The sequence below is a fragment of the Astatotilapia calliptera genome, chromosome 3 (assembly GCF_900246225.1).
Source record: "Astatotilapia calliptera chromosome 3, fAstCal1.2, whole genome shotgun sequence".
Taxonomy (NCBI): Eukaryota; Metazoa; Chordata; class Actinopteri; order Cichliformes; family Cichlidae; genus Astatotilapia; species Astatotilapia calliptera.
Genome location: NC_039304.1, coordinates 2,610,501 through 2,682,589, shown reverse-complemented (window position 1 = coordinate 2,682,589; position 72,089 = coordinate 2,610,501). Strand labels below are relative to the sequence as shown.

The window sequence follows — 72,089 nt, the reverse complement described above, 5'->3', positions numbered from 1 at the left end:
AAAAAATGGCTTTCTTCAGAGAGCCCAACTATGAACACGTGGATGAACATCACACTGGACATTTACAGAATGGAGAAAATGACAGCAGATGTGAACTACAAGAGGGACCTGTTTGTATCATGATGGAAGAAATGGATGGACTACATTAGAAAACGCAGGCCAGTTTTTGATTTTGCATTAGATTTTGACTTTGTTAACTACTAGAAGACTAGAGGAAAAATTAGTTACATTAATGGAAACAAAAACACACTCCCTATATTTATTTATTTATTTTTCTTTCCTTTTTCTTTTTCCTTATGTATTTTTTATTTATGTTGTTTGTTGTTTCCTGTTTTGCTTCTTTTTCTTTTCTTCTTCTTCTTTCATTCTTATTGTATGGATATTTTAGTTGTTTAAATATAGAAAAAAAGAAAAAAAATATATGTACTGAAAGAAAGCTGAAGTTGATGGTATTGTATAGTGATTCTAAAATGTCAATAAAAAAATAAATTAAAAAAAGCTGGAATCAAATGAGTCCAAGTCTTCTGGTGATTCAGCATCACATTCATCTTTGCTCCTTGTTCTGCATCCCCACCATGGACTTCATTCCTTTCCAAGCCAGCCTTGAGTGTCCTTTATTCAGCTCATGCTCTGCTTTACTTTTACATCTGATTTTAGCTGCTTTTCTGTTTTCTCTTTGCCAGAGGTTTCCTTAGCGTCATGGATTCTTTTCATTTTACTCAGCATGTGTCTGGTCCCACACACACCAAAGGACACACACTGGACCTTGTTTTTACTTTAGGTTTAAACATTGATTTTATTTGTACTGAGGACATTTTTATTTCGGATCATCATTGTATTCTTTTTAATCTGTCTTTCCATTTGTCCCTCTCTCCTATTCGACATGTGGTTAGCTCTCGCATCTTAACTTCCTCTAGTGCTGTTAAATTTTCCGATGCTTTTAATTTAGTTTTATCTCCTTATAATGATGTTCATTTTTTAACAAATCTTTTTAATAATCATTGTCTTTGTATTTTAGACAATGTTTGTCCTGTCAAAGTTAGACTAGCTCCGGTTTCAAAGTCGTCTCCCTGGTTAAATGACAGCATTCACTTCTTAAAGCGTTGCTGCCGTAAGGTTGAGCGTTTATGGAGGAAAACGCGTTTGCATGTCCATCTCCTTCATTTAAAGGACCTTTTAGTCTCTTTTAACACTTCAGTTCGAGATGCGAGGGCGGCCTATTTCTCAGACTTAGTGTCTAAGAGCAGAGGTAACCCTAAGGTACTATTCGACACCATTAGTGATATTGTTGCTCCTGCTCCACCTGCTGTCCCAGTTTCATCAAATGAATATTGTGAAAAATTTCTTTCTTTCTTCGTTGAAAAAGTCAGTAACGTGAGGAACAGTATCTCTCCTTCTGTGTCTCTCTTGTCTGCTCCAACTCAAGCTAGGCCTGTAATTTTAGAAAGATTTTTACCTGCGTCCTTACCTGAGCTGGTCAAGTTGGTTAATTCAATGAAAGCATCCTCCTGCTCTCTTGATATTTTACCTGGATCTTTGTTTAAAAATGTCTTTCAGTCTATTGGTCCCTGTGTGCTCACAATTATCAATACCTCACTGGTTTCTGGTCAGGTCCCTGTTTATTGTAAGAATGCTGTTATTCACCCACTGTTAAAAAAACCTAAGCTTGATGCTTCTCTTCTCAGTAGCTACAGACCGATTTCAAAATTACCGTTCATTGCTAAGATTTTAGAAAAGGTTGTGGCTAAGCAGCTTATAGCTGTTCTAGATGAATACAGCATTCTGGATAAATTCCAATCTGGCTTTCGTAGAGCTCATTCTACTGAAACTACACTTCTTAGAGTCTCCAACGACATTTTGATGAGATGTGACGCAGGAGAATGCTCCGTTCTGTTGATGTTGGACCTGACCTCCGCCTTTGATACTGTGGACCATCATATTCTGCTAGATAGGCTGAGACACTGGGTGGGTATATCAGGGGCTGCTTTGGACTGGTTTGAATCCTATTTGCATGAACGATCCTTTTCTGTGGCTACCTCTAAGTACAGTTCCTCTTCTACTTTTCTTACCTATGGTGTGCCACAAGGTTCAGTTTTGGGGCCTTTATTGTTCTTACTGTATTTACTTCCTCTTCAACACTTATTAAGCACTTTTAAGGACATTTTGTATCACTGCTATGCAGATGATATTCAGGTATACATCTCCTTTAAGCCCCATGATGTTTCCAAGCTACAGATTTTGCACAAGCGCATAGACTCCATTAGATGTTGGATGGCTGGAAACTTTCTTCAACTAAATGAGGAGAAGACTGAAGTTCTTGTTTGTGCTCCTAAAACTTTTGTACCTAGTGTTATGGAAAACTTAGGTCCACTTGCTACATTTGCAAAACCGTCTATCAGGAGCCTTGGTGTTAGTATTGACTCAGCTCTGACTTTGGATCCTCATGTAAAATCTTTGGTTCGCTCCTGTTTTTATCATTTGAGAAACATTGCTAAGCTGAGTCCCATTGTATCGCGCTCCGAATTAGAAATTGTCATTCATGCATTTGTTTCATCTCGTCTGGACTACTGTAATTCTTTGTTTACTTGTTTATGTAAAGCCTCTTTGGAGCGTCTGCAAGTTGTTCAGAACGCTGCTGCAAAGCTTCTGACCAAGTCCTCCAAGTTTTCCCATGTCACACCCCTGCTGATTCAGCTGCACTGGCTCCCCATTAAATTCAGGATCCAGTTTAAGGTTTTGACCTTGACTTTCAGGGCCCTGCATGGACAAGCACCAACATATATAAGTGAACTTTTACATCCATACATTCCCAGCAGGTCCCTGAGGTCATGTGACCAGGGCTTGCTTGCTGTCCAACACACGAGGCTGAAAACAAAAGGCGACAAAGCTTTTGGAACTGTGGCCTCCAGATTGTGGAACTCTCTCCCTTTGAGCCTGAGATCTGTGGACTCAGTGGTCGCTTTTAAAAAACAGCTAAAAACCCATCTTTTTAAACTTGCTTTTAGTTGATTTTTATTTTTAGGTTTTAGCTTCTGTGAAGCACTTTGTGATTTTTATCTTGAAACGTGCTATATAAATAAAGTTTTACTTACTTACTTTTCTTCTCTCCCTCATAACAAGACAGCTTCTTCTGCCTGAGAACATGTTGGAGTGATTTACTAATCCAGAGCTGATTTTTGGGGAAAATAGTTCCCTTTTTCAAAGTAATCCCCATTTTTCCCAGAATGAAATGTAAGTAGAAATAAATGATCTAAGTGAGAACATGAGCCTTTAAAAATGCTCTTCTGAGGCTGCTGCCAGTGGTCAAAGCCTCCAACAAAGCTCTGTAAGTACATATGTGATCATAGCTTTAGCTTTTAAATGTTTATTTTAGTTAACACAGATCAGATGGAACAACTCAAATAAAATATCAAAAATATTAAGTGGTCATCGGTACTCGGTTTGTTCAATACTGAATACAATGGAGCACAAATTGTCCACGTTTCTGAAATATTTCTGGGTGTAACTGTCACCAAAGTGCAATTTAGACCTGGCCTGTGGTTGTTATCTAAGTGATAATCATCAATTCTACTAAAACAAATACAAAATAAAGAAATTTGACACATTCTGTTGATATCAAAAGCACACTGAACAATTCAGTGTTGTTTTACTGCTGTTCTCTCTTCACTTCTTCTCCTCTGATTCTCTCCACATGTTGCTCTGCATCAGTGCTCAGTTTCTTGACAAAAACAAGATTAAATATTGCTAAATATAATAGTATCTCATTACGCTTCAACATAAGTGTTTTATTTTTGTAATTGTTTATCTGTTATTTTTCAGACTGAGTCACTGTGACCTGTCAGAGAGAAGCTGTGAAGCTCTGGCCTCAGGTCTCAGCTCTCAGACCTCTAATCTGAGACAGCTGGACCTGAGTAACATTAACCTGAAGGATTCAGGCGTGAAGCTTCTGTCTGAAGGACTGAAGAGTCCACGCTGTACACTGGAAACTCTCAGGTGAGATCAAGCATTTTTCTTTCATCAACTGACAGAATTAGCAGATTAATAATAAGGCAGTCCTCTAATAAGAGGAGAAGTGGAGGTGTTTTGAAGGGCAACGTACTCTTATGTTAACAAGACAGGAAGTAGTTCCTGGGAACTGCTTCCTTTGTTATTGTCTAAGTAGAAACATGATGGTGAAACAGTGATGAGTTTGCAGAGGTGGATCCACACAACACAACAATGCTGTTGCGAGCTGAAAGCAGACTTCTCACAGATTCTGAGGCTGCAGGTTTCATCACTGTCCAACCAAAATTCACTGAACCAGCAGTAAATGAACGTCCAAAACGACGCTTCATGTTTAAAAAACAGATGATCAGGGGGATTTGTGTTTACATCTTTTTTGTGTGATCTGTTCACCTGCTGTTTCAGCTGTTTGGTGGTTGTTGAGATGGTTTTGTGAACTTTTAGCTGAGATTCTGACGTTTCTGTAGATACCACACATGTCTAATTACTTTGTATAGCATGAATGGCCATAACGAGGTTTTTAACAGTCAGAAAAGTTGTAAAACTTGAGAAAATATAGTTAAAAGTCCAAAACCTTCTACGTCTGGTGGCTTGTGGTAAGGAGCAGATCAAACGAGTAAAGAATTACGTTATAATTATAAATGGCTTCAACAGCACATTCAGGTCTGTGAGACTCATTCAGACACTGAGCCGTGGCTCTGTGCTATATGCACATATTTCTGCATCTCTGCCATTCAGACACACTTTATATATAGTTTATTTTATGTAGTATTCAATACTGAACTGTACATTTAGTCTTTTTAAAGGCAGCAAGTTTTATTCAGTGTTTTCATAAAAGCCTTATTTTTATCCATTTACTGCTATTAGGAAGAACACGTGAGGTTTAAGACCTGGACCAGTTTGAAACCTTTTGTCCTCCACAATGGAAAATGGGTGGAAATAAAAATGGGTCTCACTTTAGCCAGCTCCTAATTTTATCAGTTCTACTCTCAGCGTCTCCTGTATATCTCCTATATAAATGTTGCACTCAGCTTTGTGCTCTCCAATATCACTGAAATGCAGCCAGATGCTGCTCATTTTGCCTTTTCACTCTTTCCTGACACGCTTGCATTTCAATACAGCTCCCATTTCTCTGTGTACTGGTCTCTACCACTACCCTTGCTGTCTATGGGACATTTCCGTCTTCTTTCACATAATGGTATGATCCCAGTCTGTCTCTTAAAGTGTTTGGCCACATGGTTTGCTCATCAGAATAACATCTCAGCCGTGCTCACATTGATTATCAGCAAGCCTGAAAATTCATCAATATTTGACATACGAAATTATCTCAAGGCCTGGATTTGGCCCACGGGCCATATGTTTGACACCCCTGGTTTACACGGTTTGGTATTCAATGTACAACTGAGCTAGCTCTCAGCTAACTAGCAGACAAGCTAACTGCTGGGACTGCGTCTTTCTAACAAGAGAAGAACAAAAGAATTTATTCGTAAATCAGGGTGGAAAATAAGTATTTGGTCACCTCAAACAAGGAAAATCTCTGGCTCTCACAGACCTGTAACGTCTTCTGTAAGAAGCTTTTCTGTCCCCCACTCGTTACCTGTATGAATGGCACCTGTTTGAACTCATCATCTGTATAAAAGACACCTGTCCACAGCCTCAAACAGTCAGACTCCAAACTCCGCCATGGCCAAGACCAAAGAGCTTTCGAAGGACACCAGGAAAAGTATTGTAGACCTGCACCAGACTGGGAAGAGTGAATCTACAATAGGCAAGCAGCTTGGTGTGAAAAAATCAACTGTGGGAGCAATCATCAGAAAATGGAAGACATACAAGACCACTGATAATCTCCCTCGATCTGGGGCTCCACGCAAGATCTCATCCCGTGGGGTCAAAATGATCATGAGAACGGTGAGCAAAGATCCCAGAACCACACGGGGGGACCTGGTGAATGACCTGCAGAGAGCTGGGACCAAAGTAACAAAGGTCACCATCAGTAACACACTACAACGGCAGGGAATCAAATCCCGCAGTGCCAGACGTGTTCCGCTGCTGAAGCCAGTGCATGTCCAGGCCCGTCTGAAGTTTGCCAGAGAGCACATGGATGATACAGCAGAGGATTGGGAGAATGTCATGTGGTCAGATGAAACCAAAGTAGAACTTTTTGGTATAAACTCAACTCGTCGTGTTTGGAGGAAGAAGAATACTGAGTTGCATCCCAAGAACACCATACCTACTGTGAAGCATGGGGGTGGAAACATCATGCTATGGGGCTGTTTTTCTGCCAAGGGGACAGGACGACTGATCCGTGTTAAGGACAGAATGAATGGGGCCATGTATCGTGAGATTTTGAGCCAAAACCTCCTTCCATCAGTGAGAACTTTGAAGATGAAACGAGGCTGGGTCTTCCAACATGACAATGATCCAAAACACACCGCCCGGGCAACAAAGGAGTGGCTCCGTAAGAAGCATTTGAAAGTCCTGGAGTGGCCTAGCCAGTCTCCAGACCTCAACCCCATAGAAAATCTGTGGCGGGAGTTGAAAGTCCGTGTTGCTCGGCGACAGCCCCAAAACATCACTGCTCTCGAGAAGATCTGCATGGAGGAATGGGCCAAAATACCAGCTACTGTGTGTGCAAACCTGGTAAAGACCTATAGTAAACGTTTGACCTCTGTTATTGCCAACAAAGGTTATGTTACAAAGTATTGAGTTGTATTTTTGTTATTGACCAAATACTTATTTTCCACCCTGATTTACCAATAAATTCTTTACAAATCCTACCATGTGGATTCATGGATTTTTTTTCACATTCTGTCTCTCACAGTTGAAGTGGCCACGTAGGCAGGGGTCATCATCTGAGCTCTCCATCACCTGAGAGAGATGACAAAACACAGAATCACAGAGCATGAAACCAACGTTTCTCCTCCCAGAAGTTCAGTCACAGACCTGCAACAGAAACAAGAGTCAAAGATTCAAATGACGCAGAGCTTTCATTTACTTATATCCACAAACATGTCCTCTACATATTCATGCTGTATTTACACACACATACAGAGGCTGTTTGTCTCTCACACACCGACAGGACACTGAGAAATACATCATGTTAAATATACCTGCAGGCTTCCAGCTGTGCACTTTGTCCCTGTCAGCTGTGATTGCCATGGCAACCTTGGTGTTGTGCGCGATGCAGGGACGTGTTCAAAGGCAGACGTCTGGCAGCAGCATCATATTTGATGCACTATCTGTACTGAGTGTGCTGACTTTATTTCAAATGTCCCACTGCTGTGCAACATGAATCACATGTTCTGCACGTTTCTGTAACTCCCAGGTAACCATGGTTACCCAGCCACGCCCAGTAGTCTCCAGAGAGACCAACAGCTGGTTCACGTTGTAACGCCGTGGCTTTCGTAGTCTCTCCTTTTTCTACAGCTCATGTGTTCTTCTTGTGATGCTGCGTCTTGAGGCTCATACATGCCGTCATTTGTTGATCCTAAGAACGTTCCTCAGACCGACTTCTTCAACAACAGATAACTTTAGTTGTATCAACACTGCCTCCTGGAACAGTTTAAAATGAACATGTCAAAGCTCTGTACCTGTCTCCATGTTTCTGTCCCCGCCCCTTTCTCTCTGTCCTGGGTCATGTGAGCGCTGCAGTAGTATTAGGCCCACCCTCAATGCTCCCATTGGCTGAGACGCATAATGACGCCCATTTCAAGCCAGCACTGATCAACATCCCTCCTGTGACCCATGGCTGTTATATTCAGAGCCAGTGAGCACTTTCACAATAATCATGATTTTAAAAACTGTGATTAAAATAATTGCTGACGTTAATCAGTTAATGAGTTAACGAGATTATAACAGGTTAAGTTGCCCTAATAATTAGACTTTGGTGACAAACTGATGTGATCTCCATGTTTCCTTTGTTGGACTGTGGGCGAGTGTCAGAACTGAATGTACTGAGTAACATGTAGAGTTTAAACATGTGTCAGTTCCAGTTTTAGAGCTCTAAAGTGCAGCTATCATGTTAGGAATATGTTAGGAATAGACAGGAACACTGAGCACACTGAGGTCAAATCTTTATTTTACCACTCGCTGCATTCTTGATGTTCATGAATTCAGCAGGTTCATGATTGTCTGCAGCATTAATCTCATATTTCCATTAAAAGTGTTGAATTTGACTGTTTGATGTTCTTTATGATCTCTGGCACCAGTTCATCTGTAGGCTGAGCTCAGTCCATCCATTTAGTGAAAGGTCTCCTTGTTCTGTGAGCGTGCACAGATCCTGAAGCAGAAAGCCTGGGTTACAGAGAAATGATCATCACTGTGATGATGCTCATCATCTCTGACTGGGATTTGAGGTTTTGTCAAAGAAGCAAAGAAAGCCTGGCTATGTTGGACTGGGTGTGGAAGCAGCTCCCAGTTTGAGTTCAGGAGACAGACACCCTCTCTACTTTGAAGATCAGCTTCAAACTTTCCTTTTTGATAAAGCTTATAGTTCGAGCTGGATCAGGTGACCCTGAACCATCCCTTAGTTATGCTGCTATAGGCTCGGGCTGTTGGTGGACTTCCCATGATGCTCTGCTTTCTTCTCCCCACTTTTCACTCCTGATGCTTTTATATGTCACTACTGCATGTCCTTAAACTTTTGTCTCTCTGTTTTGTTCTTGTCTCTCTGAGCTCATCTCTTCTCTTTCCCCTCACCCTGCAACCAGTCATGGTAGATGCTCCTCCTGGAGCCTGTTTTCACTGGGAGGATCTTTGTGTCAAAGGGAGTTCTTCTTCCCACCATCACCAAGTGCTGCTCACAGTGGAGGCGGTTACCTTACACTGTTAAACAGCTTCAGATGACTGTTGTTGTCTGTTGGGTATTGTCACTTATAAATAAATGGTAAATGGTAAATGGCCTGTATTTATATAGCGCCTTACTAGTCCCTAAGGACCCCAAAGCGCTTTACATATCCAGTCATCCACCCATTCACACACTGGTGATGGCAGCTACATTGTAGCCACAGCCACCCTGGGGCGCACTGACAGAGGCGAGGCTGCCGGACACTGGCGCCACCGGGCCCTCTGACCACCACCAGTAGGCAACGGGTGAAGTGTCTTGCCCAAGGACACAACGACCGAGACTGTCCAAGCTGGGGCTCGAACCGGCAACCTTCCGATTACAAGGCGAACTCCCAACTCTTGAGCCACGATCGCCCTAAAGTTACAATGGACGGATAGATGTTATTGTGACAAAGAGAAAACAACTGTTGACAGATAGATTGTTGTTTTGTGTGTCTGCAGTCTGTCAGGCTGTCTGATCACAGAGGAAGGCTGTACTTCTCTGGCCTCAGCTCTGAGCTCCAACCCCTCCCATCTGAGAGAGCTGGACCTGAGCTACAATCATCCAGGTGACTCAGGAATGAAGCAGCTGTCGGCTGGACTGAAGGATCCAGGCTGGAGACTGGACACTCTCAGGTATGAAGAATGTCTGATAGAGGAGGAAGAGCTGGAAACATTTCCTGTGTCTTTCACTCACTTCCTGCAGATGACACATGAACAATCACACATGCAGGAATATTTTCAGGGACAGACACACTAGTCTAGCTGGATAGTTCATGGATATTTATGTAGGGGTCTCCAAGGAGTCTGTTTGCAGGAACATTTAGGTCACAGGTGTACCTGATATAGATACCAGTGTACCTAATAAAGTGTCAGCTAACATTTGGAAATGGAAGCTTAAATAATGACAAACTGTACATTCACAGCTGAATTAACAATAAATTTGTTCTCAAGTGCACATTTTTCTGTTATTGTTGTCAAACAACAGAATGAGAATGAAATATTGATTCTAACAGGGCCCATAAACAGCATTAGCTTAGCAGCATTAGCTTATCAGAGTTTCCATCATGGTCACACAAATCCTTAGCAGAGAAAAGTGTCACATCATTATAACACAAGATAAAAGGGTATTAGCATAAGCTACTAATGCTTATTCACCTCAAATTAGCTTTCGCTGCTAATGGTAGCCTACTTAGCATTAACTCCTCACTAATATAATGCTAATTCACATCAAATTAGCATTAGCTTCTCATATTGTTATAAGGAAAGAGAAAACGGTATTAGCATTAGCTACTAATAATTATTCAGCCCTAATTAGAATAAGCCTCTAAAAGCAGCCTACTTAGCATTAACTCCTCACATCGTTGTTACCCAACGGAAAAGAGTATTAGTATTAGCTACTATCATTTTTAATAAGTAAGAGAAAACAGTGTTAGCATTATTGAATAATGCTAATTCACACTAAATTAGAATTAGCTATTTACAAGAGCGTACTTAGAATTAGCCGCTCACATTGTTAAAAATTAAGGGAAAACAGTATTAGTATTAGCACATAATGCTAATTCACGTCAAAGTAGCATTAGTTAATAATGGCAGCCTACTTAGCATTAACTGCTCACTAATATAATGCTAATTCACATCAAATTAGCATTAGCTGCTCACATTGTTAAAAGGGAAGGGAAAACAATATTAGCATTAGCTGCTAATAATTATTCACCTAATTAGAGTTAGCCCCTAATGGCAGCCTAGTTAGCATTAATTCCTGACATCGTTATAATGCAGGGGAAAAGGGTTACCATTATCGGATAATGCTAATTTACATCAAATTAACAATAGTTAATAATGGTAGACTTTTCGTATCATTAGCTGCTGTCATTCTTACAAAGCAAAGGAAAACAATATGAGCATTAGCTGCTAATGCTTTTTAGTCTAAAATTAGCATTAGCCACTAATGGCAGCCTACTTAGCATTAACTCCTCACTAATATAATGCTAATTCACGTCAAATTAGCATTAGCTACTAATAATTATTCACCCCTAATTAGAATTAGCCGCTAATGGCAGTATACTTAGCATTAACTCCTCACATTGTTATAATGTAAGGGAAAAGAATTAGCATTATCTAATAATGTTGACCTTGGCCCACTGGAAAAGTTCAGAACTAAAGATTTAGGAGTGTTTCTCGATAGCTCTTTCTCGTTTGAGAAACAAATAAATTCTGTTATTAAAACCAGCTGTAAGGTTTATATTGTTGATTGTCATTTATGCTTAGAAATATTTACTCATATATGCTTAGAGTTGTATAATCGATTGCATGATGATAGAGGTTTGATCCTTAGTAGTCTGTAAAGACTCTGTGTGCCTTCCAGAGTGCTCTGGCATGCACACACCACTTGGGGCCATGAGAGAGGTCGTACCCTCTCTTACTGATTTATGGTGTAGGACAGGGGTCTCAAACTCAATTTAGCTGGGGGCCGCTGCAGGCAGAGTCTGGGTGAGGCTGGGCCGCATTAGGTTTTCCACAAGAAAGGCATGGTTAAAAAATTCCAATCTTCTCAAATCTCTTTTTTTATTTTTTAACACAAAATATTAAAAATAAATAAACAAATTAAGAATTAATAAGAAAATAAATCAATCAGTAATACATAAATAAAATAATAATAAGATATTTTTAGTCAGTGAACTTGTGTGTATCTTTCAGTCTTCTATATCTGCTGTGTTTAGATTGAAATGTCTGTATTAACAGTTCTATAACCTTCTTCTGAACATGAATGGAACACTGGAGAAAATGAACTGTTCTTCTGAACATGGCTTCTCTTGCCTACTCCTTGCTGCTAGAGACCTGGCAGCGTTTCCTCTCGCATAGCCGAGCCAGATTTGGCCTGAAGGGAGGAAGCAGTTGCGGCCCTCAGTATGTCTTGAAGATGATCATCCGTAAGTCTGGACCTGTACTTGGACTTATTGAAGTTCAAAGTGGAGAAGAGCTTTTGGCACAAAGTATGTGCTACCAAAAAGGCACATGGTCCACTTGAACATTCGGGAAAGCCGAGGGAAACTAGGGCTCAAGTCTCTCAAAAATTGTCCAAGCTTGTCTGCTTTTCCACTCACCTCCCTGAACTTTGCTTTGAGTTCAGAGTTGCACTGCAGCTCAATGAGCTCCATTTGAAGCACAGAAGGGGCATCTTGCACATCAAAGGAGAAGGGGTCTGCAAAAATGTGAAAGGTGGCTCTGTGTGTCTTGAAGTCAGCAAATCTGTGATCAAATTCCTCCTGTAGCCTCAAAATGACATCAACATACTCGTCAGCACTGAATGGTGTGCCTGCATCCATGCACTGTGGCCACACAGCAAAAAATGCCAGTGTTGATTTTTCAGTGTTAGCAGAATTCAACAGAGTTCCGAGTTAGTTCAACACTTAATCGAGTTAAAATAACACATCGGGAGTTGATTCCTGAAAAGTGTTAGTGTGGATTTTAGTCGTTACTGCATTTTAACACTGTGGGTGTTAAATTAGACCACACCTTCATTTCCTGTGGAGCTCCGCATCCAGAATCTTCGGTCGCCACTTTTTCTTGCTGCTGCGGTAAGTTTTATTCGGTTAAATATTAAGTTTTAGATTGATGTTAGCAGGTAACATGATAACTAGTAAAAATATTATTTATATCAAAATACATCATTTAAGTGTCATATTTGAATTTTAACTGTTGTTAACTGGGCTACTGCATGCTAGAACTCTGCAAAACCAGTTTCTTTCCTAATATTCATTTAGCATAATCTGGCTGTTGGCAGACTGTAATGAATATTACTTGTTGATATATGTCACAGTTTTTATTAAATGCCTTTTATTTATTTCGAATTAAACTGCTAAAGCCTTAGGGTCAGTGGTCTCAAACTCGCGGCCCAGAGGCCACTTACGGCCCACGTCAGGTCAGGTGAGGTAAAAGTATAATGCAATTTGGCCCTTAAAGTGACTTTTTTTTGTCATAGCCAAAAATGATTTAATATGAAGGCAATAAGGGCAGAGTGTTACGGGCCCTCATAGGCAGCGTAGTCCTGCTGCGGGGAGAACGTGGAACTGCCCTCCCGTTGTGTGTTTGAGCGCGAGAGAGGGAGAAAGTAGGAGCTGTTACCGAGGAGAAATAAGAAGAAAGCATGTAAATATAATAATAACCACTGCCCAAAATGAGTGCCTGGTTGTAAGAAAGCTGAGTATGTCGACTGTACACTGTGTTCGCTGACAGTAAAGCTACAAGCCCGACAACCGACGTATAAGCCAGAGGTGTCATTACACGGTTCAGAGCCGCGGACCTGGCCGAGGTAACAAGAGAGTACAAACAGGTGGTTTGATTGGCTTTTTTAGTTCAGCGAGAGTCAAAAACTGATATTTGACCTGCATTTTTATTTTGTTAAATATGAACACAATTAAAGCAGAAGTGCTGCAAAGTGTCTGACCAGAAAGAGAGGACCATTGTGTTCATTTGGTAGTTCAATTAAAGGCATCGGTTAGTTAAGAGTGAGGGGGGGGGAATGCGTTCATATTTGCAGTTTTGTCTTGTGATACAATATAAATTAAAAAACGAACAAACCAAACGCTACATTGTCAGGAATATTGTGGGTGTTTTCTTTGTGGTTTCTGTTTTTTTGAAGTAGCCCTCCAATGAGATGACAGCTCATTTAAGTTTGAGACCCTCCTTAGGTGAACTAGGATGCTTAAGGGTAACCTGGGAGTTACATTACACTATAATGGCCCCTACATCTTGTAAATTATGGGAATTTCATCATAGTGCGCATTTCTGTAGCCAGTAGGTATTTTTCTTTTTTTTTAGATTTACATTTGTTTGTGGTACATTAAGCATTTTCTAGTCTAAAAATAAATAACAGGGTTATATTAGGGTTTGTTAGAGAGTGGGGAGGGGTTTTATGGCGTAAAATATATAAAAATAATAAAATAGAAATATGGTTCCTACTAACCCCTGTGATAGTTGAGAGAATACTGTATTGCAGTCATGTTACACAGCTTGTACTACTTAAAAATGGACCAAGGATGTTTTTTCTTAACAAAATAATTTAAGCTCAGTCTAAAGGGACTAGACATGCTAGATATTTTGCAAAGAAATGGTGTTATATGCTGGACCTTATTTTACTCTTGGAAGGTGGTGATATGCTGGTTCCTGAGAAGAGAATGAAGTAATCAAAGTCAGCTTTCAAGACAGCCCAAGACTCCTCGCAACTTGTGTTCAAATGTGAGCCGTTGTCAGGTGATAAATGCAAGGAAGAGGTACTCAACTGACATGAAACGTGTCAAAGACAACATGAAGGTGACATTTCAACATAGGCAAAAAACTGGTTCAAGAACCTGCCACAGCTTCTGCTGTCCTGGACCTTTTCCCAAGATTTCTGGATACACCTGGCTTGGTAAGGCATAAAATGATTTAATGACCGCTTTGTGGTTCCTTTGTTTGTTTTCTTGTTAAAGTGTTGTTCTGTTGTTACACTTGTGTTTAAGATTGACCAAGACTTCACAATGCTGTTTGTTGGGGAGGAAGTGTCTGCAAAGTTCTTTGCAAAGTGGCCAACATTCTTCAAGCCAAGGATCATCAAAGACTGCAAAAATCTGTCTCAGAGTACAGAATTGGATCAGCTGCTCATTTCTGCACAGCGTTACTCTGACGAGGGTGGTAAGTGTAAGTTGGAAATGGTAGATTTTGCATGCCTTTACAGCATTTGCTTAATTCCCACAACACAATATATCACTGGACCATACTGGTAAACCTTTACTACAAATTGAATACAGCTGTCCATTTTCTAAATCACATTGGGTTTCTGTTCATTTCTGTATGGTATGAAAACAAGCTTACAAACATGTTAAACTTGAAATGACATTTAAATGGTAAATGGCCTGCATTTTGTATAGCGCTTTCTAGTCCATAGGACCCCAAAGCGCTTTACACTACATTCAGTCATTCACCCATTCACACCACATTCACACACTGGCGATAGCAAGCTACATTGTAGCCCAGCTGCCCTGGGCACACTGACAGAGGCGAGGCTGCCGGACACAGGCGCCACCGGGCCCTCTGACCACCACCAGTAGGCAAACACGGGGTTAGTATCTTCCCAAGGATATTTGGCATGGAGCCACCGGGTGCAGCCTGGGATCGACCACCGACCTTCTGTAGTGGCTGACCTGCTCTGCCACCTGAGCTACAGCCACCCTACATTATTATTTGCGTTATATCTGGAACCATTGCCTCAATATATAAGACAAAATAAAGAAGTAGAAGGTATTAATATCCATGAAAAGGAGCATAAATTAGCCTGCTATGCAGATGATATTAATATTTTTGGGTCAACCATCAAACTCTTTACCTAAATTAATGCAATCATTTGAATACTTGGTCGACCATCTGGATATAGGGTTAATATGAGTAAAACACAATTGCTTAAGTAAGTATAAGTATCAATTAGCATGGCAAACAGAGACTTTAAATATCTAGGAGTCATAATACCTAAGGATCTTACAGAACTATTAGAACGAAATTATTTACCAATACAGAAAAAAATTAAGGAACATATAGCGAGATGGAATCTAATTCCATCATCCATCCACTTCATCCGCTTTATCCGAGGCCGGGTCGCGGGGCAGCAGCCTGAGCAAAGAGGCCCAGACCTCCCTCCCCCAGCTACCTGCTCCAGCTTATCCAGGGGGAATACCAAGGCGTTCCCAGGCCAGCCGAGAGATATAATCTCTCCAGCGTGTCCGTGGGTCTGCCCCGGGGCCTCCTCCCGGTGGGACATGCCTGGAACACCGTCACCCAGGAGGCGCCCAGGGGGCATCCTTGTCAGATGCCCGAACACCTCAGCTGGCTCCTTCGATGTGGAGCAGCAGCTGCTCTACTCTGAGCCCTCCCGGATGGCCGAACTTCTCACCCTATCTCTAAGGGAGAGGCCAGCCACCCTTCGGAGGAAGCTCATTTCTGCCGCTTGTATCCGCGATCTCGTTCTTTCGGTCACTACCCAACAGCTCGTGGCCATAGGGTGAGGGTAGGGACGTTAGATCGACCGGTAAATTGAGAGCTTCGCTTTACACTCAGCTCCCTCTTCACCACGACGGACCGGCTGCAGCGTCCGCATTACTGCAGCTGCAGCCCCAATCCGTCTGTCGATCTCCGGCTCCCTTCTCCCATCACTCAGCGAACAAGACCCCGAGATACTTGAACTCCTCCACTTGGGGCAGGAACTCATCCCCGACCCGGAGTGGGCACTCCACCCTTTTCCGGCTGAGAACCATGGCCTCAGATTTGGAGGTGCTGATCCTCATTCCCGCTGCTTCACACTCGGCTGCGAACCGTTCCAGTGCGAGCTGGGGCCCTCACCCGATGAAGCCAACAGAACCACATCATCCGCAAAAATCAGAGATGAGATTCTGAGGCCACCAAAGCGAAAGCCTCCGCCACTTGGCTGCACCTAGAAATCCTGTCCATAAAAATTATGAACAGAAACGGAGACAAAGGCAGCCCTGGCGGAGCCCATCACCCACCGGGAACGAGTCCGACTTATTGCCGGCAATGCGAACCAAGCTCTTGCAACGGTTGTATAGGGATTGAATGGCCCGTAGCAATGGGCCAGACACCCCATACTGCCGCAACACCTCCCACAGGACACCCCGAGGGACACGGTCGAATGCCTTCTCCAAGTCCACAAAACACATGTAGACTGGTTGGGCAAACTCCCATGCACCCTCAAAGTATCCTCGAGAGGATAAAGAGCTGGTCCAGTGTTCCACGACCAGGACGAAAACCGCATTTCCTCCTTTATCCGAGGTTCGACTAGCGACGAACTCTCCTTTCCAGCACCCTGGCATAGACTTTCCCAGGGAGGCTGAGGAGTGTGATCCCCCTGTAGTTGGAACACACCCTCCGGTCCCCTTCTTAAAGATGGGGACCAACCCCGGTCTGCCAGTCCACAGGTACTGCCCCTGATCTCCACGCAACATTGCAGAGGCGTGTCAACCAGGACAGCCCTACAACGTCCAGAGCCTTCAGGAACTCGGGGCGGACCTCATCAACACCAGGGGCTCTGCCACCAAGGAGCTGTTTAACTGCCTCAGTGACCTCGCCCCCGGAAATTGGTGGGTCATTCCCCTCATCCCCAGACTCTGCTTCCTCCTCGGAAGACATGTCAGTGGGATTAAGGAGGTCCTCGAAGTATTCCTTCACCGCCTGACAATTTTCTCAGTCGACGTCAGCAGCGCTCCGCCAGCACTATACACAGTGCAGGTAGAGCACCGCTTTCCCCTCCTGAGACGCCTGACGGTTTGCCAGAATCTCTTCGAGGCAGTCCGAAAGTCTTTTTCCATGGCCTCTCCGAACTCCTCCCACACCCGAGTTTTTGCTTCAGCCACTGCCCGAGCCGCATTCCGCTTGGCCTGTCGATACCTGTCGGCTGCCTCCGGAGTCCCACAGGCTAACCAAGCCCAATAGGACTCCTTCTTCAGCCTGTTGGCTCCTTCACCTCTGGTGTCCACCATTTGGTTCGGGGATTACCACCACGGCAGGCACCAACCACCTTGCGGCCGCAGCCAATGCAGCAGCTTCGGCAATGGAGACGCTGAACATGGTCCATTCGGACTCAATGTCCCCAGTCTCCCTCGGAATGCTGTTGAAGCTCCCGGAGGTGTGTGTTGAAGATCTCGCGGACTGGGGCCTCTGCTAGACGTTCCCAGCACACCCTCACTATGCGTTTAGGTGCACCAGGTCTGTCCAGCGTCCCCCCGCCACCTGATCCAACTCACCACCAGGTGGTGATCAGTTGACAGCTCAGCCCCTCTCTTTTACCTGAGTGTCCAGAACATATGTCGCAAGTCTGGTGATACAATTACAAAATCGATCATCGACCTACAGCCAGAGCGTCCTGGTGCCACGTGCACTTATGGACACTTATGTTCGAACAGGGTGTTCGTTATGGCCAAACTGTGATTAGCACAGAAGTCCAATAACAAAGCACCGCTCGGGTTCAGATCAGGGAGGCCGTTCCTCCCAATCACGAGCCCCTTCCAGGTCTTGCTGTCATTACCCACGTGAGCATTTTAAGTCTCCAGCAGACAAACAGAGTTCCAGGTTGAGCACCTTCCAGCATATTTCAAACATTACCAATAGAAATAACCAGAAACAGTTAATGAATGGGATAAAATTTTGTCAAGATACATATGGCAAGGAAAAAGGCCCCGAATTAGATTTAAAACCCTACAACTTAACAAAGGAAAAGGGGTGGGGGCTTACCTTCTCTTAGGGAAATTATTGCGGCAGCACAATTAAGGCCTATGATATGCTGATGTAATCCTTCATATGACGCTCAATGGAAAGTTATTGGAGAGTCTGACCTCCATCCCCATATAAGCTATTATAGCAGACAGAAGCTTGCAAAATTTAATAAAAACTATTGAAAATCCATGGATCAAGTTGACTTTTAAAATTTGGGAACAGTAATAAAAGAATATAAAACTAGAAGAGATATAGCAGTTCTTAAGTGGTGTGCATATGACACACATTTTGCTCCAAATAAATTGGACCACCAGATTCAAAGATTGGACATATAAAAGGATTAACAGCTTTATGTATGGTAATGGAGGAGGCAGACTAATTAGTTTTTGATAAAATGAAAGACAAATATTCATTAGAAACACAGGATTTTTATAGATGTCTACAGATGAGGCATTTTGTCAATAAAACGATAAAAGCTAAGGCTGAATGAGTAAACAGCTGCTAGATGTATTTAAAAGGGCAGTTCAAATAAAAATAGAGTATTATAGGTGACCTCTATAAAGGATTAACAAAATATGAAATTACACTCAACCTTGTATATCAAAACAAAATGGAAAATGGGAGAGGAATAGAGATAAAGGAGGAAGAGTGACAACAATATGGGCATATCAATGGAAATGTAGCAGCTCACAGAGCTGGCGGGAATTTGGGTGGAAATGCCTGATAAGAATATTTTTTTACACCTCCCAAAAATCTCACTATGAAGGTAACCCTCCCGCTTGCTGGAGAAATTGTGGAAATACAAATGCAAATCACTATCATATTTTCGGACTGTCATGTTATTAAAACTTATTGGAAAGGGAATACATGCAGCGATACACGAGACATTTGGAAGATATTTACTTTTGAAAGTAAAACTCTACGTTTTGGACTTATGCCAGAAGGATGGACAAAGAACGATAAATACTTGTTTAATATTTTACTGGCAGCAGGAAAAAAGCCATCACAAAAAAATTTGTCTCTCAGAGAGCCCAACTATGAACACGTGGATGAAACATCACACTGGACATTTACAGAATGGAGAAAATGACAGCAGATGTGAACTACAAGAGGACCTGTTTGTATCATGATGGAAGAAATGGATGGACTACATTAGAAAACGCAGGCCAGTTTTTTGCTTTTGCATTAGATTTTGACTTTGTTAACTACTAGAAGACTAGAGGAAAAATTAGTTACATTAATGGAAACAAAAAACACACTCCCTATATTTATTTATTTATTTTTTTCCTTTTTCTTTTTCCTTATGTATTTTATTTAATGTTGTTTGTTGTTTCCTGTTTTGCTTCTTTTCTTTTTCTTCTTCTTCTTTCATTCTTATTGTATGGATATTTTAGTTGTTTAAATATAGAAAAAAATTTAAAAAAAAAAATGTACTGAAAGAAAGCTGAAGTTGATGGTATTGTATAGTGATTCTAAAATGTCAATAAAAAAAAAAAATAAAAAAGCTGAATCAAATGATCCAAGTCTTCTGGTATTCAGCATCACATTCATCTTTGCTCCTTGTTCTGCATCCCCACATGGACTTCATTCCTTTCCAAGCAGCCTTGAGTGTCCTTTATTCAGCTCATGCTCTGCTTTACTTTTTACATCTGATTTTAGCTGCTTTCTGTTTTCTCTTTGCCAGAGGTTCCTTAGCGTCATGGATTCTTTTCATTTTACTCAGCATGTGTCTGGTCCCAACACACACCAAAGGACACACACTGGGACCTTGTTTTTACTTTAGGTTTAAACATTGATTTTATTTGTACTGAGGACATTTTTATTTCGGATCATCATTGTATTCTTTTTAATCTGTCTTTCCATTTGTCCCTCTCTCCTATTCGACATATGTGTAGCTCTCGCATCTTAACTTCGTCTAGTGCTGTTAAATTTTCCGATGCTTTAATTTAGTTTTATCTCCTCTTATAATGATGTTCATTTTTTTAACAAATTTTTTAATTAATCATATGTCTTTGTATTTTAGACAATGTTTGTCCTGTCAAAGTTAGACTAGCTCCGGTTTCAAAAGTCGTTCCCTGGTAAATGACAGCATTCGCTTCTTAAAGCGTTGCTGCCGTAAGGTTGAGCGTTTATGGAGGAAACCGTTTGCATGTCCATCTCCTTTATCTAAAGGACCTTTTAGTCTCTTTTAACACTTCAGTTCGAGATGCGAGGGCGGCCTATTTCTCAGACTTAGTGTCTAAGAGCAGAGGTAACCCTAAGGTACTATTCGAACACCATTAGTGATATTGTTGCTCCTGCTCCACCTGCTGTCCCAATTTTCATCAAATGAATATTGTGAAAAATTTCTTTCTTTTCTTCGTTGAAAAGTCAGTAACGTGAGGAACAGTATCTCTCCTTCTGTGTCTCTCTTGTCTGTTCCAACTCAAGCTAGGCCTGTAATGTTAGAAAAGATTTTTACCTGCTCCTTACCTGAGCTGTCAAGTGGTTAATTCAATGGAAGCATCCTCCTGCTCTCTGATATTTTACCTGGATCTTTGTTTAAAAAATGTCTTTCAGTCTATTGGTCCCTGTGTGCTCACAATTATCAAACCTCACTGGTTTCTGGTCAGGTCCCTGTTTATTGTAAGAATGCTGTTATTCACCACTGTTAAAAAAACCTAAGCTTGATGCTTCTCTTCTCAGTAGCTACAGACCGATTTCAAAATTACCGTTCATTTCTAAGATTTTAGAAAAGGTGGGCTAAGCAGCTTATAGCTGTTCTAGATGAATACAGCATTCTGGAATAAATTCCAATGCTGGCTTTCGTAGAGCTCATTCTACTGAAACTACACTTCTTAGAGTCCAACGACATTTTGATGAGATGTGACGCAGGAGAATGCTCCGTTCTGTTGATGTTGGACCTGACCTCCGCCTTGATACTGTGGACCATCATATTCTGCTAGATAGGCTGAGAGACTGCGGTGGGTATATCAGGGGCTTGCTTTGGACTGGTTTGAATCCTATTTGCATGAACGATCCTTTTCTGTGGCTACCTCTAAGTACAGTTCCTCTTCTACTTTCTTACCTATGGTGTGCCGCAAGGTTCAGTTTTGGGGCCTTTTATTGTTCTTTACTGTATTTACTTCCTCTTCAACACTTATTAAGCACTTTAAGGACATTTCGTATCACTGCTATGCAGATGATATTCAGGTATACATCTCCTTTAAGCCCCATGATGTTTCAAGCTACAGATTTGCACAAGCGCCATAGACTCCATTAGATGTGGATGGCTGGAACTTCTTCAACTAAATGAGGAGAAGACTGAAGTTCTTGTTTGTGCTCCTAAAAATTTTGTACCTGTGTTATGGAAAACTTGGGTCCACTTGCTACATTTGCAAAACCGTCTATCAGGAGCCTTGGTGTTAGTATTGACTCAGCTCTGACTTTGGATGCCCATGTAAAATCTTTGGTTCGCTCCTGTTTTTTATCATTGAGAAACATTGCTAACGAGTCCCATTGTATCGCGCTCCGAATTAGAAATTGTCATTCATGCATTTGTTTCATCTCGTCTGGACTACGTAATTCTTTGGTTTACTTGTTTATGTAAAGCCTCTTTGGAGCGTCTGCAAGTTGTTCAGAACGCTGCTGCAAAGCTTCTGACCAAGTCCTCCAAGTTTTCCCAGTCACCAACCCCTGCTGATTCAGCTGCACTGGCTCCCCTTAAATTCAGGATCCAGTTTAAGGTTTTGACCTTGACTTTCAGGGCCCTGCATGGAAAAGCACCAACATATATAAGTGAACTTTTACATCCATACATTCCCAGCAGGTCCCTGAGGTCATGTGACCAGGGCTTGCTGCTGTCCAACACACGAGGCTGAAAACAAAAGGCGACAAAGCTTTTGGAACTGTGGCCCCAGATTGTGGAACTCTCTCCCTTTGAGCCGAGATCTGTGGACTCATGTGGTCGCTTTTAAAAAACAGCTAAAAACCCATCTTTTTAAACTTGCTTTTAGTTGATTTTTATTTTTAGGTTTTAGCTTCTGTGAAGCACTTTGTGATTTTATCTTGAAACGTGCTATATAAATAAAGTTTTACTTACTTACTTTTCTTCTCTCCCTTCATAAAAGACAAGCTTCTTCTGCTGAGAACATGTTGGAGTGATTTACTAATCCAGGGGCTGATTTTTGGGGAAAATAGTCCCTTTTTCAAAGTAATCCCCTTTTTCCCAGAATGAAATGTAAGTAGAAATAAATGATCTAAGTGAGAACATGAGCCTTTAAAAATGCTCTTCTGAGGCTGCTGCCAGTGTCAAAGCCTCCAACAAAGCTCTGTAAGTACATATGTTGATCATACCTTTAGCTTTAATGTTTATTTTAGTTAAAACACAGATCAGGTGGAACAACTCAAATAACTATCAAAAATATTAAGTGGTCATCGGTACTCGGTTTGTTCAAATCTGAATACAATGGAGCACAAATTGTCCACGTTTCTGAAATATTTTTGGGTGTGTAACTTCACCAAAGTGCCAATTTAGACCTGGCCTGTGGTTGTTATCTAAGTGATAATCATCAATTCTACTAAAACAAATACAAAATAAAGAAATTGGACACATTCTGTTTGATTATCAAAAGCACACTGAACAATTCGTGTTGTTTTACTGCTGTTCTCTCTTCACTCTTCTCCTCTGATTCTCTCCACATGTTGCTCTGCATCAGTGCTCAGTTTCTTGACAAAAAACAAGATGAAATATTGCTAAATATAATAGTATCTCATTACGCTTCAACATAAGTGTTTTATTTTTGTAATTGTTTATCTGTTATTTTTCAGACTGAGTCCACTGTGACCTGTCAGAGAGAAGCTGTTGAAGCTCTGGCCTCAGGCTCAGCTCTCAGCCTCTAATCTGAGACAGCTGGACCTGAGTAACATAACCTGAAGATTCAGGCGTGAAGCTTCTGTCTGAAGGACTGAAGAGTCCAGCTGTACACTGGAAACTCTCAGGTGAGACAAGCATTTTTCTTTCATCAACTGACAGAATTAGCAGATTAATAATAAGCCAGTCCTCTAATAAGGGAGAAGTGGAGTGTTTTGAAGGCAACGTACTCTTATGTTAACAAGACAGGAAGTAGTTCCTGGGAACTGCTTCCTTTTGTTATTGTCTAAGTAGAAACCATGATTGGTGAAAACAGTGATGAGTTTGCAGAGGTGATCCAAGCACACAACACACAATGCTGTTGCGAGCTGAAAGCAGACTTCTCACAGTTCTGAGGCTGCAGGTTTCATCACTGTCCAACCAAAATTCACTGAACCAGCAGTAAATGAACGTCCAAACGACGCTTATGTTTAAAAAAAAGATGATCAGGGGGATTTGTGTTTACATCTTTTTGTGGTGATCTGTTCACCTGCTGTTTCAGCTGTTTGGTGGTTGTTGAGATGTTTTGTGAACTTTTAGGCTGAGATTCTGACGTTTCTGTAGATACCACACATGTCTAATTACTTTTACTAGCGAATGGCCATAACGAGGTTTTAACAGTCAGAAAAGTTGTAAAACTTAAGAAAATATAGTTAAAAAGTCCAAAACCTTCTACGTCTGGGTGGCTTGTGGTAAGGAGCAGATCAAACGAGTAAAGAATTACGTTAATATTATAAATGGCTTCAACAGCACATTCAGGTCTGTGAGACTCATTCAGACCACTGAGCCGTGGCTCTGTGCTACATTGCACATATTTCTGCATCTCTGCCATTCAGACACACTTTATATATAGTTTATTTTATGTAGTATTCAATACTGAACTGTAATTTAGTCTTTTTAAAGGCAGCAAGTTTTAGTTCAGTGTTTTCATAAAAGCCTTATTTCTATCCATTTACTGCTATTAGGAAGAACACGTGAGGTTTAAGACCTGGACCAGTTTGAAACCTTTGGTCCTCCACAATGGAAAATGGGTGGAAATTAAAAATGGGTCTCACTTTAGCCAGCTCCTAATTTTATCAGTTCTGCTCTCAGCGTCTCCTGTATATCTCCTTATAAATGTTGCACTCAGCTTTGTGCTCTCCAGTATCACTGAAATGCAGCCAGATGCTGCTCATTTTGCCTTTTCACTCTTTCCTGACACGCTTGCATTTCAATACAGCTCCCATTTCTCTGTGTACTGTCTCTACCATACCCTTGCTGTCTATGGGACATTTCCGTCTTCTTTCACATTAATGGTATGATCCCAGTCTGTCTCTTAAAAGTGTTGGCACATGGTTTGCTCATCAGAATAACATCTCAGCCGTGCTCACATTGATTATCAGCAAGCCTGAAAATTCATCAATATTTGACATACGAAATTTCTCAAGGCCTGGATTTGGCCCACGGGCCATATGTTTGACACCCTGGTTTACACGGCTTTGGTATCAATGTACACTGAGCTAGCTCTCAGCTAACTAGCAGACAAGCTAACTGCTGGGACTTGCGTCTTCTAACAAGAGAAGAACAAAAGATTTATTGGTAAATCAGGGTGGAAAATAAGTAATTGGTCACCTCAAACATGGAAAATCTCTAGGCTCTCACAGACCTGTAAACGTCTTCTGTAAGAAGCTTTTCTGTCCCCACTCGTTACCTGTATGAATGGCACCTGTTTGAACTCATCATCTGTATAAAAGACACCTGTCCACAGCCTCAAACAGTCAGACTCCAAACTCCGCCATGGCCAAGACCAAGAGCTTTCGAAGGACAACCAGGAAAAGTATTGTAGACCTGCACCAGACTGGGAAGAGTGAATCTACAATAGGCAAGCAGTTGTGTGAAAAATCAACTGTGGGAGCAATCATCAGAAAATGGAAGACATACAAGACCACTGATAATCTCCCTCGATCTGGGGCTCCACGCAAGATCTCATCCCGTGGGGTCAAAATGATCATGAGAAACGGTGAGCAAAGATCCCAGAACCCACACGGGGGACCTGGTGAATGACCTGCAGAGAGCTGGGACCAAAGTAACAAAGGTCACCATCAGTAACACACTACAACGGAGGGAATCAAATCCCGAGTGCCAGACGTGTTCCGCTGCTGAAGCCAGTGGCATGTCCAGGCCCGTCTGAAGTTTGCCAGAGAAGCACATGGATGATACAGCAGAGGATTGGGAGAATGTCATGTGGTCAGATTGAAACCAAAGTAGAACTTTTTGGTATAAACTCAACTCGTCGTGTTTGGAGGAAGAAGAATACTGAGTTGCATCCCAAGAACACCATACTACTGTGAAGCATGGGGGGTGGAAACATCATGCTATGGGGCTGTTTTTCTGCCAAGGGGACAGGACGACTGATCCGTGTTAAGGACAGAATGAATGGGGCCATGTATCGTGAGATTTTGAGCCAAAACCTCCTTCCATCAGTGAGAACTTTGAAGATGAAACGAGGCTGGGTCTTCCACATGACAATGATCAAAACACACGCCCGGGCAACAAAGGAAGTGGCTCCGTAAGAAGCATTTGAAAGTCCTGGAGTGGCCTAGCCAAGTCTCCAGACCTCAACCCCATAGAAAATCTGTGGCGGGAGTTGAAAGTCCGTGTTGCTCGCGACAGCCCCAAAACATCACTGCTCTCGAGAAGATCTGCATGGAGGAATGGGCCAAAATACCAGCTACTGTGTGTGCAAACCTGGTAAAGACCTATAGTAAACGTTTGACCTCTGTTATTGCCAACAAAGGTATGTTACAAAAGTATTGAGTTGTATTTTTGTTATTGACCAAATACTTATTTTCCACCCCTGATTTACGAATAAATTCTTTACAAATCCTACCATGTGGATTCCATGGATTTTTTTTTTTCACATTCTGTCTCTCACAGTTGAAAGTGGCCACGTAGGCAGGGTCATCATTCGAGCTCTCCCATCACGCTGAGAGAGATGACAAAAAACACAGAAATCACAGAGCATAAACCAACGTTTTCCTCCCAGAAGTTCAGTCACAGACCTGCAACAGAAACAAGAGTCAAAGATTCAAATGACGCAGAGCTTTCATTTACTTATATCCAGCAAACATGTCCTCTACATATTCATGCTGTATTTACACACACATACAGAGGCTGTTGTCTCTCACACACCGACAGGACACTGAGAAATACATCATTTAAATATACCTGCAGCTTCCAGCTGTGCACTTTGTCCCTGTCAGCTGTGATTGCCATGGCAACCTTGGTGTGTTGCGCGATGCAGGGACGTGTTCAAAGGCAGACGTCTGGCAGCAGCATCATATTTTGATGCACTATCTGTACTGGAGTGTGCTGACTTTATTTCAAAATGTCCCACTGCTGTGCAACATGAATCACATGTTCTGCACGTTTCTGTAACTCCCCAGGTAACCATGGTTACCCAGCCACGCCCAGTAGTCTCCAGAGAGACCAACAGCTGGTTCATGTTGTAACGCCGTGGCTTTCGTAGTCTCTCCTTTTTCTACAGCTCATGTGTTCTTCTGTGACGCTGCGTTCTTGAGGCTCATACATGCCGTCATTTGTTGATCCTAAGAACTTCCTCAGACCGACTTCTTCAACAACAGATAACTTTAGTTGTATCAACACTGCCTCCTGGACAGTTTAAAATGAACATGTCAAAGTCTGTACCTGTCTCCATGTTTCTTGTCCCCGCCCCTTTCTCTCTGTCCTGGGTCATTGTGAGCGCGCAGTAGTATTAGGCCCACCCTCAATGCTCCCATTGGCTGAGCGCATAATGACGCCCATTTCAAGCCAGCACTGATCAACATCCCTCCTGTGACCCATGGCTTGTTATATTCAGAGCCAGTGAGCACTTTCACAATAATCATGATTTTAAAAACTGTGATTAAAATAATTGCTGACGTTAATCAGTTAATGAGTTAACGAGATATATAACAGGTTAAGTTGCCCTATAATTAGACTTTTGGTGAACAAACTGATGTGATCTCCATGTTTCCTTGTTGGACTGTGGGCGAGTGTCAGAACTGAAATTACTGAGTAACATTGTGAGTTTAAAATTGTGTCAGTTCCAGTTTTAGAGCTCTAAAAGGCAGCTATCATGTTAGGAATATGTTAGGAATAGACAGGAACACTGAGCACACTGAGGTCAATCTTTATTTTACCACTCGCTTCATTCTTGATGTTCATGAATTCAGCAGGTTCATGTTGTCTGCAGCATTAATCTCATATTTCCATTAAAAGTGTTGAAATTTGACTGTTTGATGTTCTTTATGATCTCTGGCACCAGTTCATCTGTAGGCTGAGCTCGTCCATCCATTTAGTGAAAGGTCTCCTTGTTCTGTGAGCGTGCACAGATCCTGAAGCAGAAAGCCTGGGTTACAGAGAAATGATCATCACTGTGATGATGCCTCATCATCTTGACTGGGATTTTGAGGTTTTGTCAAAGAAGCAAAAGAAAGCCTGGCTATGTTGGACTGGGTGTGGAAGCAGCTCCCAGTTTGAGTTCAGGAGACAGACACCCTCTCTACTTTGAAGATCAGCTTCAAACTTTCCTTTTGATAAAGCTTATAGTTCGAGCTGGATCAGGTGACCCTGAACCATCCCTTAGTTATGCTGCTATAGGCTCGGTCTGTTGGTGGACTTCCCATGATGCTCTGCTTTCTTCTCCCCACTTTTTTCACCCTGATGTTTTATATGTCACTACTGCATGTCCTTAACTTTTGTCTCTCTGTTTTGTTCTTGTCTCTCTGAGCTCATCTCTTCTCTTTCCCCTCACCCTGCAACCAGTCTGGTAGATGCTCCTCCTGGAGCTGTTTTCACTGGGAGATCTTTGTGTCAAGGGAGTTCTTCTTCACCATCACCAAGTGCTGCTCACAGTGGAGGCGGTTACCTACACTTTTAAAGCTTCAGAATGATGTTGTTGTCTGTGGGATTGTCCTTAAATAAATGGTAAATGGTAAATGGCTGTATTTATATAGCGCCCTACTAGTCCCTAAGGACCCCAAAGCGCTTTACATATCCAGTAACCATCACCACCATTCACACACTGGTGATTGCACTACATTGTAGCACAGCCCCTGGGCGCACTGGACAGAGGGAGCTGCCGGACACTGGGCCACCGGGCCCTCTGACCCACCACCAGTAGGCAACGGGAAGTGTCTTGCCAAGACACAACGACCGAGACTGTCCAGCTGGGGGCTCGAACCGGCAACCTTCCGATACAGGCGAACTCCCAACTCTTGAGCCACGATCGCCCTAAAGTTACAATGGACGGATAGATGTTATTGTGACAAAGAGAAACAACTGTTGACAGATAGATTGTTTGTTTTGTGTGTCTGCAGTCTGTCAGGCTGTCTGATCACAGAGGAAGGCTGTACTTCTCTGGCCTCAGCTCTGAGCTCCAACCCTCCCATCTGAGAGAGCGTGGACCTGAGCTACAATCATCCAGGTGACTCAGGAATGAAGCAGCTGTCGGCTGGCATGAAGGATCCAGGCTGGAGACTGGACACTCTCAGGTATGAAGATAGTGTCTGATTAGAGGAGGAGAGCTGGAACATTTCCTGTTGTCTTTCACTCACTTCCTGCAGGAATATTTTCAGGGACAGGACACACTAGTCTAGCTGGATAGTCATGGGATATTTATATGTAGGGGTCTCCAAGGAGTCTGTTTGCAGAACATTTTGGTCATCCGCTTGGCATCTTTCTTGGCCTTAAGACAACAATTCTGATGGCTATAGATCCAAACGGGACAAAAAAAAAAAAAAAAAAAAAAAAATACATTTCTGACATTCAAAAACAAAACAAAAACAAATCAGCGACCAATATAGCCACCTTTCTTTGCAAGGACACTCAAAAGCCTGCCATCCATGGATTCTGTCAGTGTTTTGATCTGTTCACCATCAACATTGCGTGCAGCAGCAACCACAGCCTCCCAGACACTGTTCAGAGAGGTGTACTGTTTTCCCTCCTTGTAAATCTCACATTTGATGATGGACCACAGGTTCTCAATGGGGTTCAGATCAGGTGAACAAGGAGGCCATGTCATTAGTTCTTCTTCTTTTATACCCTTTCTTGCAGCCACGCTGTGGAGTACTTGGACGCGTGTGATGGAGCATTGTCCTGCATGAAAATCATGTTTTTCTTGAAGGATGCAGACTTCTTCCTGTACCACTGCTTGAAGAAGGTGTCTTCCAGAAACTGGCAGTAGGACTGGGAGTTGAGCTTGACTCCATCCTCAACCCGAAAAGGCCCCACAAGCTCATCTTTGATGATACCAGCCCAAACCAGTACTCCACCTCCACCTTGCTGGCGTCTGAGTGGGACTGGAGCTCTCTGCCCTTTACCAATCCAGCCACGGGCCCATCCATCTGGCCCATCAAGACTCACTCTCATTTCATCAGTCCATAAAACCTTAGAAAAACCAGTCTTGAGATATTTCTTGGCCCAGTCTTGACGTTTCAGCTTGTGTGTCTTGTTCAGTGGTGGTCGTCTTTCAGCCTTTCTTACCTTGGCCATGTCTCTGAGTATTGCACACCTTGTGCTTTTGGGCACTCCAGTGATGTTGCAGCTCTGAAATATGGCCAAACTGGTGGCAAGTGGCATCTTGGCAGCTGCACGCTTGACTTTTCTCAGTTCATGGGCAGTTATTTTGCGCCTTGGTTTTTCCACACGCTTCTTGCGACCCTGTTGACTATTTTGAATGAAACGCTTGATTGTTCGATGATCACGCTGCAGAAGCTTTGCAATTTTGAGACTGCTGCATCCCTCTGCAAGATATCTCACTATTTTTGACTTTTCTGAGCCCGTCAAGTCCTTCTTTTGACCCATTTTGCCAAAGGAAAGGACGTTGCCTAATAATTATGCACACCTGATATAGGGTGTTGATGTCATTAGACCACACCCCTTCTCATTACAGAGATGCACATCACCTAATATGCTTAATTGGTAGTAGGCTTTCGAGCCTATACAGCTTGGAGTAAGACAACATGCATGAAGAGGATGATGTGGACAAAATACTTATTTGCCTAATAACTCTGCACTCCCTGTATTCCCAGAACCACCATGTAATGAAGACCACTTTTTGTCTACATGAGGTGCAGGAACAGTCTGTGGAGCAAGAGACACCATACTTCTTACTCCTCTCAAAGGGAACAAGGTGGGATTTTACATCTTTTAGAAACTTCTCAAACGTGATTATCAGTAGAGATCTCATTTCAACTGATTTAACTGATTTATTCATTCCATATTACTGGTTTATTTCCCCCCCCCCCCCCCCCCCCCCCCCCCAAAGAGATTGGGAACTAAGAGAAATCAGTCTGTAATCCTACAAAAAAAATCTGTGAAAAGAAAATGTTTTGTTGTTCTTCTGCTTCTTTTATCTGGAAATGTGCAACCTAATCCTGGTCCAGATTGCAAATTCTTAAGTACTCCTTGTGATTTTAAAACTCGAACAGGTCTTGGTATCACTCATTTAAATGTCAGAAGTCTTCTTCCCAAACTTGATTTTGTGAAAATTTGGATGAAAGTTAGATACTGAAATTCTTATATTATCAGAAACCTGGCTTACTAAATCAATTATTGACAAAGACATTGCAATAATGGGCTATAATCTTTTCCGTTGCGACTGCCCCAGAAAGGGTGGCGGTGTTGCAATTTATGTAAAAAGCAAATTCCATGTTACTGTCGATTCATCGGTACCTGTTCGTAAACAGTTTGAACTTCTTGCCCTCAAGCTCCAACTTTTCAAGGGCTATTTTATTACCATTGTGGGCTGTTATAGACCCCCCTCTGCTAGTAGTGAGGCTTTAGTTTCACTTAGTGAAAAACTATCTACTTTAGATTTTAATGGAATTGTGCTGGCCGGAGATTTCAACTGGGACTGGTTGTCCTCTGCCTCAGACAGTTTTAAATCCATGTGTGATTCATATAATCTCACACAACTAATTTACAGCACATCTCGTCCAAATCTTAAATGCCCAGAAAAGTCATCACTTATTGATTTATTTTTAACTAATATGCCGTATAAATATTCTCACACTGGGGTTTTCGCAAATGATATCAGTGACCACTGTGTGGTAGCTGTAGTCAGACAATTGAAGCTCCCAAAATCAAGGCCACAAATAGCTTTTAAAAAGATGTAACAATGTGACATAATGCAATATAATAGTGTCAGTTACACATTGTGGGTTGCACTGTGGCCACACAGCAAAAATGCCAGTGTTGATTTTTCAGTGTTAGCAGAATTCAACAGAGTTCCGAGTTAGTTCAACACTTAATCGAGTTAAAATAACACATCGGGAGTTGATTCCTGAAAAGTGTTAGTGTGGATTTTAGTCGTTACTGCATTTTAACACTGTGGGTGTTAAATTAGACCACACCTTCATTTCCTGTGGAGCTCCGCATTCCAGAATCTTCGGTCGCCACTTTTTCTTGCTGCTGCGGTAAGTTTTATTCGGTTAAATATTAAGTTTTAGATTGATGTTAGAGCAGGTAACATGATAACTAGTAAAAAAATATTATTTATATCAAAATACATCATCTTTAAGTGTCATATTTGAATTTTAACTGTTTTTGTTAAGCTAGCTAGAACTCTGCAAAGTACCAGTTACTTTCCTAATATTCATTTAGCATAATCTGGCTGTTGGCAGACTGTAATGAATATTACTTGTTAATATATGTCACAGTTTTTATTAAATGCCTTTTATTTATTTTCGAATTAAACTGCTAAAGCCTTAGGGTCAGTGGTCTCAAACTCGCGGCCCAGAGGCCACTTACGGCCCACGTCAGGTCAGGTGAGGTGAAGACGTATAATGCAATTTGGCCCTTAAAGAGACTTTTTTTTGTCATTAGCCAAAAATGATTTAATATGAAGGCAATAAGGGCAGAGTGTTACGGGCCCTCATAGGCAGCGTAGTCCGTGCTGCGGGGAGAACGTGGAACTGCCCCTCCCGTTGTGTGTTTGAGCGCGAGAGAGGGAGAAAGTAGGAGCTGTTACCGAGGAGAAATGGAAGAAGAAAGCATGTAAATATAATAATAACCACTGCCGCCAAAATGAGTGCCTGGTTGTAAGAAAGCTGTTAAGACTCGACTGTACACTGTGTTCGCTGACAGTAAAGCTACAAGCCCGACAACCCGACGTATTAGCCAGAGGTGTCATTACCACGGTTCAGAGCCGCGGACCTGGCCGAGGTAACAAGAGAGTACAAACAGGTGGTTTGATTGGCTTTGTTAGTTCAGCGAGAGTCAAAAACTAATGTGAACACTTATTTCTGCATTTTTATTTTGTTAAATATGAACACAATTAAAGCAGAAGTGCTGCAAAGTGTCTGACCAGAAAGAGAGGACCATTGTGTTCATTTGGTAGTTCAATTAAAGGCATCGGTTAGTTAAGAGTGAGGGGGGGGGGAATGCGTTCATATTTGCAGTTTTGTCTTGTGATACAATATTTGAAATTTAAAAACGAACAAACCAAACGCTACATTGTCAGGAATATTTGTGGGTGTTTTCTTTGTGGTTTCTGTTTTTTTGAAGTAGCCCTCCAATGAGATGACAGCTCATTTAAGTTTGAGACCCTTCCTTAGGTGAACTAGGATGCTTAAGGGTAACCTGGGAGTTACATTACACTATAATGGCCCCTACATCTTGTAAATTATGGGAATTTCATCATAGTGCGCATTTCTGTAGCCAGTAGGTATTTTTCTTTTTTTTTAGATTTACATTTGTTTGTGGTACATTAAGCATTTTCTAGTCTAAAAATGAATAACAGGGTTATATTAGGGTTTGTTAGAGAGTGGGGAGGGGTTTTATGGCGTAAAATATATAAAAATAATAAAATAGAAATATGGTTCCTACTAACCCCTGTGATAGTTGAGAGAATACTGTATTGCAGTCATGTTACACAGCTTGTACTACTTAAAAATGGACCAAGGATGTTTTTTCTTAACAAAATTAATTTAAGCTCAGTCTAAAGGGACTAGACATGCTAGATATTTTGCAAAGAAATGGTGTTATATGCTGGACCTTATTTTACTCTTGGAAGGTGGTGATATGCTGGTTCCTGAGAAGAGATGAAGTAATCAAAGTCAGCTTTTCAAGACAGCCCCAAGACTCTTCGCAACTTGTGTTCAAATGTGAGGCCGTTGTCAGGTGATAAATGCAAGGAAGAGGTACTCAACTGACATGAAACGTGTCAAAGACAACATGAAGGTGACATTTCAACATAGGCAAAAACTGGTTCAAGAACCTGCCACAGCTTCTGCTGTCCTGGACCTTTTCCCAAGATTTCTGGATACACCTGGCTTGGTAAGGCATAAAATGATTTAATGACCGCTTTGTGGTTCCTTTGTTTGTTTTCTTGTTAAAGTGTTGTTTCTGTTGTTACACTTTGTGTTTAAGATTGACCAAGACTTCACAATGCTGTTTGTTGGGGAGGAAGTGTCTGCAAAGTTCTTTGCAAAGTGGCCAACATTCTTCAAGCCAAGGATCATCAAAGACTGCAAAAATCTGTCTCAGAGTACAGAATTGGATCAGCTGCTCATTTCTGCACAGCGTTACTCTGACGAGGGTGGTAAGTGTAAGTTGGAAATGGTAGATTTTGCATGCCTTTACAGCATTTGCTTAATTCCCACAACACAATATATCACTGGACCATACTGGTAAACCTTTACTACAAATTGGAATACAGCTGTCCATTTTCTAAATCACATTGGGTTTCTGTTCATTTCTGTATGGTATGAAAACAAGCTTACAAACATGTTAAACTTGAAATGACATTTAAATGGTAAATGGCCTGCATTTGTATAGCGCTTTTCTAGTCCATAGGACCCCAAAGCGCTTTACACTACATTCAGTCATTCACCCATTCACACACAGGCGATAGCAAGCTACATTGTAGCCACAGCTGCCCTGGGGCACACTGACAGAGGCGAGGCTGCCGGACACAGGCGCCACCGGGCCCTCTGACCACCACCAGTAGGCAAACACGGGGTTAGTATCTTGCCCAAGGATATTTGGCATGGAGCCAGGGTGCAGCCTGGGATCGAACCACCGACCTTCTGATTAGTGGCTGACCTGCTCTGCCACCTGAGCTACAGCCACCCTACATTATTATTTGCGTTATATCTGGAACCATTGCCTCAATATATAAGACAAAATAAAGAAGTAGAAGGTATTAATATCCATGAAAAGGAGCATAAATTAGCCTGCTATGCAGATGATATTTTAATATTTTTGGGTCAACCATCAAACTCTTTACCTAAATTAATGCAATCATTTGAATACTTTGGTCGACCATCTGGATATAGGGTTAATATGAGTAAAACACAATTGCTTAAGTAAGTATAAGTATCAATTAGCATGGCAAACAGAGTACTTTAAATATCTAGGAGTCATAATACCTAAGGATCTTACAGAACTATTAGAACGAAATTATTTACCAATACAGAAAAAAATTAAGGAACATATAGCGAGATGGAATCTAATTCCATCCATCCATCCATCTTCATCCGCTTTATCCGAGGCCGGGTCGCGGGGGCAGCAGCCTGAGCAAAGAGGCCCAGACCTCCCTCTCCCCAGCCACCTCCTCCAGCTTATCCGGGGGAATACCAAGGCGTTCCCAGGCCAGCCGAGAGATATAATCTCTCCAGCGTGTCCTGGGTCTGCCCCGGGGCCTCCTCCCGGTGGGACATGCCTGGAACACCTCACCCAGGAAGCGCCCAGGGGGCATCCTTGTCAGATGCCCGAACCACCTCAGCTGGCTCCTTTCGATGTGGAGCAGCAGCTGCTCTACTCTGAGCCCCTCCCGGATGGCTGAACTTCTCACCCTATCTCTAAGGGAGAGGCCAGCCACCCTTCGGAGGAAGCTCATTTCTGCCGCTTGTATCCGCGATCTCGTTCTTTCGGTCACTACCCACAGCTCGTGGCCATAGGTGAGGGTAGGGACGTAGATCGACCGGTAAATTGAGAGCTTCGCTTTTACACTCAGCTCCCTCTTCACCACGACGGACCGGTGCAGCGTCCGCATTACTGCAGCTGCAGCCCCAATCCGTCTGTCGATCTCCGGCTCCCTTCTCCCATCACTCGCGAACAAGACCCCGAGATACTTGAACTCCTCCACTTGGGGCAGGAACTCATCCCCGACCCGGAGTGGGCACTCCACCCTTTTCCGGCTGAGAACCATGGCCTCAGATTTGGAGGTGCTGATCCTCATTCCCGCTGCTTCACACTCGGCTGCGAACCGTTCCAGTGCGAGCTGGAGGCCCTCACCCGATGAAGCCAACAGAACCACATCATCCGCAAAAATCAGAGATGAGATTCTGAGGCCACCAAAGCGAAAGCCCTCCGCCACTTGGCTGCGCCTAGAAATCCTGTCCATAAAAATTATGAACAGAACCGGAGACAAAGGGCAGCCCTGGCGGAGCCCATCACCCACCGGGAACGAGTCCGACTTATTGCCGGCAATGCGAACCAAGCTCTTGCAACGGTTGTATAGGGATTGAATGGCCCGTAGCAATGGGCCAGACACCCCATACTGCCGCAACACCTCCCACAGGACACCCCGAGGGACACGGTCGAATGCCTTCTCCAAGTCCACAAAACACATGTAGACTGGTTGGGCAAACTCCCATGCACCCTCAAGTATCCTCGAGAGGATAAAGAGCTGGTCCAGTGTTCCACGACCAGGACGAAAACCGCATTATTCCTCCTGTATCCGAGGTTCGACTAGCGGACGAACTCTCCTTTCCAGCACCCTGGCATAGACTTTCCCAGGGAGGCTGAGGAGTGTGATCCCCCTGTAGTTGGAACACACCCTCCGGTCCCCCTTCTTAAAGATGGGGACCACCACCCCGGTCTGCCAGTCCACAGGTACTGCCCCTGATCTCCACGCAACATTGCAGAGGCGTGTCAACCAGGACAGCCCTACAACGTCCAGAGCCTTCAGGAACTCGGGGCGGACCTCATCAACACCAGGGGCTCTGCCACCAAGGAGCTGTTTAACTGCCTCAGTGACCTCGCCCCCGGAAATTGGTGGGTCATTCCCCTCATCCCCAGACTCTGCTTCCTCCTCGGAAGACATGTCAGTGGGATTAAGGAGGTCCTCGAAGTATTCCTTCCACCGCCTGACAATTTTCTCAGTCGACGTCAGCAGCGCTCCGCCAGCACTATACACAGTGCAGGTAGAGCACCGCTTTCCCCTCCTGAGACGCCTGACGGTTTGCCAGAATCTCTTCGAGGCAGTCCGAAAGTCTTTTTCCATGGCCTCTCCGAACTCCTCCCACACCCGAGTTTTTGCTTCAGCCACTGCCCGAGCCGCATTCCGCTTGGCCTGTCGATACCTGTCGGCTGCCTCCGGAGTCCCACAGGCTAACCAAGCCCAATAGGACTCCTTCTTCAGCCTGTTGGCTCCCTTCACCTCTGGTGTCCACCATTTGGTTCGGGGATTACCACCACGGCAGGCACCAACCACCTTGCGGCCGCAGCTCAATGCAGCAGCTTCGGCAATGGAGACGCTGAACATGGTCCATTCGGACTCAATGTCCCCAGTCTCCCTCGGAATGCTGTTGAAGCTCTGCCGGAGGTGTGTGTTGAAGATCTCGCGGACTGGGGCCTCTGCTAGACGTTCCCAGCACACCCTCACTATGCGTTTAGGTGCACCAGGTCTGTCCAGCGTCCTCCCCCGCCACCTGATCCAACTCACCACCAGGTGGTGATCAGTTGACAGCTCAGCCCCTCTCTTTACCTGAGTGTCCAGAACATATGGTCGCAAGTCTGGTGATACAATTACAAAATCGATCATCGACCTACAGCCTAGAGCGTCCTGGTGCCACGTGCACTTATGGACACTCTTATGTTCGAACAGGGTGTTCGTTATGGCCAAACTGTGATTAGCACAGAAGTCCAATAACAAAGCACCGCTCAGGTTCAGATCAGGGAGGCCGTTCCTCCCAATCACGCCCCTCCAGGTCTTGCTGTCATTACCCACGTGAGCATTTAAGTCTCCCAGCAGGACAACAGAGTCTCCAGGTGGAGCACCTTCCAGCATATTTCAAACATTACCAATAGAAATTAACCAGAAACAGTTTAATGAATGGGATAAAATTTTGTCAAGATACATATGGCAAGGAAAAAGGCCCCGAATTAGATTTAAAACCCTACAACTTAACAAAGGAAAAGGGGGTGGGGCTTACCTTCTCTTAGGGAATATTATTGGGCAGCACAATTAAGGCCTATGATATGCTGATGTAATCCTTCATATGACGCTCAATGGAAAGTTATTGAGGAGAGTCTGACCTCCATCCCCATATAAGCTATTATAGCAGACAGAAGCTTGCAAAATTTAATAAAAACTATTGAAAATCCATGGATCAAGTTGACTTTTAAAATTTGGGAAACAGTAATAAAAGAATATAAACTAGAAGAGGATATAGCAGTTCTTAAGTGGTGTGCATATGACACACATTTTGCTCCAAATAAATTGGACACCAGATTCAAAGATTGGACATATAAAGGATTAACAGCTTTATGTATGGTAATGGAGGAAGGCAGACTAATTGGTTTTGATCAAATGAAAGACAAATATTCATTGGAAACACAGGATTTTTATAGATGTCTACAGATGAGGCATTTTGTCAATAAAACGATAAAAGCTAAGGCTGAATTGAGTAAACAGCTGCTAGATGTATTTAAAAGGGCAGTTCAAATAAAAATAGAGGTATTATAGGTGACCTCTATAAAGGATTAACAAATATGAAATTACACTCAACCTTGTATATCAAAACAAAATGGAAAATGGAGGGAGGAATAGAGATAAAGGAGGAAGAGTGGACAACAATATGGGCATATCAATGGAAATGTAGCAGCTCACAGAGCTGGCGGGAATTTGGGTGGAAATGCCTGATAAGATATTTTATTACACCTCACCAAAAATCTCACTATGAAGGTAACCCTCCCGCTTGCTGGAGAAATTGTGGAAATACAAATGCAAATCACTATCATATTTTCTGGGACTGTCATGTTATTAAAACTTATTGGAAGGGAATACATGCAGCGATACACGAGACATTTGGAAGATATTTACTTTTGGAAAGTAAAACTCTACGTTTTGGACTTATGCCAGAAGGATGGACAAAGAACGATAAATACTTGTTTAATATTTTACTGGCAGCAGGAAAAAAAGCCATCACAAAAAAATGTCTTTCTTCAGAGAGCCCAGCTATGAACACGTGGATGAACATCACACTGGACATTTACAGAATGGAGAAAATGACAGCAGATGTGAACTACAAGAGGGACCTGTTTGTATCATGATGGAAGAAATGGATGGACTACATTAGAAAATGCAGGCCAGTTTTTGCTTTTGCATTAGATTTTGACTTTGTTAACTACTAGAAGACTAGAGGAAAATTAGTTACATTAATGGAAACAAAAACACACTCCCTATATTTATTTATTTATTTTTCTTTCCTTTTTCTTTTTCCTTATGTATTTTTTATTTATGTTGTTTGTTGTTTCCTGTTTTGCTTCTTTTTCTTTTCTTCTTCTTCTTTCATTCTTATTGTATGGATATTTTAGTTGTTTAAATATAGAAAAAAATTTAAAAAAAAAAATGTACTGAAAGAAAGCTGAAGTTGATGGTATTGTATAGTGATTCTAAAATGTCAATAAAAAAAATAATAAAAAAAAGCTGGAATCAAATGAGTCCAAGTCTTCTGGTGATTCAGCATCACATTCATCTTTGCTCCTTGTTCTGCATCCCCACCATGGACTTCATTCCTTTCCAAGCCAGCCTTGAGTGTCCTTTATTCAGCTCATGCTCTGCTTTACTTTTACATCTGATTTTAGCTGCTTTTCTGTTTTCTCTTTGCCAGAGGTTTCCTTAGCGTCATGGATTCTTTTCATTTTACTCAGCATGTGTCTGGTCCCACACACACCAAAGGACACACACTGGACCTTGTTTTTACTTTAGGTTTAAACATTGATTTTATTTGTACTGAGGACATTTTTATTTCGGATCATCATTGTATTCTTTTTAATCTGTCTTTCCATTTGTCCCTCTCTCCTATTCGACATGTGGTTAGCTCTCGCATCTTAACTTCGTCTAGTGCTGTTAAATTTTCCGATGCTTTTAATTTAGTTTTATCTCCTTATAATGATGTTCATTTTTTAACAAATCTTTTTAATAATCATTGTCTTTGTATTTTAGACAATGTTTGTCCTGTCAAAGTTAGACTAGCTCCGGTTTCAAAGTCGTCTCCCTGGTCAAATGACAGCATTCGCTTCTTAAAGCGTTGCTGCCGTAAGGTTGAGCGTTTATGGAGGAAAACGCGTTTGCATGTCCATCTCCTTTATCTAAAGGACCTTTTAGTCTCTTTTAACACTTCAGTTCGAGATGCGAGGGCGGCCTATTTCTCAGACTTAGTGTCTAAGAGCAGAGGTAACCCTAAGGTACTATTCGACACCATTAGTGATATTGTTGCTCCTGCTCCACCTGCTGTCCCAATTTCATCAAATGAATATTGTGAAAAATTTCTTTCTTTCTTCGTTGAAAAAGTCAGTAACGTGAGGAACAGTATCTCTCCTTCTGTGTCTCTCTTGTCTGCTCCAACTCAAGCTAGGCCTGTAATGTTAGAAAGATTTTTACCTGCGTCCTTACCTGAGCTGGTCAAGTTGGTTAATTCAATGAAAGCATCCTCCTGCTCTCTTGATATTTTACCTGGATCTTTGTTTAAAAATGTCTTTCAGTCTATTGGTCCCTGTGTGCTCACAATTATCAATACCTCACTGGTTTCTGGTCAGGTCCCTGTTTATTGTAAGAATGCTGTTATTCACCCACTGTTAAAAAAACCTAAGCTTGATGCTTCTCTTCTCAGTAGCTACAGACCGATTTCAAAATTACCGTTCATTTCTAAGATTTTAGAAAAGGTTGTGGCTAAGCAGCTTATAGCTGTTCTAGATGAATACAGCATTCTGGATAAATTCCAATCTGGCTTTCGTAGAGCTCATTCTACTGAAACTACACTTCTTAGAGTCTCCAACGACATTTTGATGAGATGTGATGCAGGAGAATGCTCCGTTCTGTTGATGTTGGACCTGACCTCCGCCTTTGATACTGTGGATCATCATATTCTGCTAGATAGGCTGAGAGACTGGGTGGGTATATCAGGGGCTGCTTTGGACTGGTTTGAATCCTATTTGCATGAACGATCCTTTTCTGTGGCTACCTCTAAGTACAGTTCCTCTTCTACTTTTCTTACCTATGGTGTGCCGCAAGGTTCAGTTTTGGGGCCTTTATTGTTCTTACTGTATTTACTTCCTCTTCAACACTTATTAAGCACTTTTAAGGACATTTCGTATCACTGCTATGCAGATGATATTCAGGTATACATCTCCTTTAAGCCCCATGATGTTTCCAAGCTACAGATTTTGCACAAGCGCATAGACTCCATTAGATGTTGGATGGCTGGAAACTTTCTTCAACTAAATGAGGAGAAGACTGAAGTTCTTGTTTGTGCTCCTAAAAATTTTGTACCTGGTGTTATGGAAAACTTGGGTCCACTTGCTACATTTGCAAAACCGTCTATCAGGAGCCTTGGTGTTAGTATTGACTCAGCTCTGACTTTGGATGCCCATGTAAAATCTTTGGTTCGCTCCTGTTTTTATCATTTGAGAAACATTGCTAAGCTGAGTCCCATTATATCGCGCTCCGAATTAGAAATTGTCATTCATGCATTTGTTTCATCTCGTCTGGACTACTGTAATTCTTTGTTTACTTGTTTATGTAAAGCCTCTTTGGAGCGTCTGCAAGTTGTTCAGAACGCTGCTGCAAAGCTTCTGACCAAGTCCTCCAAGTTTTCCCACGTCACACCCCTGCTGATTCAGCTGCACTGGCTCCCCGTTAAATTCAGAATCCAGTTTAAGGTTTTGACCTTGACTTTCAGGGCCCTGCATGGAGAAGCACCAACATATATAAGTGAACTTTTACATCCATACATTCCCAGCAGGTCCCTGAGGTCATGTGACCAGGGCTTGCTTGCTGTCCAACACACGAGGCTGAAAACAAAAGGCGACAAAGCTTTTGGAACTGTGGCCCCCAGATTGTGGAACTCTCTCCCTTTGAGCCTGAGATCTGTGGACTCAGTGGTCGCTTTTAAAAAACAGCTAAAAACCCATCTTTTTAAACTTGCTTTTAGTTGATTTTTATTTTTAGGTTTTAGCTTCTGTGAAGCACTTTGTGATTTTTATCTTGAAACGTGCTATATAAATAAAGTTTTACTTACTTACTTTTCTTCTCTCCCTCATAACAAGACAGCTTCTTCTGCCTGAGAACATGTTGGAGTGATTTACTAATCCAGGGCTGATTTTTGGGGAAAATAGTTCCCTTTTTCCCAGAATGAAATGTAAGTAGAAATAAATGATCTAAGTGAGAACATGAGCCTTTAAAAATGCTCTTCTGAGGCTGCTGCCAGTGGTCAAAGCCTCCAACAAAGCTCTGTAAGTACATATGTGATCATAGCTTTAGCTTTTAAATGTTTATTTTAGTTAACACAGATCAGGTGGAACAACTCAAATAAACTATCAAAAATATTAAGTGGTCATCGGTACTCGGTTTGTTCAATACTGAATACAATGGAGCACAAATTGTCCACGTTTCTGAAATATTTCTGGGTGTAACTGTCACCAAAGTGCAATTTAGACCTGGCCTGTGGTTGTTATCTAAGTGATAATCATCAATTCTACTAAAACAAATACAAAATAAAGAAATTTGACACATTCTGTTGATATCAAAAGCACACTGAACAATTCAGTGTTGTTTTACTGCTGTTCTCTCTTCACTTCTTCTCCTCTGATTCTCTCCACATGTTGCTCTGCATCAGTGCTCAGTTTCTTGACAAAAACAAGATGAAATATTGCTAAATATAATAGTATCTCATTACGCTTCAACATAAGTGTTTTATTTTTGTAATTGTTTATCTGTTATTTTTCAGACTGAGTCACTGTGACCTGTCAGAGAGAAGCTGTGAAGCTCTGGCCTCAGGTCTCAGCTCTCAGACCTCTAATCTGAGACAGCTGGACCTGAGTAACAGTAACCTGAAGGATTCAGGCGTGAAGCTTCTGTCTGAAGGACTGAAGAGTCCACGCTGTACACTGGAAACTCTCAGGTAAGATCAAGCATTTTTCTTTCATCAACTGACAGAATTAGCAGATTAATAATAAGCCAGTCCTCTAATAAGAGGAGAAGTGGAGGTGTTTTGAAGGGCAACGTACTCTTATGTTAACAAGACAGGAAGTAGTTCCTGGGAACTGCTTCCTTTGTTATTGTCTAAGTAGAAACATGATGGTGAAACAGTGATGAGTTTGCAGAGGTGAATCCACAGCACACAACACAACAATGCTGTTGCGTGCTGAAAGCAGACTTCTCACAGATTCTGAGGCTGCAGGTTTCATCACTGTCCAACCAAAATTCACTGAACCAGCAGTAAATGAACGTCCAAAACGACGCTTCATGTTTAAAAAACAGATGATCAGGGGGATTTGTGTTTACATCTTTTTTGTGTGATCTGTTCACCTGCTGTTTCAGCTGTTTGGTGGTTGTTGAGATGGTTTTGTGAACTTTTAGCTGAGATTCTGACGTTTCTGTAGATACCACACATGTCTAATTACTTTGTACAGCATGAATGGCCATAACGAGGTTTTTAACAGTCAGAAAAGTTGTAAAACTTCAGAAAATATAGTTAAAAGTCCAAAACCTTCTACGTCTGGTGGCTTGTGGTAAGGAGCAGATCAAACGAGTAAAGAATTACGTTATAATTATAAATGGCTTCAACAGCACATTCAGGTCTGTGAGACTCATTCAGACACTGAGCCGTGGCTCTGTGCTACATGCACATATTTCTGCATCTCTGCCATTCAGACACACTTTATATATAGTTTATTTTATGTAGTATTCAATACTGAACTGTACATTTAGTCTTTTTAAAGGCAGCAAGTTTTATTCAGTGTTTTCATAAAAGCCTTATTTCTATCCATTTACTGCTATTAGGAAGAACACGTGAGGTTTAAGACCTGGACCAGTTTGAAACCTTTTGTCCTCCACAATGGAAAATGGGTGGAAATAAAAATGGGTCTCACTTTAGCCAGCTCCTAATTTTATCAGTTCCGCTCTCAGCGTCTCCTGTATATCTCCTGTATAAATGTTGCACTCAGCTTTGTGCTCTCCAGTATCACTGAAATGCAGCCAGATGCTGCTCATTTTGCCTTTTCACTCTTTCCTGACACGCTTGCATTTCAATACAGCTCCCATTTCTCTGTGTACTGGTCTCTACCACTACCCTTGCTGTCTATGGGACATTTCCGTCTTCTTTCACATAATGGTATGATCCCAGTCTGTCTCTTAAAGTGATTGGCCACATGGTTTGCTCATCAGAATAACATCTCAGCCGTGCTCACATTGATTATCAGCAAGCCTGAAAATTCATCAATATTTGACATACGAAATTATCTCAAGGCCTGGATTTGGCCCACGGGCCATATGTTTGACACCCCTGGTTTACACGGTTTGGTATTCAATGTACAACTGAGCTAGCTCTCAGCTAACTAGCAGACAAGCTAACTGCTGGGACTGCGTCTTTCTAACAAGAGAAGAACAAAAGAATTTATTCGTAAATCAGGGTGGAAAATAAGTATTTGGTCACCTCAAACATGGAAAATCTCTGGCTCTCACAGACCTGTAACGTCTTCTGTAAGACGCTTTTCTGTCCCCCACTCGTTACCTGTATGAATGGCACCTGTTTGAACTCATCATCTGTATAAAAGACACCTGTCCACAGCCTCAAACAGTCAGACTCCAAACTCCGCCATGGCCAAGACCAAAGAGCTTTCGAAGGACACCAGGAAAAGTATTGTAGACCTGCACCAGACTGGGAAGAGTGAATCTACAATAGGCAAGCAGCTTGGTGTGAGAAAATCAACTGTGGGAGCAATCATCAGAAAATGGAAGACATACAAGACCACTGATAATCTCCCTCGATCTGGGGCTCCACGCAAGATCTCATCCCGTGGGGTCAAAATGATCATGAGAACGGTGAGCAAAGATCCCAGAACCACACGGGGGGACCTGGTGAATGACCTGCAGAGAGCTGGGACCAAAGTAACAAAGGTCACCATCAGTAACACACTACAACGGCAGGGAATCAAATCCCGCAGTGCCAGACGTGTTCCGCTGCTGAAGCCAGTGCATGTCCAGGCCCGTCTGAAGTTTGCCAGAGAGCACATGGATGATACAGCAGAGGATTGGGAGAATGTCATGTGGTCAGATGAAACCAAAGTAGAACTTTTTGGTATAAACTCAACTCGTCGTGTTTGGAGGAAGAAGAATACTGAGTTGCATCCCAAGAACACCATACCTACTGTGAAGCATGGGGGTGGAAACATCATGCTATGGGGCTGTTTCTCTGCCAAGGGGACAGGACGACTGATCCGTGTTAAGGACAGAATGAATGGGGCCATGTATCGTGAGATTTTGAGCCAAAACCTCCTTCCATCAGTGAGAACTTTGAAGATGAAACGAGGCTGGGTCTTCCAACATGACAATGATCCAAAACACACCGCCCGGGCAACAAAGGAGTGGCTCCGTAAGAAGCATTTGAAAGTCCTGGAGTGGCCTAGCCAGTCTCCAGACCTCAACCCCATAGAAAATCTGTGGCGGGAGTTGAAAGTCCGTGTTGCTCGGCGACAGCCCCAAAACATCACTGCTCTCGAGAAGATCTGCATGGAGGAATGGGCCAAAATACCAGCTACTGTGTGTGCAAACCTGGTAAAGACCTATAGTAAACGTTTGACCTCTGTTATTGCCAACAAAGGTTATGTTACAAAGTATTGAGTTGTATTTTTGTTATTGACCAAATACTTATTTTCCACCCTGACTTACGAATAAATTCTTTACAAATCCTACCATGTGGATTCATGGATTTTTTTTTCACATTCTGTCTCTCACAGTTGAAGTGGCCACGTAGGCAGGGGTCATCATCTGAGCTCTCCATCACCTGAGAGAGATGACAAAACACAGAATCACAGAGCATGAAACCAACGTTTCTCCTCCCAGAAGTTCAGTCACAGACCTGCAACAGAAACAAGAGTCAAAGATTCAAATGACGCAGAGCTTTCATTTACTTATATCCACAAACATGTCCTCTACATATTCATGCTGTATTTACACACACATACAGAGGCTGTTTGTCTCTCACACACCGACAGGACACTGAGAAATACATCATGTTAAATATACCTGCAGGCTTCCAGCTGTGCACTTTGTCCCTGTCAGCTGTGATTGCCATGGCAACCTTGGTGTTGTGCGCGATGCAGGGACGTGTTCAAAGGCAGACGTCTGGCAGCAGCATCATATTTGATGCACTATCTGTACTGAGTGTGCTGACTTTATTTCAAATGTCCCACTGCTGTGCAACATGAATCACATGTTCTGCACGTTTCTGTAACTCCCAGGTAACCATGGTTACCCAGCCACGCCCAGTAGTCTCCAGAGAGACCAACAGCTGGTTCACGTTGTAACGCCGTGGCTTTCGTAGTCTCTCCTTTTTCTACAGCTCATGTGTTCTTCTTGTGACGCTGCGTCTTGAGGCTCATACATGCCGTCATTTGTTGATCCTAAGAACGTTCCTCAGACCGACTTCTTCAACAACAGATAACTTTAGTTGTATCAACACTGCCTCCTGGAGCAGTTTAAAATGAACATGTCAAAGCTCTGTACCTGTCTCCATGTTTCTGTCCCCGCCCCTTTCTCTCTGTCCTGGGTCATGTGAGCGCTGCAGTAGTATTAGGCCCACCCTCAATGCTCCCATTGGCTGAGACGCATAATGACGCCCATTTCAAGCCAGCACTGATCAACATCCCTCCTGTGACCCATGGCTTTTATATTCAGAGCCAGTGAGCACTTTCACAATAATCATGATTTTAAAAACTGTGATTAAAATAATTGCTGACGTTAATCAATTAATGAGTTAACGAGATTATAACAGGTTAAGTTGCCCTAATAATTAGACTTTGGTGACAAACTGATGTGATCTCCATGTTTCCTTTGTTGGACTGTGGGCGAGTGTCAGAACTGAATGTACTGAGTAACATGTGGAGTTTAAATATGTGTCAGTTCCAGTTTTAGAGCTCTAAAGTGCAGCTATCATGTTAGGAATATGTTAGGAATAGACAGGAACACTGAGCACACTGAGGTCAGATCTTTATTTTACCACTCGCTGCATTCTTGATGTTCATGAATTCAGCAGGTTCATGATTGTCTGCAGCATCAATCTCATATTTCCATTAAAAGTGTTGAATTTGACTGTTTGATGTTCTTTATGATCTCTGGCACCAGTTCATCTGTAGGCTGAGCCCAGTCCATCCATTTAGTGAAAGGTCTCCTTGTTCTGTGAGCGTGCACAGATCCTGAAGCAGGAAGCCTGGGTTACAGAGAAATGATCATCACTGTGATGATGCTCATCATCTCTGACTGGGATTTGAGGTTTTGTCAAAGCAGCAAAGAAAGCCTGGCTATGTTGGACTGGGTGTGGAAGCAGCTCCCAGTTTGAGTTCAGGAGACAGACACCCTCTCTACTTTGAAGATCAGCTTCAAACTTTCCTTTTTGATAAAGCTTATAGTTCGAGCTGGATCAGGTGACCCTGAACCATCCCTTAGTTATGCTGCTATATGCTATAGGCTGTTGGTGGACTTCCCATGATGCTCTGCTTTCTTCTCCCCACTTTTCACTCCTGATGCTTTTATATGTCACTACTGCATGTCCTTAACTTTTGTCTCTCTGTTTTGTTCTTGTCTCTCTGAGCTCATCTCTTCTCTTTCCCCTCACCCTGCAACCAGTCATGGTAGATGCTCCTCCTGGAGCCTGTTTTCACTGGGAGGATCTTTGTGTCAAAGGGAGTTCTTCTTCCCACCATCACCAAGTGCTGCTCACAGTGGAGGCGGTTACCTTACACTGTTAAACAGCTTCAGATGACTGTTGTTGTCTGTTGGGTATTGTCACTTATAAATAAATGGTAAATGGTAAATGGCCTGTATTTATATAGCGCCTTACTAGTCCCTAAGGACCCCAAAGCGCTTTACATATCCAGTCATCCACCCATTCACACACACATTCACACACTGGTGATGGCAAGCTACATTGTAGCCACAGCCGCCCTGGGGCGCACTGACAGAGGCGAGGCTGCCGGACACTGGCGCCACCGGGCCCTCTGACCACCACCAGTAGGCAACGGGTGAAGTGTCTTGCCCAAGGACACAACGACCGAGACTGTCCAAGCTGGGGCTCGAACCGGCAACCTTCCGATTACAAGGCGAACTCCCAACTCTTGAGCCACGATCGCCCTAAAGTTACAATGGACGGATAGATGTTATTGTGACAAAGAGAAAACAACTGTTGACAGATAGATTGTTGTTTTGTGTGTCTGCAGTCTGTCAGGCTGTCTGATCACAGAGGAAGGCTGTACTTCTCTGGCCTCAGCTCTGAGCTCCAACCCCTCCCATCTGAGAGAGCTGGACCTGAGCTACAATCATCCAGGTGACTCAGGAATGAAGCAGCTGTCGGCTGGACTGAAGGATCCAGGCTGGAGACTGGACACTCTCAGGTATGAAGAATGTCTGATAGAGGAGGAAGAGCTGGAAACATTTCCTGTGTCTTTCACTCACTTCCTGCAGGAATATTTTCAGGGACAGACACACTAGTCTAGCTGGATAGTTCATGGATATTTATGTAGGGGTCTCCAAGGAGTCTGTTTGCAGGAACATTTAGGTCACAGGTGTACCTGATATAGATACCAGTGTACCTAATAAAGTGTCAGCTAACATTTGGAAATGGAAGCTTAAATAATGACAAACTGTACATTCACAGCTGAATTCACAATAAATTTGTTCTCAAGTGCACATTTTTCTGTTATTGTTGTCAAACAACAGAATGAGAATGAAATATTGATTCTAACAGGGCCCATAAACAGCATTAGCTTAGCAGCATTAGCTTATCAGAGTTTCCATCATGGTCACACAAATCCTTAGCAGAGAAAAGTGTCACATCATTATAACACAAGATAAAAGGGTATTAGCATAAGCTACTAATGCTTATTCACCTCGAATGAGCTTTCGCTGCTAATGGTAGCCTACTTAGCATTAACTCCTCACTAATATAATGCTAATTCACATCAAATTAGCATTAGCTGCTCATATTGTTATAAGGAAAGAGAAAACGGTATTAGCATTAGCTACTAATAATTATTCAGCCCTAATTAGAATAAGCCTCTAAAAGCAGCCTACTTAGCATTAACTCCTCACATCGTTGTTACCCAACGGAAAAGAGTATTAGTATTAGCTACTATCATTTTTAATAAGTAAGAGAAAACAGTGTTAGCATTATTGAATAATGCTAATTCACACTAAATTAGAATTAGCTATTTACAAGAGCGTACTTAGAATTAGCCGCTCACATTGTTAAAAATTAAGGGAAAACAGTATTAGTATTAGCACATAATGCTAATTCACGTCAAAGTAGCATTAGTTAATAATGGCAGCCTACTTAGCATTAACTTTTCACTAATATAATGCTAATTCACATCAAATTAGCATTAGCTGCTCACATTGTTAAAAGGGAAGGGAAAACAATATTAGCATTAGCTGCTAATAATTATTCACCTAATTAGAGTTAGCCCCTAATGGCAGCCTAGTTAGCATTAACTCCTGACATCGTTATAATGCAGGGGAAAAGGGTTACCATTATCGGATAATGCTAATTTACATCAAATTAACAATAGTTAATAATGGCAGACTTTTCGTATCATTAGCTGCTGTCATTCTTACAAAGCAAAGGAAAACAATATGAGCATTAGCTGCTAATGCTTTTTCATCTAAAATTAGCATTAGCCACTAATGGCAGCCTACTTAGCATTAACTCCTCACTAATATAATGCTAATTCACGTCAAATTAGCATTAGCTACTAATAATTATTCACCCCTAATTAGAATTAGCCGCTAATGGCAGTATACTTAGCATTAACTCCTCACATTGTTATAATGTAAGGGAAAAGAATTAGCATTATCTAATAATGTTGACCTTGGCCCACTGGAAAAGTTCAGAACTAAAGATTTAGGAGTGTTTCTCGATAGCTCTTTCTCATTTGAGAAACAAATGAATTCTGTTATTAAAACCAGCTGTAAGGTTTATATTGTTGATTGTCATTTATGCTTAGAAATATTTACTCATATATGCTTAGAGTTGTATAATCGATTGCATGATGATAGAGGTTTGATCCTGAGTAGTCTGTAAAGACTCTGTGTGCCTTCCAGAGTGCTCTGGCATGCACACACCACTTGGGGCCATGAGAGAGGTCGTACCCTCTCTTACTGATTTATGGTGTAGGACAGGGGTCTCAAACTCAATTTAGCTGGGGGCCGCTGCAGGCAGAGTCTGGGTGAGGCTGGGCCGCATTAGGTTTTCCACAGGAAAGGCATGGTTAAAAAAATTCCAATCCTCTCAAATCTCTTTATTTTTATTTTTTAACACAAAATATTAAAAATAAATAAACAAATTAAGAATTAATAAGAAAATCAATCAATCTGTAATACATAAATAAAACAATAATAAGATATTTTTAGTCAGTGAACTTGTGTGTTTCTTTCAGTCTTCTATATCTGCTGTGTTTAGATTGAAATGTCTGTATTAACAGTTCTATAACCTTCTTCTGAACATGAATGGAACACTGTAGAAAATGAACTGTTCTTCTGAACATGGCTTCTCTTGCCTACTCCTTGCTGCTAGAGACCTGGCAGCGTTTCCTCTCGCATAGCCGAGCCAGATTTGGCCTGAGGGAGGAAGCAGTTGCGGCCCTCAGTATGTCTTGAAGATGATCATCCGTAAGTCTGGACCTGTACTTGGACTTATTGAAGTTCAAAGTGGAGAAGAGCTTTTGGCACAAGTATGTGCTACCAAAAAGGCACATGGTCCACTTGAACATTCGGGAAAGCCGAGGGAAACTAGGGCTCAATTCTCTCAAAAATTGTCCAAGCTTGTCTTCTTTTCCACTCACCTCCCTGAACTTTGCTTTGAGTTCAGAGTTGCACTGCAGCTCAATGAGCTCCATTTGAAGCACAGAAGGGGCATCTTGCACATCAAAGGAGAAGGGGTCTGCAAAAATGTGAAAGGTGGCTCTGTGTGTCTTGAAGTCAGCAAATCTGTGATCAAATTCCTCCTGTAGCCTCAAAATGACATCAACATACTCGTCAGCACTGAATGGTGTGCCTGCATCCACGAGTGCCTTGCATGCTGGGAAATGGCAAAGGTTTGTAAGAGCCCTTTGTTAGGGGGACCGCTGGACTCTTAGCACCAGCTTTGGGGTCACAGGGTCACATCTGGAACGAACACACACACACACACACACACACACACACACACACACACACACACACACTATGCACAGACTGGTACTCTTTGTTCATACCTGTGTAAGACGTCATAATGAACTTGTGCATATTCATGTAAGCTCAATAAAGAGCAGTGTTACGAGGGAGCAGACGAGAGCGACTGAGGTCAAGTGAAGGAACGGCGCTGTCACAGTTCTCTCCCTCATCAATTGTCTGGTTCCAGCGGTGGGTCTGTGCTAGACGACCCATCACCAGCTTTTTCCACTGGTTACCAGTACGTGGTAGAATCCACTTCCAGATCTGGTTGTCTTTAAATCTGTGAATGGATTGGCTCCATCTTATCTCTCTTTAACAAAAGAATCCAAGTGGAGCCCTCAGGTCTGCAGATAAGCAGCTTCTGACCAGAACTAGACGTAAAAACAGAGGTGAGCTTTATCGATGGCTGCAGCCAAACTCTGGAACAGTCGCCCTTCACATCAGGTCGTCACCAACACTGGACATTTTTAAAAGCCGGTTGGAAACACATTTGTACTCTGTAGCTTTCAATCCTGACCAGTCTTTATAGTCATTACTGTGTATGTTTCCTATTTTCTCTCTACTCTGTGCAGCACTTTGGCTCAAGCTGTTTTTAAATGTGCTGATAAATAAATGTAGATTTCTTTGAATAAAACAGTGGAGCCGAGCTTTGAGCTCAGTGTGTAACAGTGTGTGTGTGAGAGCCATGTAATGTCCATGTGTGCATGCTGACTGTGCTGCTCTGACCCCCCTCCTCCTTTCAGGGTGGAGCCTGCTGGAGTCCGATGGTTGACACCAGGTCTGAGGAAGTGTAAGTGTGTTTTTAATGGGATTCATGAAAACAAAGCAGCACACATTCAACCATCTTCATCATGTCAGGAGTCATCATCAAAGTGTCAATCAATGAACAGATGATGGATCAATAACTGCAGCTGGATTGTGTTTGTTCTCTCCATCAGATTCCTGTCAACTCACAATCGACACAAACACAGTGAACACAAAGCTCCAACTGTCTGACAACAACAGGAAGGTGACACATGTAAAGGAGGTTCAGTCATATCCTGATCATCCAGACAGATTTGATGTTCCTCAGCTGCTGTGTAGAAATGGTCTGACTGGTCGCTGTTACTGGGAGGTCGAGTGGAGAGGAAACGTTTGTATATCAGTGAGTTACAGAAGCATCAGAAGGAAAGGAGGCAGTGACTGTGTGTTTGGATGGAATGATCAGTCCTGGAATCTGGTCTGCTCTGATGATGGTCCTGGTTATGTCTGGCACAATAAGATACAAACATCCATCTCCTCCTCCTCCTCCTCCTCCTCCTCCTCTGTCTCTAACAGAGCAGCAGTGTATGTGGACTGTCCTGCTGGCACTCTGTCCTTCTACAGAGTCTCCTCTGACACTCTGATCCACCTCCACACCTTCAACACCACATTCACTCAAACTCTTTATCCTGGGTTTAGGTTTCCCTGGTCTCCTGGTTCCTCAGTGTCCCTGTGCTGAGTGGAGTGTAAAGAGTGTCTCCTGTTACAGAAACACTCTGACTGTTGAACAGATAGTTCAGTCTGTACATGTCTGTCTCTTTCACTCACAAACACGTTTTCAGATTCATGGATTCAATCAGTTGATGTTTGAAACTCTTCTAAATGATTCCTTGTAAACTTCTTCAGTCACAAACAAACAGGAAGTGATGTCACATGTGTTCCTGTCCACACAGCAGAATGAGTCTATTGCTGACAGTGATGTACAAACAGAGTGAGCATTTCTGAGGCCCAAAATAAACTGAGTAGTTCACTGAATGAACAATGGACTGTGAGCTCAGTTCCTTCATCATTAGTATGGATTATATATGTATATGTATTATATTAGTATCATATATATCAGGTGCTGCTGCTTTCAGTCATTGTGCAAATGTGCTGTTTGTAAGCTTGTAAAGCTGCAGTCAGCTGAGACTGAAGAAGTCACCTGATCAGTGAGCAAACGTTTCTGAAAACGTCCAGATGAACAGAATCAACCTTTTGGGATCAGCCAGCAATGCAGCATCATTGTTGTTCAGCTTCAGAGGTTTGCAGGAATGAACTGATGACCAGAAACAGCTGCAAAGTCCAAGAAAATACCAGCTGGAGTTCAGCTGCATTTGAAGAAGTCAAAGAAAAGTAAGGATGGCAAAGGGCGACGTTTTCTTCCAAAGAGCTGCAAACATGGTCGACGCCTCATTAGAAGAATCATCTGGACATTTGTGAGGAACTCTAACCAAGAAAGCAACGTCACACAGATCCAACAGACAGTTTCCATGACTGCAAGTGTTGAGTGGAAAAATGCTACATTGCATTATTGCATCCTCTCACCACAGGAGGCGCTGTTGGCACCACTGATTGCTGATCAGCTGTTCTCTGATGATCTGATTGATACTGTGAATAACGGGACTCACTGAACTCTGTGACACAGTGAAGATTACAGAGTTTAACTTCAACATCTGACTGACGTCACACAGACAGAAGGATGAACCAGTGAGGCACAGAACACAGTTACTGGAGATACTGGATCAGCTCCATGTGAACCTCTGATGGAGAAGCTGCTGAGCCAGAGAAACATCAGGACATGACAGCAGCTGCACTTATCTAACAACATGTAGCAGAGCTGATCTATGTTAGAGGATCTATCACAGCAGCTGAAGCCAAAGTCCAACACTGGATACCAGCTGAGCCTGTGCTGAGTGTAGTGTTACAGGAAAAGGGCAGAAACACTGGTAGCTCCCAGTGATGCTGACTGGGGCACAGAGCTGAATGATGCAGCATCAGGACACTGTTTCAGTCTGACTGACAGAGAAACCTGTAGCTGTATCTACATGTGAGGCAGAGGCCACACAAGCAGCTTTCTATGTTTCACAGTGACTGAGATCTTCAGTGGGGGTGGACATGCTCCTGTACAGACCTCTGAGGAGAACCAAGGTGCAGTCAAAGAGTCCAGTCTGTCCTCACAGATGTGAACATGTGCTTTCATCAGGTCTGCTGTCAGCTAGCAGGCTCACATCAGAATCACTGTTCCTGAAAAACACAGTCTGTGTGACATCATCAGTCAGCTGATGGTCCCAGATCTGAATGGTTTCTGTCTCTACTGAGGAAGTCAGAGAATATCACTGAGGTGTGGATCAGGTCTGAGTGAGCTGTGGAGGGACAGCTTTAAACAGTCCACAGGTCTCACGTCCTGCTCAGTCTGGTAGCAGATACCTCGTATTGTTCCAGATGTGCTGACATCAGCAGCAGCACAGCTGTGTGATACCATGAATCTCAGTTATTGATCCAACACACAGTAAATACAAAGATCAGGATTTCTGAGAGTAATCATTATGAGTCTGAACACATGATCACTGAATGTTAGTCTCCACAATAATAAGCTAACACAAGCAAACACAGCTTTCAGCTCTTATTTTGAAACTGGCTTATTTAGAGAGCTGTGATGTGAGCGTGCCTGGCTCTGAGGCACTTGGGTCAGCCTCTGTTGTTTAGAAGTGTTACAGACTGTGAATGACACAGACCTGTCAGTTTCCATGTTTGTCTGTAACACAGCTCAGGGCTCCATGCTGAACGCATCCATCCAGTGTTATTGATCCAGGACTGATACCAGCATTGGGATCAATACTACAACACACAATCACATGTGTCCACGTGATGTGTTTGACCAGCTTTATTCATTAATGATCAATCAGCTTATTTACTGCATCTGAGTCCAGCTTCATTTAAATGATCCAACCATGAAAATGACATCAGTCCTACAGAAGCACTTCATGCTAACAGGAAGTCATTGATTAAGGTGGAATAACACAGAGACACAACCACTCACAGCTAACCTGACCCCACTAACTGCATGTGTTTGGACTGTGGGAGGAAGCCGGAGTACCGGAGAGGACGCACACAAACACGGGAGAACATGAAGCACTGAAACAAAGATGGTGGATTTGACCTCAGGACCAGGCGGGGTTACGGGGGTCATGACCCCCCAATAATAGATCCAGCTACACTGAAACTGTCAATTTCATTTACTTTTCCTGTTTTAAAGCTATCAGGCTGCTTTGTGGCTCACTCAATACTAAACTAAGATACTTTCAGTGTGAATCATTTGCAGGAACACAGGCAGGATTTAAAGTGCAGAACTTTACAGTCTCTGTCTCAAAGTTGGTCTGAACATGCTAACAGCTCTTTGTTTTTTTCAGTTTTCACTGGTTTGATGTAATGAAAGAAATTTTAAAGAAGCAGACGATTGTTGTTATTTTAGTTCTATAGTTTCATAAATCGTGGTGTGGATCTAAGTCAACATTCAGAATAAATAAGATAATACAGCACTTTGATGGTTGCCTTTGTATTTTCCCAGCAGTGCTCAGGTTGGTTCTCGGCTACATTTACATACAGATGTTAATGTGTTCAGCAGCTGGACTCATCTGAGGAAGGAACATTGGAAAGGTGCTCAGTGCACAACTGCATCACTAATTTTATGTAAGACCCTGTGTTTTATTGTATTTATATATTTGTAACATTTGACTCAAACACTTTTGGGAAGGATGAAAATGTTTTCAGGAGGAAGTTTTTCCTTCTGTCCGACTGCAGTACACACAACACTGCGTCTCCCTCCCTTATCACACTTCCTCAGGCTGCTGATGAGCGCCCCCTGGTGTCAGTGTTGATGACGTCATGCACAGTGAAACATAAACAGTGTCTGTTAATAAAAAATCATGTGTCCATTTTCATGTTTGCATCATGTTTCTGTAAAATCATCAGCTGTTTCTGAACCTTCTTCATTGTTTGACTCATTCCAACAGCTGTGAGCTGTGATGGAGTCAGAGCAGCTTCATCACTGATGTTCAGGTGAAGCTGAACTTAATAAACTGTAGAAATGATCAGGATTCAGGCTGGATGTGTAAAACACTTCTGTGTGAGGTCGCAGTGCTTCATATGTGTGTGTGGGCTGAAGCACACACGTGTGAGTCCTCAGAGGTTTCACACACATCACTGCACACACTTATAATCCTAGTTTAAGCTTGTGGATCATATCGGACACATCAGCAGCTCTTTGGAGACAAAGATTTGAGATTTAAGATGAGTCATAGTCTTTCTATCCATGGTAGCTTCCACTGCTGAGGCTCGGGAAACATGAAGAGGATAATTAAGAGCAAGCATCAGCTCTGTCTCATCTAACTACACAGTATTATGATCATGCACTTATGTCTCAAACTAAGACACAATGAGACAAAATGAGTTCTGTGAGTCTTTAGATTATCAGTAAATTCTGGTGACAGTTTGACGCTCAGTGGAGCCATTTTTGGTTTGTGATGAGTGTTTTGTGAGCTTCTGTTTTGTGAATCGCTCTTTGTAATTTAGAAGATGGTGCAGAAATGTGCGCGCCCTTATCTGAGAGGACACGGAGAGAGTGTCGCAGACTCGAGGTGAGGAGATAAACCTCGGAGCTGGACGGCCTGCACGTTACCCATGTGCATCTTTTCAGTGACATCAAGTGAACCCATAATAAGCATTTCTATGTCTTAGACATCATGTCCATTTCTAATGAGAGATTATTTTTAAATGAGGGAAACCTGGTCTAACAACACGCTTCCAACAGAGCTAAAGGTTCACCACAGTGAGACGGTGGGACTCTGATAAGAACTGAAACACTGTGTATGAACAGCTGAGACAAAACTATATATAAACACTCATTTATTCCAGTTTAGTTTGCAATGATTTCAAAGTAATGTGGAACGATTCATGTTCGTGAGCTGTTACAAACACAACTATTGATTTGTCTATATATGGTCGGACTACAAGGCTCGTGTTGAGGCTCTTGGAATAATGTGTGAATTACAGCAAGAAATGATGGTTTCCCATTTTACCAAAGTGGAATAAAATCACCACAGCAAAGAAATCATGTTATTGTCTGCAGCTAAAATATATGGTGAACATGGTTTTATAATAATGTGCAAACACAACCTCACTCTGCTCTATACGAGGAGCCAACCACAGCTGTCCGGGTCTTCATCCACCACCTCCACCATCTTTGCTCATCATCATTCACTTAATTGCTGATTGGTTTAAATCAAACTCCATTACAGGTTCAACTCCATCATATAACAGCATGTTGACTTTGGATCTGGTGTGCAGTGCCACCTTAAAAGATGAGGAAACTAAGAGATTACAAAAAAAGAAGTGGAGGAGTTAAAGAGCTGCAGCAGATTAACAGTTTCTGACAGTCATGTGTTAGAAATAGGACGATTAGATGAGCTGAGGGATCCATCTACTGCTCAGTGAAGCCTCATCAGAAACAGTCTCAGTGGAAGGATGGCTCTATTGTTAAGGAAGGACACAGGCAGAAAGACTGGCGTCTGTCACACAGGAACTGGACTGAAAATCAGCTGCACATATTCATCAGTACATGCAAACATATTATAGGTGTGGAATTCAGGACAGTACCATCAGAAGTTGATCCACTGTGCAAATGTCTGATTGGCAGTGGCTTCATTTTTCACTATGAACAAACTGCTAATGCAGCATCACAGGACGTCAGCCATGGATTGGCCTCCCCAGACCTCAACATTACTGAAACATCTTAACAGAGGATGGAAACAAAGGGAACCAACATCCAAGAAAAGACCAAGACTCCAGGCTGTGCTGAATTATAAAGGTGGACTGACCTCCAGGGTCCTTAGTATCATATAAGCTCAGTTTGTGTCTTATATACTTTCCATTTATATAACAAAATATATAGAAAGGAGGGTGGTTTAAGATGTGTGTAGAGTTTTATTCATTATCTTTAGACAAACAAAGAAAGCACCATCCATTCGTCTCCAGTCTGTATGAAAAACAGGGGAAAGGTCAAATTAAAACTTTGAAATTCCTTTCACAATAAATCCATAAATAAACAAAATCAAACATAGAAAAGTGTTTAAACCCACTTTTCCATAAAGCTGTCAATAGGAAATGTTCCAGTAAACATGTCTGTGTTTCTGCTGTTTTCCTTTCATGCGTCCACAGCTGACAGGTAACCCTATTGGAGTCGCCATAGTGACGGGTGGCGTCTCAGCTTCAGCGTGTTGATGGGCACAGCCATGGTTACCACAGCTGGAGTTGGTGTACGGCGAGCTGTGAGAGGACAGAGATGGAGAACGCACATTTAACTCTTTAACAGGAGATACGTTACGACTAACAGACGACTGCTGTCTACATGATGTCTTTGCAGCCCTTATGCTACATGTTACACAACTTTTCTTCATGCCAACAAGACTGAGGTGCCACATAGTCGACACATACAGCTGATTATGATGCATGTTTTACTATTGCTATGTTCACATCATCTGCTTGGCTTTATTACTGAAAGCCTGGAGATCCTCTGACGTGTGCATGGCTGATGTGAAGTATGATTAGTCCTACATGACATCAACAGCAGAGGCAATGAAAGCTTTGTTGTTAACAGGTTGTAGGTAAAGTCAAATGTCTACTTCTACACTTGTGTTGGGTAAAGTTCTTCTCACTGCAGCAGATTTATATCTGTGCTTTCACAGGGCGTGATGTGGAGCTCAGCGCTGAGGTGCAGGTCTCCTTGGAGACGGCATCCTGGCTGAAATATTATCATGCTTCCAAAACATTTCAGCTTTTATTTTGAAAGAAACAAGACTTGAAAACGAGTCCCCTTCTTCCTCTTTGTCTTTGTTCTTCAGAGGAGTGTCACCTGGACAAACTCAGGGCTGTTCTAGAGCCTTTCTTATTATTTGACTCCATAGAAATAAAACTGAATGGAATCAAACAAAAACTCCCAAACAGCTAAAACACTTTGCTTTATTCTCTTTTTTAACAAATACGTTGAAGTCCATCCACAACAACACAGCTGAGATCTCCTTTGTAATCAAGTGTTTCCATCCTTTGTACAGATCTGCATACAAAACAATCATTTACGTCCCACAGAAGTCTAGTTACACGTAACTCTACAAGAACTGGTGAATGACAGAAACATGAGACACATGATCACAGGTGATAACAAAAAGAGAAAGAATTCATGTGTTAGTGATGTTTTTCAGCCCTGATGGCTCATGTTGGAGAAACAAGCTGAGGTACGTGGAAAGTTCACACACACAAGTGGGCGTGAGCGCACACACAGAGAGAAACACAACTGAAGCATCTGTTTGCTGTTTCTGCTTTCATCATCTCTGCTGCTGTGTCAGGCTGGGGTCTCTCAGTGACGTGGTTGAGGTGAAGTATGACGAGTATCCCTGATTCAGTCCATCGAGACAAAGGGCAAAGAAAGCTGTTGTTAACAAACTCTATGGTGATGTGGCATTTAGCTCTGACTCTACGCTCTGCTGAATCCTTTGAACCTGCTGATCAGTAAAGCTCTACGTGCTGCAGCAGATTGACCTCATCTGTGTTCACAGGTGTGGACCTCAGCGCTGAGGTGCAGGAGACTTTCATTCAGTTCTCCCTGCAAACAGCATCCAGCCTGGAAATACTGTCATCTTTCCCAGAAACGGTGCTCTTATCTCAGAGAAGAAGTCTGATGTAAATAACTGCAATCAACAGTGATGTTCTGCACAGATCACTTTTCCATTTTGCTCTCTAGATGAGTCCCAGCTGCCTGACCTTGTGTCCAGGTGATCGTCTCACTGAGGAGCTTTTGTTCTGAAAATCTCACGTCCATCACCTGTTTCCTTTTTACTATCTCTGCTCTTTCTTTATTCACAATGCTCATAATATCACACAATTATATTCATCACCTGCATGTTTTTATCCAGCTGCTGTTAGAACCAAACAAATAAAAAGGATGAAAAGCCTGAAATCCTTTGATTTATTACATTTGAAACAAATATGAGAGCATCCCTAACAGCACAGCTGAGACCTTTGTTTTAATCAAGCCTTTGTATCGACACACTTGTAAAGATTCATATACAAAACATAATAGAATAAATCAATATAAAATACACATAATCACAAAAATGCAGCCATGTTGTGAGTTTGCATCTAAAACATGCATGTTTCCCTTTGTACAGGCAGATTTACAGCAGACAAAGCAACACGCTGATCGACTTTGACCGCTGCAAAAACAAAATACCCACCAAGTCTGAAGTCGATCAGAGGAACTGTTGACAGACTGACAGACAAACAGATGCTTGATTCATTAGTGCGATTAAATGTTCTTCTTTAGCAGCATCACTTCATGTGTTTGTGTTCCAGGAATAAAGGTCTGTTTAAACTGGACGTCTCCTCAGCATCACTCGTGCTGTCGTGGTTTCAAAGCTGTGCAGAAAGAATCTGAGGGATGATACAGAGGTGACCAAAGTTACAAACATCCAGCTGTGCTGCAAATGTTTGCAGAGCTCCAAACTCTTTGGCTTTCTGCAGAGCAAGTATGGAAGAAGCACCTGAGCTAACTTCAGTTTAGACGATATGAGGAAAAATGCTGCTTCCCAAAGTTTCCTACAAGTATCCAGTTTATATTTAGAGAAGCGAAGGCTCTTTATCCTGACAACTACTCCCTGGTGGATCCCTGTCCTGTGACAGCAGCAAAGACTGTGTATCAGTATCATCAAAGCCACTTCAATAACCAGTGTTTAAAGCTCTCTAGCAGATGGACTTCAGTGGCAGCAGCCTCTGTCTGCTGTGTACAGAAGGTTCTCTGATGAAGCACACAGCAGATGCTGCACTACAACAGCAGCAGCAGCTCAGCTTCAGTTTGCTTCGACGCCCTTTTTGACCTGTGAAACAGCAGAAAATGAAACATTTCAACACCCGTTTGTTAGCGTGAGCTATTCTGCTGTTTTTCATCATTTCACAGGTGAAATAAAATCACATTTACTTCCTGTAGGAGTGATCGTGTCCAGCCTGACTGAGACCATGTGCTCCATCCTGCACAGGTAATAAACCTCTGACATGAAGGGCTGTCAAGTAGTTTTAGACAAATGGGGGTAAAAGAGACGTTAAAAGCTTAAAGAGAAACTACATTTTCTAAGAACTGTCTGACTGTCAGTGGTGTGTGACATTTTTAAATACGATGAAGGAATACAAGACAGTCAAAAGGAGTTTTATAGAGCTACGTGCACGGGTGAGTGATCGAGTGATACTCACACCCGAGGCATTGCAGTCAGATTTATTTATACCAAGAGACAGTTGCATAGCATTTCCTGTTTTTCAAGCTTACTTATTAGCATGTGTATGTGTGTGTGTGTGTGTGTGTGTGTCAGGATGTAATGGCATGTGATACAAAAATATATGAACATTTTAATACATTTGAAAGCTTTATAACGGAGGTATCTTTTAATAATAGACATCTGCAGTTTAAACTTAAAAGTTACTTCTATCATTCCCTGCTGTTGTTCAAATATTTTGCATCTTATCAACTTCTAGTCACTTGCGGGTACATTTTCAACTAGAGTGTCATTTAGCAAAGTTAAATGTTCAACATTATAAATTCTTTTTCCTTATTTATATGTTGTCCTCTTCTTCCTCAGAGTCTGTGTCACTTTCATTGTTTTCAAGGAGCATCATAGTCTCTGGTGGGGATGTGACATGGGGAGTTATGGCTGTTGCGATAAGTCTGTTTATCAGTGCTCTGATACAAGGTATGCAACAGCATCCGCACAAGGTGAGTATGGCTGCGAATACTGCTACAGATACCTGGATTGATGACACAAAACTCCGATATTTCTCAAACATGTCAATCCAGTTGTCCCACGTAGAAGTGTCAACTCCAGAATGCTCCTTCATTTTCTCGTTCAGAGTCTTCAGGCCTTCTAGGGCTCTGGTCAGACTTCCATCAGCTGCGGTGTTGTTAGGGATGAAGGTACAACATTGCTCTCCGAACATCGAACACACCCCATTCTTTTCGCTCAGTAGCATGTCCAATGCAATTCTGTTCTGGAAAGACATCAGTGAGGTGGCTCTTAGTTGCTCGGCCACTGCATGGAAGCCTGATTGTGTCAGATTTCCTAGTCTCTGGACGTTATAGTGGATATAGTTAATTCGGTCCACATTCTTGTTGATTGTACACCACCAGCACACTGACGATTCGAAACCGGCAGCCACTTGGTCCACTAGTTTATATTCGTCTGGTACTCCTCTGGGAATGCCTATGGCATCGATGTACGTTGGGTCTGGTCCAGGTTGTTCTGGTGCTGATCTCTTTTGTCGTGGGTTTATCTTCAGTCGTCCTGCTGTTATAGTTATATCCGTGGCTTTGAGTTTTACAACCTGAATGGGTAACAACAGTGATACCAATCCACACATGCCGATCCAGTTGTTAGGCAAACGATCATACAGGTTTAGGTCTCCACACCACCACCAGACATCAGCTCTGCTTCGTGGCTTGAATGAGGAGTCCACCTTTGTAATGGTTAGGCAGCTAGTTGCGTTGAGGCTTCCCAGCCTTTCTCCTGGGCCTATCATATTTATGCAGGTGTGGTTTGCTACCATCACATCTTGTGAGAATATGGGTTTTCTTTTTTCTTCGTTGGTGATGGGAAAGATTCTGTCCCATTTTGTGCAGTTCTTGTCTTGAATGTTGGTATGGTTCATTACAGCTGTCAGGCAGTTTTCTTCCATAGGTGCAGGTACCACTCTCAGTATTGGTCTTGGTCCTAGGCAGACCATGCAGTCATCACTAGCATCTTGAGCTGCTTGTTCTGCCAGTAGTAACCAGTTATTTGAGTGTCCTGTGATCCCTGTGGTGACTCGGAACCAGTCGTCTGGCTTTAGTTTTGGTCCCACTATTATGGCAGTTTTCATCGTTTTTGAGAGTGGGCCTGCAGATAAAGCCGGGCTTCCGTTTGGTTCGTCTTCTTCCTGTGGCGCCTCTGTGGATGATGGGACCATGCCTTTCGTTATGTTATTGCATATTGACACGAAGTGATGTGGATCTTTTCCGCTCTTGTAGATAAATAGGGTCAGATGGTAGCAGTTAGAGCTACTTGCCAGCGTTGGAACCAGGTGGGTTCTTTTCTGTGATTTTGGTGGCTTCTCCAGCAATGGGTTGTTCAGCGTGTGGAAGTTGAGGATCAGGTGTTCAGCTGTCTTCGTCAAGTTCATTTGCTTTGAAAGGTTTTTTGCTGATTCTTGCAGTTAACTGCTTTGATATGGCATCCAATCATTTCCAGTATAAGTGAAAACGGTGTCCCATCCTGGGTTGTTTCCGTCTGAACTGGATAGGTACCAGTCGTAGCCTTTCCAGGCTTCGGCTTTGTATCCTCCTATGTAGAATGAGTTAAAAGGTATCCATACGGTAGAGGTGAAGCTTGTCTTGTTGTAACACAGGTAAAGGTCGTCTGTTTTCTTTGCCTGTCCGTCTGTGTCATTACAAGGGTTGAACCCGTGTGTCTGGGAGACAACCAGCAGGCTCAGAAGAGTTGGTAATAGCATGTTGATCATCTTGATTGGATGATTTTCCCTTGGGTGAGCGTCTCTTCTTCTTGACCTTGTGTCTCTCTCTCAAGACCCCCAGTGAGTAGACCCCGGCCAGAGAGGTGGGTTCACGAGTGTTGCCACCTGATCACCCTACCCCCCACCGGGCGAACACAAAGAGGTCTGGAGGAGACTAGGGTCTATGCTTTAGGTAGGCTCTACCCTTTTGGTGTGACTTTGATGAATCCACGAAGGTCGTGCAGCAATTTTGCATGCCGTGGGCGTGGTGATCAGGACCTGGTAGGGGCCTTCCCACCTGGGAGTGCTCCAGTTTTTTCTTTGGAGTACTTTGATCAGGATCCAGTCGCCTGGTTTCAACCTGGAAGAGACTGGAAGAGAATCACTCGGCAGTTGATTGTTCGTTATTATTTCTTTATTCTCTAGCAGCTTTGCCATCCATTCTGCTAATGTTGTTTCTCTTATTGATTTATCTATTGGCTCACTGGTAACAGGGAGGGGGAAGGGTCGCCCATGTACTATCTCAAAAGGTGTTAGTTTGTTTGAGCCCTGTGTTAATCTCATCCACATTTTAACTAAACCTATGCACTCAGGCCATGGGCGGCCAGTTTCCTCCATACATTTTCTTAGCCTTTGTTTGATCGTGCCATTTGTTCTTTCTACCAATCCTGCGCTCTGTGGGTGGTAGGAACAATGGTGTTTTATGCTGAAACCTAAAGCTTCAGAGACTTTTGATATTACTTCATTCACAAAGTGTGTGCCATTGTCAGATCTTATTAGGCTCGGTATTCCGTATGTTGGAATATAGTGATTGCACAGACATTTTGCTACTGTTATTGCGTCAGCCTTTTTCACTGAATAGATCTCAGGCCATTTTGAAAATACATCTATTATTACTAGTGCGTACTCTAGTTGTTGGTGCTTGTGTAGTTGGATAAAATCCATGTGTATGGTATGAAAAGGGTGAGGTGGAGTGGGGAAATGACCTCTTTTGGGCCTTAGATTCCCTTGGGCATTGTGTTTTTGACATATCATGCATGTTCTAACATACTCTTTTGCTGAAGTTTCAAAATTTTTTGTGTAGAATTGTTTAGAGAGTATATCTACCATCCCTGCTGTTGACACGTGGGTATTACCGTGTGTCACTAACGCTGCAGTTTTATGCAGGGACTTCGGCAAAATCGGTTTGCCATGACATGTCATGATATCATCCTTTAATGTTGCTCCTTCCTTTAACCACGAGGTTTTTTCATTTTGTGATGCGGCCTTTTGTTCGTCTATCAGTACTGTTATGGGTATTAAAGGAGAGGAAGTTAATGCGAGAACTTCTGTTTTTCTGCCTGCTGCTTCCTTTGCGGTTTCATCTGCAAAATTGTTCCCTCTAGTAATGGCTGAATTATCTTTCTGATGTGCAGCGCATTTGCATAGAGCTAGGTGTTTTGGCAACATAATTACTTCTAAAAGCTTTTTCAAAAGTTCACCATGTTGTACTGGGGTCCCTGTGGATGTTACCATTCCTCTGTTCTGCCAGATTTTAGCAAAATGGTGTACTGCGGCAAAGACATACTGGCTGTCTGTGTGGATGTTTACATCCTTATCTTTGTGTAATTCACAGGCTCTGATTACCGCTATTAGCTCGGCACTTTGTGCTGAGTATGAGGAGGTTAATGGCTGTGCTTCAATGACTGTATCTATTGTTGTCACAGCATAACCTACACAGTTTCGGCCAGTGTTGTCTTTACTTGCGGACCCATCTACAAAAATATCTAAAAAGGATGGTTGTGGTGTGCTATATATATCGGCACGTGGTTTCGTTTCCTCATCTAGCTTGTGAAGGCAGCTATGTGAGTCACCATCTATTTCTGCAGGAAGCAATGTGCTTGGGTTAAGTTGGCCACACTTCTCTATGGTGATGTGCGATTGTGATAGCAAAATACCTACGTATGATAATTGTCTTACATGTGTCAGATATGATAAGTTTGCTTGCAACAGGATTGAGGTGACTGCATGTGGTACTTTGACTATTAAAGGATGTCCCAAAATAATATCTGCTGACTTTTTTACTGCTTCTGCTGCTGCTGCACAAGCCTGTACGCAGGTGGGGAGACCAGAGGCTACACAGTCAAGTTTGCAGGAATAAAATGCCAATGGTCGTTGTTTATCCCCAAAGGCTTGTGTCAGTACAGCTTTCATATATCCAGAGCTGCCATCCACATGTAAATAAAATGGTTTGTCATAGTCTGGCAATGCTAGGACAGTGCTGGTTTGTAATGCTGATTTCAGATCATGAAATGATTTTTCAGCATCAGGTGTCCATGTCAGTTTGTCTCTTAAAGCTAGATTTTTCCCATATATTAAGTCTTGTAGGGGTTGGACTCTGAGAGCATATTCTGGAATCCAGCTTCTGCAAAAGTTACAGAGACCGAGGAAACTCATCATTTGCTGCTTTGTTAGTGGTTTTGGGGCTTCTTGTACTGCTGTTTTTCGGCTGTCTAACAGTTTGCGGCCTTGTCCTGTCAGTTCATGACCTAGATATATGACCTTTGACTGCCACAGTTGTAACTTGTGTTGTGACACTTTGTGACCCTGCTGTGCTAGGTGATATAGCACGGTGAGGGTGTTTGCCTTGCAGTCTGCCTGCGTGTTTCCGGTCACCAGAATGTCATCTACGTATAGTAGGAACTTTCCTGGAGCAGGCAGAGTGCAAGTAGACATTGAGTGCTTAAGAGCTTCCGCATATAGTGTTGGACTATTTTGAAAACCTTGTGGTAAGCGTGTGTATGTGTATTTCTGGTTATCAAACGTGAAGCCAAATAGCCCTTGTGACTCTGGGTGCAGGGGCACGGAAAAGAATGCATTAGAAAGATCTATGACTGAGAACCATTTTTCTCTGGGTGACACTTGGTTCAATATTGTATGTGGATTCGCCACGACAGGAGGTATTTGTTCTGTAATGTCATTAATTGCTCTTAAGTCGTGAACAAGTCTATATTTCCCTGTGTTTGCTTTTTTTACTGGAAATATAGGTGTGTTACACGTTGTTTTATTTGTTTTTATGAGAATCCCTGCTTTTTCCATATCTGCTATAACTGGGCGGATTCCGTTTTTTGCTTCTGCAGATAGTGGATATTGCGGCTTCATTGGTCTGTGTTTTGAGATTACCTTTACTTGTATTGAGTCAGCGTTTTTTATCAGGCCGACATCTGTTGGTCCAGTGGACCATAGGGATTTTGGCAAGTTTACAATGTCTGTTTCATTTACAGGTGCCAACAGCGATCATTCTGCCCTCTCAGTTACAAGGCATGAGGCTGGAGAGTCAGTTAGGTGGGTGCTGGGCTTTACATTTAAAACCCACCCCAAAGTGTACCTCATGCAGCCGGTCCTGCGGCCTTGAAGCCAACCTTCATGGGTGTCTTCTGTCTTTTCATAATGATCATCCTGCACTCGTTTTAAAACGATACCTAAATCTTTCCATTGTGTTTGAGAGTTTTTTGCTGTAGAGACATGTGGAACAGGCATTCTATTTTAAGTCTGTTACTCTGGGGGGTTGGATCACCGAGCATACAGCATTTCCGCTTTTTGTAACGTAAAGGTGTTGCAAGGTTAATTTCTGTAGTCCCAGATGGTGGACCTGGGTGTCATACTCTGGGTCAGGGCCTGGTGTTTGTTTAAAACACAGAGTATGATGTAGTTCATTGTGCGGCATTACTTCTGATGTTCGCGGTAAATATCTCTCAGTTATTGTAATTAGCTGTTTAGAGGATGGCAAAGCCAGCGTCCAATAATAGTGTGGTTCACCATCCCCGTGACACACGAGCGTGTGTGATTCTGAGAGCATTAATTCTGCTCTCATGCCATTGCTTTCAGGAACTACTCCTATTCTTAGCTTCATCAGTCCGTCACGGCCTAATAGGTTTACCGGGCAGCTAGAGTCAATAATGCATTGTAGTTTGCACTTTCGGTCGCTGTTTGCATGTAGGAAGTCTAACTTTTGTGTTAACAATTGTGTGGTGGTGTGCCTGGAGGCTGAGGTGACCACACGGGCATCCTTTGAGAAGTGTGTTTTCGGGGGTTCTTCTGTCAGAACTGTCATACATGCGCCAGTATCACATAACATTGTGTAAGGTTTGCCATTTATGTAAATAGTTACCTCTGGTTTGTATTCAGAACCCAAAAGTAACTGATGAATGTTAAAAATTTCAGCCCCACACTCTTGCTGTTCGTTTGAGGTGTCTGGGTGGGGGCCTAGTCACATTTCCTCAGTACTGTCCCTGTCGTCTCTGTCCTGCCTTTCTCGTCTAGCAGGGCGGTCATATCTGTCCCTGCCTCTGTCCCTGTTGTCCCGCCTATCCCTGCGGTCCTCCCTCTGTCTGCTCCTGCAATCTCTGGCAAGATGCCCTTCTTTATCACAGTTATAACACCTCCTGTGTTTTTCTTTGTCATCTCTGTTCTGTTTTCCTGCCTTTCCCTTTTTGTGGATTTCTTCCTGCGTATGCAACAATTCCACCTTCAGTATTTACTACAAAAACTCCAGTTTGGGCTGTTTTGTTCTTTTGAACTTTTACTGCATGTTCCGCGTATTGCAAAGCATCGGCTAAATTCCCAGTGTTTTGGGTGACCCAGTGTTTGTCTATGTGAGCGCGGACCTTTGGGAGGAGGCCCTTTAAAAATGCATTCTTTAGCTGCTGTTCATAAGGGGAGTTAGGGGCTGGATCGTATTCCAGTCCTGAATTTTGTCTAAAGATTGGTCTCAGCCTGTCTAAAAAGTCTGAAGCAGACTCATTATCTTTTTGTTTTGTCTCTCCTATTTTTCCATAATCTGGTCTGGGGGCTAAAGTCACCCTAATTCTTTCGTAAACCTCATTTAGTGCGGCGGTCAGATCAGCATGGCCCGCTTCTATCGGCGTTCCATCTTCTCTTGTCCCTATGTAATTTCCCCTTACCCTGGCTAATCTTAGACCTAAAAGGTCCTGCAGCACCTGTAGCATTTCTCTACCATTAAGACACCAATCTGCGCGGATTAGCTCTACTGCATCTCTCCACTGCTGGTGTCCCTCATTTAAAGGGGGCACATCTTTCAGAACATTTTTTCGGTCTTCTGCTGACCACGGGCGGAATGAGTATGTAACTACTCTATTGTCCCTGGGGATTACACCGTCTACTGCTGGTCCTGTTGCGCGTCCATAGTTTGGGTTTGGTTCTTGGATCAATGGGAATTGGCCTAACGGAGACAGGGGCCATAAAGGGGGTGGAAACCCTGGAGAAGGGTCCGGTTGCGTCATTAACTTTAGCTGTGTCTTAACTGATGCGTATGGATCTTGAGGGCTGGTGAAAGGGTTTTTTGAGATGGTGGGACATGGGGTTGGGGGGCTCGGCTGTCCCGCTTCAAAAGGATTCGGGGCTGAGGGCTGTGGTTTATAAGGTGGGGGGTTTGTGGTCTCGGTGGGTACTTTCTTAGCCTGCTTGTTTTGTTTTTCTTTTCTCTTTTCCTCACGTCTTTTACTCTCTTCCTGCCATGGCACAAAGAAACTAACGTATTCTGACATACGTCTACCTTTCTTTTTGCCTTTGCTTTTTTCTATTTCCTCCTTCAGACATTGTCCGAGTTGTTGCACTGGGGTGGGGTTACTGATTCCCTTCCAGGCAACACAGTTAAGTTTATCTGGATTCCTCCACTTATTTGCACTTATTTGGCCGGCACCTGGATGGATTTTCTCCATCCACTGCTCATCAGCGGTTAATTCAGGTTTTGTGGGTTTGTTTCCCATGGTTAAAGGGTTTTTATTTTATTAATACTGCCAACACACACTATGGGGCTTGGTGGTACTAGGGTTGGAGGAGGTTATTGAGGCAGCCTTCTACCCTGAGCTAAACTCAGGGCGGCCTCAATTTTATGCGATGAAGCGCAACCTTTCCTCTTTCCCACCACTCAATACCTCACAGGAAAACAGAAGAGTAGTACAGAGACCTGGAGTCTCTATTCAAATATGTACTTACTCTTTACACACACATACATTGCGCGTTTAAACGAAAACCTGCTTTTAATCGACACTCTTTTTCGTAGTCAAGTTTTTAGCGGGGGCGGGTCCACACAGGACATGCAATCCCGTCTTATAGGTTACTTTCTAACCTTCGGTCCACACAGGACCTCTCTTATTATCCACACAGGATTCTCTTATTATCCACACAGGATTCTCTTATTATCCACACAGGATTCTACGGTTGTGAGTGTCGTTCTAAAGTCGATTTATTCTAAACGCATGATGTTCATGACTGTGTTATATTCACCTTCAAAGTAGCGCTGTGTTCTTTCCCGGTGTAATCGAGTCCTGGCGCCGTGAAGCCTGTCTAAAACACTGGCCAGTAGACGAATTTTACGACTCTGGGCTTTCCTCGTCTTCCTGGAAGCGAGCGTTTGCAGTGCAGGCGATCACAACATCACTGACGTTCACCTCTCACACAGTGGATACGATTCTGCCGCTGCAGGAATAATCTTTGTGCTTATGAAACTGTCCATGTGTTTGCAGAAAATGTCACATGTTCAAAGCCATCCCAGCACCTGGGGTTTGTATAAGTGCAGCTGCTGGTGGGGAGATAGTCTCACTCTTCTATATAAAGAGTCAGCAGGCAGCAGATCTTCATCTGTGATCTCCTCCATCATCACGTCTTCACTCTTCAGCAGCTATGGCTTCACTTCGTGCCCTTCTGGGAGTGGTGCTGTGCTCCTCATGGTTTCTGCTTCTGCCTCAGGCCGACTTTGATTTACAGAGTCATCCATAATATTTTTTATTTTTTATTTTACTGCCCATCTATTTTCATACAAATGTCTCCGTCTTATGGAAAAGGGGTGGAGCTTATCCAACGAGGACAGGCAGGGCCCCCCCAGACAGTTTAGCAGTCTATACAGGAGGCTGACCTTTGCAACATGTACTTCTATAATGACTTCACCATTTAGGTTATTTGGTTATGTTTCACCCTGGATTTTGTGTGATAATATTTATTTTGTCCACTGATTTAAAAACAACAAACTATATGAATATAAAACAGAGTGAACAACAAAACATCAGCTTTGGAAACTTTGATGTAAAATTCTGCAATTGTTTTCTCAGATATAGCATAAATCAAACTAACATACATCAGTGTGTTATTAATGTGCACACACACACACACACACACACACACACACACGTGTTACAATAAACAGCTCTTATGCTTCTGTATGATTCTCAGTGCTTTCCATTTGCGTGTCCACAGGTTGCTGTAAGTGGTGCTTGACTGCAGTTTGCTCTCATTTCAAGTGGTTTGCTGTCACAAAGCCAACAGGAAGTCCGGCCATGGTTGAGCCAACTGAAGATGGGTTGAAGGTGGCGTCCTCGTTTCCTCTGTGAGCGCGAGAGGACAGACAAAGCAAACACCGTTTGGACAGCATTAAAATATTTACACTGATGATTAATGTTGTGTCTTTGCACCTGTAGCGATACATGTTGGAAAATGGAGACTTTAGCCACCAAGACTGACGTGCCTGGAAACTTCCCTGTGAGTACACCCACAAAGACAGGAAACAGTTTAACCACCGCGGTTAATCCTCCATCATCATCATCCAGTATTTTCCACATCTTGTCTTCTGCTGTTTCCCTTGTTGTCAGTCACGGGGTTTGTGACTGAAATGCGTGTGGTCGACGGGAAGCCTGACGAGTACGGCCTGAATCATTCCATCAACACCGGACGGAGTGAAACCTTTGTTGAAAACAGATTATATGGTAACGTTGCTGTTAGGTATTTTAGCACCATGGGAGCATTTACTGGATATTGTTTTATAGTGACATTATGCAGGAAAACTCTGTCATTCAATAAGGCCCCTTTGTTTTAGTTATTTTTCTCTTTGACCCAAGAATTGATGTGTGAGAATCACAGGCTGGTACAAGGTTGAAATACCACAGAGATCACTCCCTCAGCTACATTAGTTTCTTAATCTTTTAGACGCCTGTTGAAGGCCAGATGGTTTGTTTCAGAATTCACTAATGAAAGAACTCTTTATTTCGTGCCTTGAAAATATGTCGCTGAGATAATCACAATTGTAGCTGAACTGATACACTATACAAAGGATGCTTCTTCACCCAAGGGCAGGAAGACGCTCCCTTATCTTGGTCTGTACTGGTTTAAACTGATAAATCTGCTGTCTCATGAATTTTACCCTCTATATAAACTGTTGTACTTGTGAATAAAGTTGAGTCAATTTGGGAAGACAACCTGAAGCAGTCTCTGTTTTCTTGTTCTCCCAAGCTGCTCCCGAGCTCGTACTAACACGCTGAATGGCATGCTTGAATATTACTTGAGAATATATTTGACTGTGTTACAGACTAAGGGACATTCTCTGCTGATAGGTGAAGGTACATTCTCTGCTGATAGACGTCCACGCCTCGAAGGAAGTCGATCCACGGATTAGGCCCTGGAAACCGTTTCCTTCAATTTTGGTGTCAGAAGTGGGATCCTGACGAAGGTAGGCACTCGTCTTTTATTTTATAAGACTGTGTTATGCCTTTCTCAGTGATCCACATAGAAACGGGATACGCTGACGAGGCCTTCTTCAGTGGCCCACATAGTAACAAGTGGGATACGCTGGGGAGCCTTCGTTAGTGGCCCACATAGAAACACAGGAAGTTGCCTGTTGTTTTGTAAATAAAAGTAGAAAGGACACAGGAAGTTGCCTGCTGTCATAAACTAAGAAGTTGCTCACCAGCAGAAAGGACACAGGAAGTTGCCTGGGGTCATAAAACGAGAAGTTGCTCGTTAAAAAGTGAGAAGTTGCTCACTAAAAAGATAAAATTGCTAGCAAAAAAAATCAAGTAACCTCAGGTGTGCCACAGCAAAAATAAAAACTAACTTAAATCCTTCAAGCGTCTAAACCCCTCTGGAAATCACTGACCATGGGTCAGAATAATTCAAAGACCTTAGACGGGTCCGATAAAAAAATCAAAATTAACTGTAAAACCGAAAAAAATTAAATATAAAATCACAAATAGCGGCTCCGTACGACTCCCACTTCCGGTTACGTTTAAAACACTCGGACATTTTTAAAAAGCCGTTGGAAACACATTTGTACTCTGTAGCTTTCAATCCTGACCAGTCTTTATAGTCATTACTGTGTATGTTTCCTATTTTCTCTCTACTCTGTGCAGCACTTTGGCTCAAGCTGTTTTTAAATGTGCTGATAATAAATGTAGATTTCTTTGAATAAAACAGTGAGCCGAGCTTTGAGCTCAGTGTGTA

General features: G+C 42.6%; 1 protein-coding gene and 3 long non-coding RNA genes across 4 annotated transcripts in view; 3 read left to right on the top strand and 1 right to left on the bottom strand.

Annotated features, from left to right (window-relative positions):
• Positions 1-3,310: 3,310 nt before the first annotated feature.
• Positions 3,311-9,318, top strand: LOC113016803 (uncharacterized). The gene is made up of 3 exons (XR_003271308.1): positions 3,311-3,325; positions 3,820-3,993; positions 9,289-9,318. It is a non-coding gene; the product is annotated as an uncharacterized LOC113016803 (long non-coding RNA).
• A 23,857-nt stretch (positions 9,319-33,175) lies between these two features.
• Positions 33,176-51,989, top strand: LOC113011482 (uncharacterized). The gene is made up of 7 exons (XM_026151022.1): positions 33,176-33,298; positions 33,392-33,563; positions 41,461-41,485; positions 41,980-42,153; positions 47,468-47,641; positions 51,200-51,246; positions 51,395-51,989. Exons 1-7 carry the CDS (start codon positions 33,176-33,178, stop codon positions 51,934-51,936), a joined length of 1,257 nt encoding a protein of 418 aa, XP_026006807.1. The 3' UTR covers positions 51,937-51,989.
• Positions 51,990-57,198: 5,209 nt separating this feature from the next.
• LOC113016832 (uncharacterized) lies at positions 57,199-58,587 on the bottom strand. The gene is made up of 2 exons (XR_003271315.1): positions 57,374-58,587; positions 57,199-57,270 (listed from the first exon to the last, which is right to left on the bottom strand). It is a non-coding gene; the product is annotated as an uncharacterized LOC113016832 (long non-coding RNA).
• Positions 58,588-69,319: 10,732 nt separating this feature from the next.
• LOC113016810 (uncharacterized) overlaps positions 69,320-72,089 on the top strand; it is an 11,258-nt gene continuing 8,488 nt past the window's right edge. The window contains exons 1-3 of the long non-coding RNA XR_003271309.1: positions 69,320-70,203; positions 70,295-70,355; positions 70,466-70,579. This is a non-coding gene — a long non-coding RNA (uncharacterized LOC113016810). The remainder of the gene's footprint in view (positions 70,204-70,294; positions 70,356-70,465; positions 70,580-72,089) is intronic.

What these genes read in the sequence shown, in the direction of transcription:
- LOC113011482 (XM_026151022.1), top strand. Translation starts at nt 33,176, where the DNA reads ATGAAACGTGTCAAAGACAACATGAAGGTGACATTTCAACATAGGCAA. An exon ending in TTCTGGATACACCTGGCTTG is followed by an intron (nt 33,299 to 33,391) that starts GTAAGGCATAAA and finishes TTTGTGTTTAAG; the next exon opens with ATTGACCAAGACTTCACAAT. An exon ending in GACACCAGGTCTGAGGAAGT is followed by an intron (nt 51,247 to 51,394) that starts GTAAGTGTGTTT and finishes TCTCTCCATCAG; the next exon opens with ATTCCTGTCAACTCACAATC.